Source organism: Podarcis vaucheri (assembly GCF_965113315.1).
Source record: "Podarcis vaucheri genome assembly, chromosome: 3".
Classification (NCBI taxonomy): Eukaryota; Metazoa; Chordata; class Lepidosauria; order Squamata; family Lacertidae; genus Podarcis; species Podarcis vaucheri.
Window position 1 is genome coordinate 19,431,475 of NC_138761.1, and position 70,086 is coordinate 19,501,560.

The 70,086-nt window shown below is 45.0% G+C and overlaps 4 protein-coding genes and 1 long non-coding RNA gene across 8 annotated transcripts in view; 4 read left to right on the forward strand and 1 right to left on the reverse strand.

Annotated features, from left to right (window-relative positions):
• Positions 1 to 4,133: 4,133 nt before the first annotated feature.
• On the forward strand, positions 4,134 to 33,102 carry TTL (tubulin tyrosine ligase). The gene is made up of 7 exons (XM_082217138.1): positions 4,134 to 4,959; positions 18,284 to 18,362; positions 21,602 to 21,834; positions 22,880 to 23,015; positions 23,168 to 23,437; positions 24,585 to 24,728; positions 26,144 to 33,102. The coding sequence occupies exons 1-7, from the start codon at positions 4,803 to 4,805 to the stop codon at positions 26,256 to 26,258; spliced, it is 1,134 nt and encodes a 377-aa protein (XP_082073264.1). The 5' UTR covers positions 4,134 to 4,802; the 3' UTR covers positions 26,259 to 33,102.
• A 3,280-nt stretch (positions 33,103 to 36,382) lies between these two features.
• Positions 36,383 to 56,556, forward strand: POLR1B (RNA polymerase I subunit B). Its single transcript, XM_082217329.1, has 15 exons — positions 36,383 to 36,596; positions 37,618 to 37,785; positions 39,038 to 39,184; positions 40,098 to 40,230; positions 41,644 to 41,780; positions 42,813 to 43,036; positions 44,170 to 44,341; positions 45,864 to 46,035; positions 47,099 to 47,380; positions 49,269 to 49,402; positions 49,720 to 49,890; positions 50,960 to 51,116; positions 52,230 to 52,426; positions 53,029 to 53,282; positions 54,379 to 56,556. The coding sequence occupies exons 1-15, from the start codon at positions 36,417 to 36,419 to the stop codon at positions 55,256 to 55,258; spliced, it is 3,408 nt and encodes a 1,135-aa protein (XP_082073455.1). The 5' UTR covers positions 36,383 to 36,416; the 3' UTR covers positions 55,259 to 56,556.
• Positions 56,557 to 59,426: 2,870 nt separating this feature from the next.
• Positions 59,427 to 61,562, reverse strand: LOC309529682. 2 transcript variants are annotated; one of them, XR_014218300.1, is made up of 2 exons: positions 61,288 to 61,562; positions 59,427 to 59,981 (listed from the first exon to the last, which is right to left on the reverse strand). It is a non-coding gene; the product is annotated as an uncharacterized lncRNA (long non-coding RNA). The 2 variants fall into 2 exon arrangements; XR_014218301.1 differs by having other exon boundaries at positions 61,275 to 61,562.
• Positions 61,563 to 61,719: 157 nt separating this feature from the next.
• PTCRA (pre T cell antigen receptor alpha) lies at positions 61,720 to 68,842 on the forward strand. 3 transcript variants are annotated; one of them, XM_082217962.1, is made up of 6 exons: positions 61,720 to 61,930; positions 63,222 to 63,411; positions 64,357 to 64,680; positions 65,075 to 65,116; positions 66,872 to 67,004; positions 67,457 to 68,842. In XM_082217962.1, the coding sequence occupies exons 2-6, from the start codon at positions 63,345 to 63,347 to the stop codon at positions 67,602 to 67,604; spliced, it is 714 nt and encodes a 237-aa protein (XP_082074088.1). In that variant the 5' UTR covers positions 61,720 to 61,930; positions 63,222 to 63,344; the 3' UTR covers positions 67,605 to 68,842. The 3 variants fall into 3 exon arrangements, with proteins under 3 accessions (XP_082074088.1, XP_082074090.1, XP_082074089.1); XM_082217964.1 differs by lacking the exon at positions 61,720 to 61,930 and having other exon boundaries at positions 63,225 to 63,415; positions 64,364 to 64,680; positions 67,457 to 68,833; XM_082217963.1 differs by lacking the exon at positions 61,720 to 61,930 and having other exon boundaries at positions 63,226 to 63,411; positions 64,360 to 64,680; positions 67,457 to 68,833.
• A 1,175-nt stretch (positions 68,843 to 70,017) lies between these two features.
• The window catches only part of CNPY3 (canopy FGF signaling regulator 3), a 5,570-nt gene continuing 5,501 nt past the window's right edge, over positions 70,018 to 70,086 (forward strand). The window contains exon 1 of the mRNA XM_082217925.1: positions 70,018 to 70,086. This exon is cut by the window's right edge and continues 137 nt beyond it. The gene's annotated coding sequence lies outside the window, so the exon portion shown is untranslated.

Sequence of the window (70,086 nt, forward strand, 5' to 3'; positions counted from 1 at the left end):
GGGGCAAGTAGATAAATAGGGACCGCTTACCAGCGGGAAGGTAAACGGCGTTCCGTGTGCGGCTCTGGCTCGCCAGAGCAGCGTTGTCACGCTGGCCACGTGACCCGGAAGTGTCTGCGGACAGCGCTGGCCCCCGGCCAATAGATGTGAGATGGGCGCACAAACCCCAGAGTCTGTCAAGACTGGCCCGTTCGGGCAGGGGTACCTTTACCTTTAACAATACCTAACTGCCATATTTAGTGAGGATTCATGAATTTAAAAAATATAATTGTAGAGATATTTTCCCCTATTAATTTCTGCCAATCAACACATTAGAAGATTAACAGATTTAGAGTGAATCAGCAATTCTGACTTGTTAACTGCATGTGTTAATTGGCTTACCAATGCGTAATATCTGTGTTGTCAACTCTTTTTGTGAATGGTGACTGTTAATAACCTAACAATCGCCAGCTGTGCTTTTCTACATTTCATTTCCTCCTTACCTGGCTGTATACATTTCCTACCCATCCCTAACTATGTGGGTCTAGCTGTGCATGTGATTTGTGATACACACACACACACACACACCCCACTCAGGGTGACATAGATCTGAAGAAAAGTGTCGTGGTTCACACAAATGCCACAATAAATTTGTTAGTCTTTAAAGTGCCACAATACTATCTGGGAATTTTTGCTGAGACGTACTAACAGAGCTATCCCGCCAGAAGTTGTTAATCTGCCATATGCATGTTTTAAATCGAAATATTAAAAGTTCTGATAGGCTCGGAAATAGCTATGCACATAAAATGAAATCTATTTTCAGAGGGGAAGGTAAAAACATGTGCAGTCCCTCTTTTTTATGAGAATCATTCAAACACACCCCACACACTGCTAGAACGGACACCCACACATGAAGGAAGAGTGATAACTTACGTATGTTGCTGCAAAGGGGGAGTCTATTGGTTTCCAAATGCACACTTCTCATTAATGGACTAGAAATGGCAGCTTTCATAAATAATTTATCTTGGCTTGTTTACAAGTAATCGGAGCCATCGGCAGATGTGATGCCTGTCATGGCAACAGGCAGTCAGCTGATCGGGGACCTGACATCACTGTCAATGGGTCTGGCTGGCAAATCATGGTGAACCTGTTAAGAAGGCAAACCTCCCACAGCTACCAGACCTCACGCCTGATGTCTTAGGAGATCTGAACCATAAGGAGTTGAGGGACAGGAAAAAATTGAATTCTTATATGACAATGGTAGAATGAGAGCATGTCTACACCGATGTACAGAGGTGAGGGAGAATTTTAATTTGGTTCACACTTAAAGGCAAATCTACTTAATTCTCACTTTACCTGAAGCATTGTACAAATTGAATCACAGACAGCTTTCAAAATTTGCACTTCTACAAAAATTTCACTGCAGTTCTGAAGCCAAGGAATGTGCACAAACATTCAAATGCTAGGGTAAAGTGTTTCAGGAAAAGGCATGTTGGTGAAAACTGCATACGAAAATGAAAACCGATTTGCAAAAATGTGTTTACGCCATAAAATTGCATGCAAGAATGTTTCTATTAGGATAAATTCTCACTGAAATGCTGGCAAGTTTTCACTGGGGCTTTTATTTTTTCTTCCCAAAAAAATTGCAAACTGATGTGGAAATGTGGTGAACCTAACTTTAGGCTGGAGAAACAAGAAACTGAGAGAAACTGAAATTGACAGGCTTCCTCATCCCCTCCAACAGGAAACAGGTCCATCAAATTTCACTGGACCTGAAGTTCAAGCTGATACAACAATCATTACTATTTTGTACAAGCAAGACATCTTTGATGCCATTTCATGAGCGGTCTGATAAATGTTGGCGCTGCCACACAGAATATACCTCACTGAGCCACATGCTATGGTCACGGCAAAGGAATTGCCCCATCTATGGGAAGAAGTGTGTTATTGTAGAAAGGTATGAAATCTGTTGGCGTTAAGCTGCTCATAGACTACATGCCTGTATTGTGGAGTCTGACTGATGGGACAGGGTCGTTGAACAGGCCTTATTGTGAAAATTCTGGTGCTTCAGCCTCGGAGACAGCGCCACTTTCCACTGCCCAGTGGACCCAACAACTCTTGGTGACTTCAGACATGCTGCTTATCCTAGACAGCACTTGGGCACCTGCAGGGAAACTCAAAAGAGCTGCTGCCAGTCCGTGTAGACAGCATTGAGCTAGATAGACCAATAGTCTGACTCAGTGTAAGGCCACTTCTTACAACCCTATGGCCTGTATGTAGATCCTATTGGTGGGCGCTGAACACCCCTCAACACAGACTTTATTCCCAGTGCAAACAAGATTCTCCCTGCTTCCACTCCACTTCTTCCTTTCTCTTCCATGCCTGTAGCACAATCACAATGGCAAGTGGCCATTGTCAGCCTTATCCTCCACAAATTCGTCTAATCTTATTTCAGAGCCATCCAAACCAGTCCCCATAGGTACATTAAAGGTAAAGGGACCCCTGACCCTTAGGTCCAGTCATGGCTGACTCTGGGATTGTGGCACTCATCTCGCTTTACTGGCCGAGGGAGCTGGCGTACAGCCTCCGGGTCATGTGGCCAGCAGAACCTGCTGGTGAACCAGAGAAGCGCATAGAAATGTGCAGTACCTATTTATCTACTTGCACTTTGACGGGCTTTTGAACTGCTAGGTTGGCAGGAGCAGGGACCAAGCAACGGGCGCTCTGTTGGATTCTCAGGCCGCAGTCAGAGGTAACTGGCCACACTCCAGGCATTCGGCTTGAGATCCTTGTTGACCTCCCCGTCTGCGTCTCCCGGCAGGATACAGGCAAGGTCACTATCGGCGATCCCACTCAGCGTGAGAGGGACACACCTCTCCTCCCTCCTTCCCTCAGGGAGGGGGAAAGAAACAGACAGAAATCTATTTACATGTCTTTATTTCTGTCATTGCAGCAGTACAGAGAAACACGTCTGCACTCTCCAGACTCCAACAGTAGAGAGAGAAACTCCACCCCTGTACTTCCAGTACAGGTCAGATGACACTCTGAGCTAACATCCGGTGCTCAGTACAGTGAATAGACTGCCCCTTTGTTCCAACAGTACAGTCCCAAACATCAACATCCTGTTTTGCATTCCAGCAACTTGCAGCTCGCTCTTGCATTGCTGCTTTTTCCTGACACGCTCACCCCGTTGCGGGGATTTGAACCGCCGACCTTCCGATTGGCAAGTCCTAGGCTCTGTGGCTTAACCCACAGCAGCACCCACGTCCCTTAGATGGCAATATGAGAACAAGCCTTTTCTGCAGTGGCTCCATTTGTGGAACGCTCTCCCCAGAGAGGCCTGCCTGGCACCTTCATTACATATCTTCAGGCAGAAATGAGTCTCTTCCAACCAGGAATCTGTCTGATTCTATGGCTTTTTAAAAAGTGTTTGTGGGTTTATTTTTGCTATGCATTCTGTATTTTCGTTTTCTATTTTTCTTATATCTTAGAACTGCAGTGTTGTAAGGGGTCCCAAGGATCATCTGGTCCAACCCCCCCTAATTCAGGAGTCTTTTGTCCAATGTGGGGCTCCTACCCACGACCCTGAGATCGAGTCTCCTGCTGTACCGACTGAGGTCTCCCAGGCCACTATCCCAGTCCTGTTGTGAACCGCCCTGCGATCTTTGGATGAAGGGTGATATGCAAATGTAACAATAACAATAACATTTTGTGGGAGTTGGATGAGATTATCCAGCCAGTCACTGATGGTAGCAGCACAATGATGGGTTTGCTCGTTTTTAGGCGTGCGTGTGAGAAAGAGAGAGGATGCGTGTTCAGCGAGGAGGGCCCAGAGCCCCATTGTCTGTACTGTATCCAGCTTGCCGCAGGGCACATACAGTATTTGGAGACGCTGCGCGCCTCTGCTACGGCTCCTCTCGAACCGGCGCAGAGAACCGGTCTCCTTTGCGCTCCTGATCCGGAGCGAAAACACACGCTCGCGCACCCACACACCGAATCAGCTCCGAATCAATCGCACCCAAAGAGCTTGATAAGTGTTCTGGGAACAGAAAGGACAGGCGGGGATCCGCGGCGAGGCGTTTGTTTCCGGAGCCCGGCCCCCTTTTGCTCCCTGACCCCTGCGCTCCGCGGCCCCGGATCACGGCGGGGTGGAGCCAAGATGGAAGAGGAGCCGCTGCCGACGCTGCCGGAGGGGGAGAGGCTGCCTCGGTCTTCCCAGAAGGCGTTTCCTCCTCCTCCAGAGATAGGCGTGCGCCTCTCTGCAAGCGGCAGTGAAAGTTCGGGCTTGTGAGAGCGCCTCCTCCTCAGGGGTGACCATGGCCCTCCGGGGATCGCTGGAGGGACCCGGGGGCCGCTTGGCCGCCGCTTTTTGATCCGGCTCCTGCTGCTGCCTTCGGCGCCTTCCTCGCGAGCATGTAGGAAGGGGTGCTCGGGAGTTCAGCGCTCGAAGGGAAGGTGCCCGGGCTCTGATCCAAGGAAGGCGCGCGCCCGGATCCCACCCCCGGCCACCCTCCCCGGTGCCGCGGAACCGGAGTCAGACCCGGCGGCAAGCCTCCTTCGCTGCGTCCTCTCGGTTTCTTCGCCGCCGCCGCCGCCCCTAACTCGTTTTTGAGCCCGGCAGGGTGGATACGTCTCTTGCAATGCCGGTTTGGATGGTTTTTATTTTGGGGGGGCTAAGAGACGGCGGGGCCCCCACGCCTTTTTAATCCATGGGTCCAGGGCTTGCGCTTTGATCCGGCCAGGTGGGGCGGGGGAGTGGCGGCGCATTTTGCGCCTCTATTTATTTATTTATGGTTCATTTTTAAATATATACATATATAAAGATGTACACGTTTGTGGCACGGGATGAGAACAGCAGCGTCTACGCGGAAGTCTCCAAAATCCTGCTTTCCACCGGACAATGGAAGAGGCTGAAAAGGGACAACCCCAGGTTTAACCTCATGCTGGGGGAAAGGAACAGGCTGCCATTTGGGAGACTGGGTAAGCGAGCGATGGGGCCGACAGTTATCCGGGCAAACGAGCTGGCTGGGGTTTTTTTGCGCTCTCGAGCATCAGGTTTCCGCGCAACACTCCTAAAGCTGCGCTTGGTTGTATGAATGGGCGCGCGGGGGAGGCAGCCGGCTGCGTTCGAAGCAATACGGCGCCGGGTTTCCTCCCCCTAGACCTGCTTCTTATGTATGCAACTGCTTAAGTTTGGGTGCACAAGAGGAGTGGCGTGAGAGAGAGTGAAGGAGAGGGTCTGTCTGGCTCGTGGCGCATATAACTAGATTTGGGTGTTGGCTACTGCAACCAGGGGGTGACTTGACTGTTTGGCAAGTCCGCTTGGGGATTTGCTTTTTCTTGGGGGGGTTGGAGGACAGAAAGTAGCTGGAGTAAACGATATACTGTACTGGCACAACGTCATAAAATTGGCATCCCTTGTACAGTACCTTCACCTCCTGATATATTTGTTATCAGTGTTTTTTAATGAACCAAAGGATTGCGGCAGTTGTGAAACAAATTTGGACTGGGGTGTTCCTCTTGGTAAGGATAATGATGCATTCGGTTGGGTCTCAATCACAACATATTTCTGAAAATCACATTTCTATAGGAATACTTAGATTTCTGCCCCACTTCCAAAGGAACCACTGGAGAGCAAACTTACCGTATATGGCAGCCAGTCCCTTATTAGGTACCGAAATGTCATTTTTGCCTTTTCATATTAGACTGTGGTTAGAAGCAACCACAGATCACCAGCAAACTGCCCTTTGGCAGGCTTTGTTGTACCTTGACCATTTTTTTAAAAAGACGGCTGGATCTCCCAAGTGTTCAGCAAAAGTGTTGTTGTGTGTGTATTGTTGATGATAAAAGTAACAAGAGTGCCCTTTATTGAAGTGACACGGGAAGGACTTTTCCTAAGTTGGAAATAGTAATTAAGCTGTGCGCAAAAGACGGATGAATCTTAAAAAGTTGCCAGTGTGGTGTAGTGGTTAAGAGCGGTAGTCTTGTAATCTGGGGAACCGGGTTCGCGTCTCCGCTCCTCCACATGCAGCTGCTGGGTGACCTTGGGCCAGTCACACTTCTGTGAAGTCTCTCAGCCCCACTCACCTCACAGAGTGTTTGTTGTGGGGGAGGAAGGGAAAGGAGATTGTTAGCCGCTTTGAGACTCCTTAAAGGGAGTGAAAGGCGGGATATCAAATCCAAACTCTTCTTCTTCTTCTTATATCTTTAATACAAAGACCCAAACACTTGGCAAAAAGAGTTTAGTTCATTAACCTCCACTCTTTGAGTTGTTCATAGTTACTGGTTGACTAACTTTAAAGCTGATCCACATTGAAAGCTGATCCACAGACCTCTGGGTATAGGGTGGTATATAAATTCTAATAATAAGAAGAATTTATGTGAACAAAAACGAATGACACTGCAAATTTCTGTGCTGCCTCTTAATTTTGTGTAATAGTCTTTATTTTCTTCAGTGGGGTTATTTTTAAAATGCCATTTGCGGACTCTTGTGAGTCAGGCAGACAAGACATTTGAGCCTGTTCAGCCAAGAGAGAATAATGTGCTTTTGGAACAGGTGGCGTCTTCGAGAGATGGATTCCTGGGAGGAGAGAGAGCAATTAGGGGGATGTAGGAATAGTGGCGACAACCCCAGGGAGAACTGTAGTCCAAAATACCTGGAAGGCCCATGGCGAAGGACAAGCTCCATTGGTTGACTTTGGGACAGGATGAGCTTTGGGAGGATGGAATAAGTCCTGGAATTAAAAACAAAACAAAACCATAGAGTGCATTGTACTTGGGAAGAATTGCAGAAATGGCTTGCTCATAACAGCATTGGAAAGTGCATCAAGGATTCTAGTAGGCCTGAAGCTAAGCATGAGTCAGTAGCTAAAAAGGCTGAGTCAGGAACAAGTTCCATAATTTGACTATTCACTGCACAAAAAGGTACTTCCCTAAATCTTCCAACATTCATTCAGCTTTATTGGATGCCTACAAAGTCCTGGTGTTACGAGAGAGGGAGAAAAAAAAATTCTCTGTCCACTTTCTCCATGCCATGCAGAATTTTATAAGCTTCTATCTTATCACCTCTTTCTTTTCTCCGAACTAAAAAGCCCCAAACGCTGCAACCTTCCCGAACGGAGGAGTCTCTCCATCCCCTTGATCATTTTACTGGCCCTTTCCTGAACCTTTTCCAACTCTGCAATATCCTTGCAAGAAAGGGGATTTCAGCTAAGTATTAGGAAGAACCTCTTGATGCTGCACACTGGAACAAGGTGGATGGCTTTGCTCTCATCAGAAGGTTTTAAGCAGAGGCTGGATGGTTCCCCTTTAGGGACGTTGGGTTGCTGGCACTAGATAGTTGGATTGGTGAACTTGGTGGATTCTTTCGCCTCTTACGATTCTGTTAATCTCAAGTTTTTCAGAAAATCAAACTAGGAAAGAAGAGTCCCAGCCTTCTGCCACCCTACAAGGTAGAAGATCACACACTGAGCCGTGTGCTGCTTTCTGAGATCAATGGGCAGTCATAATAATATACAGTCCTATGTATGTCTAGTCAATGGGATTATTCCCAAGTAAGTGCATATAGGATTGGGTACATTCATGGGTACATGAACAGGATCATTATTTAAGCAAACCAAACAAATCCATTTGTTCCAACTGCAGACTAATCCTACGGAAATGTAAACGTCATGGAAACTAGCCTTGAGGGGAGTGTGACAGTAGGATAGGCTCTGCAGTTGCTCTGCTCCCAACATACAGAATTCCTTCTCCAAGGTTATGAGCTCCCTGCTTTGCCATTTCATCTCCTGTGTGGATCATGAATCTCAGTAATTGTTTTAACTGATGCATGAGTAAGAATAGCCAGGCGCAGCTGCTCTAGATAGGGGACATACCAGCAGCTGCACCAACTCGAGGAGAACCCAAGAACTAGGACCAACTCAAGGAGTTCCCCATCCAAGATAGGTTGTACCTCTCCATCTAGATTGATCACATGTACACAGACATGGTACCTCCATCTTGGTCTGCATTAAGGACAGTTTCAGAGCTCGGGACAGCTAATGGAGGATATTCTCATAACTCACCTCGTGTGGCCTTCTAACTGGAAGGAAAGAAGTGTGTCTTATCCTGTTTGTGGATTGGACACCTCTGCAAAACTGTTGTTGTTTAGTCGTGTCTGACTCTTCGTGACCCCATGGACCAGAGCAAGCCAGGCCCTCCTGTCTTCCACTGCCTCCCACAGTTTGGTCACACTCATGTTTGTAGCTTCGAGAACACTGTCCGACCAAGCTACAACTGCTTTTGTGCTAGTGTTACTGATGGAATGATTGCAAACAAAATGCAAAGTCAGAATAGCTGGCCAGGCAGCAGGACTGGTGAGCAACAATTCAGACAAAGGAAGTTAGGACTGATTGATAATGGAACATGAGTCAGCAATTAAGGATGGTTGCATAAAATGCTAATGGACTGCATTAGCAGAAAGCTTCATGTCCAGATTTCAGGAACCAATGCTGATTTTCTTGGCTCTGATGGGTTCTCAGCTGATGCACTCTGTAAAGTTCTGGATGCCACAACTATAAGCAAATGAAAGATCCGCCTTGTAGCCTTGGGACTTTTCCCAGCCCAAATCCTATTCCAACAGGGCTACATTGTGCCCTTGTGTAAATAAAGGGTGAAGCATGGTCAGGCTATTCTTGCTAGTTGTGTTTTGTTTTTAAAAGAAGCAAGTTGTGTGCTTCAGCAGTATAGAAGGCAAGACTGGGTTAAAAGAATGAAGAAAGTACAATATAGCTATATTTTCAAGTGGGAGTTTGCAGGCAAAGCAATAAACCTGACTCCTGAAAGGCGCTTAACATGGAGCTGCTCTTGAAGACAGCTTGGAAGCTGCTGCTGGAACAGAATGTGGTAGCATAGCTTTTGACTAGAGGAAACGACGGATTGCTTAACATCAGCTTTGTGCCAACCTCATCGTTATTTGTTTGTCTCCAGGCCACATTAATGGAGTGCGCTTTCCCTAAATGCTCTGGGTGTTTTTGTTGGATTTATCTTAATGAGTTGTAGTTGTCCCTGGGCATGTGCCTTTGCCACTGCAGCGTTAAAAGTGTGCTAACAGTACTTGCAATTCAGGTTGTTACGATTCTCAGCTGCTCTGAAGGCCATATGGCAGAAAGCGACCTATGAACTTGAGAGCTATTTATATTTAAGGGGTGGCGCTGTGGTCTAAACCACTGAGCCTCTTGGGCTTGATGATCAGAAGGCTGGCAGTTCGAATCCCCGTGACAGGGTGAGCTCCCGTTGCTCTGTTCTAGCTCCTGCCAGCCTAGCAGTTCGAAAGCATCCCAGTGCAAGTAGATAAATGGGTATCGTTGAGGCGGGAAGGTAAACGGCGTTTCCATGCGCTCTGGCACTTGTCACAGTCCTCCGTGCACCAGAAGCGGTTTAGTCCTGCTGGCCACATGAGCCGGAAATCTTTCTGTGGACAAACGCCGGCTCCCTCGGCCTGAAAGCGAGATGAGCGCTGCAACCCCATAGTCGCATTTGACTGGACTGAACTGTCCAGGAGTCCTTTAGAAGGTAAAGGGACCCCTGACCATTAGGTCCAGTCGTGGCCGACTCGGGGGTTGCAGCGCTCATCTCGCTTTACTGGCCGAGGGAGCCGGCGTACAGCTTCCGGGTCATGTGGCCAGCATGACTAAGCCACTTCTGGTGAAACCAGAGCAGTGCACGGAAATGCCGTTTACCTTCCCGCCGGAGCGGTACCTATTTATCTACTTGCACTTTGATGTGCTTTCGAACTGCTAGGTTGGCAGGAGCTGGGACCGAGCAACAGGAGCTCACCCCGTCGCGGGGATTCGAACCGCCGACCTTTTGATCGGCAAGTCCTAGGCTCTATGGTTTAACCCACAGCGCCACCCCCCATAGGAGTCCTTTACCTTTACCTTGTTACCTTTATATTTAAACAATGCATTAAGTGATTGCATGAATATACCACAATTTAAGAAGGATATTGACAAGCTGGAGTCCGTCCAGAGGAGGTCAAGCAGGATGATCAAGGGTCTTCATTTCATATGTTAGTACATTCCTTTTACTCATATTTTCAGCAGTAAACAATACTATTTTAAAAAATGGTTTAATTACTTTCCTTTCCTTTGCTGAACCCCTTCTGTTTGAAATTTGCACCAGCATGGTCTATAAAGCATCTCCAACAGGGATGTATGATTGATTGACATAATAATATTAAAATTGCTATCCCCCCCTCCCCCCATTTTATATTTTGAACTTAGCTGCATGTAACAGAGTGGTTGTTTTTGTTTTTAGCCATGCTCAGATTCATTTCTTGAGCCTGAGGGTATAGAGTGTTGTCAGACTCCAATTCCCATCAGCCCCAGATTATAACAAGCGTTGCCTTGAAAAATTTGTCTTTAAATTCAGCTCTGTGCAAGGCCAGATGTCAGGATGCGTGATTAAGCCGTACGAATGAAACTAATCTTCAACAAATCGTGTAGGAGGAAGAAAGGCAGGTGACACAGCAAGTGAAGAAAGAGAAATCAAATCCGGATGGAAGTTCTGCATAATTTCAAGGGAATCTTGGGCTTAGATGAGGAGCGGAATCTATAAATCTCTATGGAACACAAAGTTCAACTTGGATGTAATTAGAGAGAGAGATTAGAGAGAGAGAATGAATTATTAATGTGGTTAAGGGATATCCATCCCCACTTAGGACTGCTTTACCCGATATCAGAGGCTGAAACACAACATGCTATCCTGGGATAGGGAAACAACCAGAGATATCCGGACAGTCAGGAAAATAGAGTACCATATGCTTCTCCAACAGATGTGGACAGATGTAGTATTCTTATTATTCTATTATTAAATTTATATACCGCCCTTCATCCAAGCATCACAGGGTGGTTTGGAAAATAAAAACACAAAAATATATACCATAGTAGCAAACAAAAACAATAACCCCTGCACACAGTTTGAAAGGCCGTTGATTGTTTAATTAGCCAAAGCACTTGGGAGACGATGAATGTTATTGCCTGGCACCTAAAGATATATATCAGAAGCGTTCTTGTGTGGTCACCTAGGAGCCTCAAAGGATGATCTCAGGGTCCGGGTCAGTTCCTATGGGGAGAGGTGGTCCTTGAGGTATTGAGGTCCTGAGCCACTTAAGGCTTTATAGGTTAAAAACAGCACTTTGAATTGGGCCCGGAAACTAATCGGCAGCCAGTGCAGTCTGGCCAGAATTGGTCTAATACAGTGGACGCTTGGGTTGTGAACATGATCCGTGTGGGAAGCACGTTCGCAACCCGCAGAGCCGCATCTGCGCACGCGCGGGTTGCGATTCAGTGCTTCTGCACATGTGCAAAGCGCGATTTAGCGCTTCAGTGCATGTGCAAGCGCCGAAACATGGAAGTAACCCGTTCCAGTACTTCCGGGTTTGGCGTGGTGAGCAACCTGAAATCGCACAACCCGAAGTGTCTGTAACCCAAGGTATGACTGTCTGCTCAAACCGTCTTCTCCCGGTGAGCAACTTGGCTGCTGAATTCTGCACCAAGCTGTCTTCAGGGGCAGCCCCACGAATAATGCATTGCAGTAATCTTAACCTAGAGGTTAGCAGAGCATAGGCAACAGGAGTGAGGCTATCCCTGTCTAGATATGGGCACAGCTTAGCCACCAGCCAAAGCTGATGGAAGGCACTCTTATCACTGAGGCCACCTTGAGCTCAAGTGATGGTAATGGATCTATTATTATTATTATTATTATTATTATTATTATTATTATTATTATTATTATTTCTATACTGCTCTTTATCTGAAGATCACAGGGCAATTTACAATAAGTACCCCCACTATTAGTAACTACTTTCCACTAGCAGTGCCTCAATCTTATTTGGATGGAGCTTCAGTTTGTTAAATCATAGAATCATAGATTGTAGAGTTGCAAGGGAACCTGTGTATCAGGGGTCAGCAAACTTTTTCAGCAGGGAGCCGGTCCACTTTCCCTCAGACCTCGTGGGGGGCCGGACTATATTTTTTGGGGGAAATGAACAAATTCCTATGCCCCACAAATAGCTCAGAGATGCATTTTAAATAAAAGCACACATTCTACTCATGTAAAAAAACAGTGATTCCCAGACCATCCACGGGTCGGATTGAAAAGGCGATTGGGCCGCATCTGGCCCCCGGGCCTTAGGTTGCCTGCCCCTGCTATGGATCATCTCATCCAGTCCCCTGCGATGCAGGAACATGCAGCTATCCCATACAGGGATCGAACCTGTGACCTTGGCGTTACCAGCACCATGCTCTACCCAACTGAGCTACCCGTGTCTCACATCTGCAGATGTCAAGGAGAAATAGAGCTGTGTGTCATCAGCCTATTGCTGGCAACGTACTCATGTAGATGTTATATTTTATATTTTTTTATTAGTTTTTTAACATAACATTTTCAACAATTATTAAACATACTTTTATATCTTATATCTTATACACTTTTTAAATATTATAACTAATGTCTCTCTTCTTTCTCTTCTTTGCAATATTTCATATATTTCTCCTTACAAAACTTCTTGTAGTCCTACTAGCGTAATTTGTTGATTACAATTGCTCTTCAAATAGTTCGTATATTTCTTCCAATCTTCTGTAAATCTCTGGTCCCGCAGGTTTCGAATCCTTCCTGTCAATTTAGCCAATTCTGCGTAGTCCATTAATTTTGTCTGCCATTCTTCTTTCATCGGTATTTTTTCTTGCTTCCATTTCTGGGACAACAGGTTTCATGTAGATGTTAAACAGCATCTTAAATTGAACTTCGTGTCCCTTTAGAGATCCAAGATTCTCCTCCTTATCTAGCCTGAGATGATTCCCTTGCAACTCTGCAGATTCGCCTCCGGATTTCGTTACTCTCCTCACTTGCTGCGCCATCTTCCGTTTTTGCTCCTTCGTGATTGTCCAAGTTTAGTTCTACCCTAACAGTTTAATAACCCTTCTTGACATCCGGCCTCGTGCAGAGCTAAACCCAAAGGCAGATTTCACAGAAACCCTTGTTAAGATCCGCCTCTCCTTCGGCAATTAAAAACACTTGGATAACTACTGTGTGGGCTCAGTTGCGTATTTTTTATTTTCTTCCTTGTTTTAAGCACCAGTACTTCAGCTCTGTCAATGCCCCCATTGTTGCCATAAAAAAGAGCTTTTTGATCGCCCTCCACCACCATCTGTGGGGAGGAAAGCCAAGAGCTCTGTTGAATCTCCTTTGTCAATGGTCTTTGATACAATTCTCAACGTGAATCCATTTGATGAGGGAGGCTAGCGTTTTCGGAATATTTTCCTAGGCCTTCCTCACTTTTGCAAGCATTCCCCACTTGGAATTGTTCTTACACAGTGGTACCTTGGGTTAAGTACTTAATTCGTTCCGGAGGTCTGTACTTAACCTGAAACTGTTCTTAACCTGAAGCACCACTTTAGCTAATGGGGCCTCCTGCTGCCGCCGCGCCGCTGGAGCACAATTTCTGTTCACGTCCTGAAGCAAAGTTCTTAACCTGAAGCACTACTTCTGGGTTAGCGGAGTCTGTAACCTGAAGCGTATGTAACCTGAAGCGTATGTAACCTGAGGTACCACTGTAGGTTCTTAAATTTCAGCAAACGTCATCAAACCTTGGCGTGGCTAAGCCCGGTTCTAATGCCCAATGTACTGTGCAGTGGGGGCCTGCAAATATCGCACAAGAGCCTTGACCAATTCATCCATTGAGAAGCTATTATGATACTAGTATCATGCATTATACATGAGAAGCCCAGTGAAAGTTCGCCCGAGGTCAGTTGAAAAGCTACATTCATGCAGTTTTACACTTTGGGACAGTTCACACCAACTCTCACTACTTTCTGTGTTTCCTCCACCTTTAAAAAAACACACCACTTTTTCCTTTTTAAATATGCTCAGATGTGATCCTGTTGCATTGCTAGATGTTTCAAATGTGCATTTGTATAACGTATGCACACAGAATCAGCCTATTTGTCCGTCTAGCTCAGTAATGTTATTCTAGCAGCAGTTCTCCAGGGAGCTGGAGCGAAGAAAGGTCTTCTATGTCACCTGCTACCCGATTCTTCCTTTGTTTGTTTCGAGATGCCTGGGATTAAATTTGGGACTTGTTTCTGCATGCAGAGCATGTACTCTACCACTGCTGAGTTACAGCTCCTCCCATCCTATAAGGCCCCATTTGCACCGTACATTTAAAGCACTACTGTACTACTTGCCCTTGAGGCTGACCCAGAAACTCCAGCGGGTGCAGAATGCCGCGGCGAGGCTCCTTACGGGGTCCTTGCTGCGGGATCACATTCAACGGCCAACTGCACTGGCTCCCGGTGGAGTACAGGATCAGGTTTAAGGTGCTGGTTAGATTGGTCTCAACTAGGGTCAGGGCCTTTTCAGTACTGGCCCCGACTTGGTGGAACGCTCTGTCACAAGAGACTAGGGCCCTGCGGGACTTGACATCTTTCCACAGGGCCTGCAAGACAGAGCTATTCCGCCTGGCCTTTGGTTTGGACTCACTCTGACTCTTATGTTGCCCTCCCCTTATGGTCTTGATCTATCGGCTACTTTTAAAATGAGGCTGCATTTTAAATTGCATTTTAACCTGTATTTTAAATTGTTGGTTCCCCCCCTCTCTTTTTCCTCTATTATGTTTTTACTGTGATTTTCTTGGTGTTAGCCGCCCTGAGCCCGGCTCTGGCCGGGGAGGGCAGGGCATAATTTTTTTAAAAAAATTAAATTATTATTACTTAAAGCAAGCATGAAGTCCTGCAAAGAACCCGGGGAAGCGTGGTTTGCTGAGAGTTGTTGGGGGGTGGCTCATACTCTCCTCAAAGAGCTACAATTCCCAGAGTGATCTAACAATCATTCCCTCTTCCCAGGGAATTCTGAGAATTTTAGCTCTGTGAGGAGACAGTAAGCGTTCCCAGGAATCTTTGGGCGAAGCCATGACTCTTTAAAGTGGAATGGTTCTGCTTTAAATGTCTAGTGCAGATGGAGCCTAAGTCACGGTAGGGAAGACGTCAGGGCTCATTATTCCAGGCTGAAGTTCTGCTCACTGCACACCATACAGAGAATTGTTTAAATTATTAAATTATTCTTACTACATTTCCACATCGCTTTGTGAATCTTCGTTTAACGTTCCCATAAAAATTCATCAGCTTGTGGTTTTGTTTTTTTAATCATCCGCTAATTTCTCTTAATATACACATTTAATGATTCAATTTTGCCCAAGATAGACATTTCTACAAAGCAGTTTTACCTAACAGAATGCATTTTGTATGTTAGTGGAAATAACATATAAAATGCATTATATATGGAGAAAGAATTATTATGCACACTTTGCCATAGTATGTTTGTTTCTGTTGTCATCTTCTTCGGCGGTCACTCATAGCCGAGTAAGATTGTCTTCCATGAATGTGGTCTTAGCAGTGAGTCCATAAGTGACCGTAGAGGCCAATTCTGAATCCACACATCCTTCCACAGTGGGGACATAGGTTTCTAGGTGGGAGTTTATCATGGTGAAGATTAGCCAAATGTGCCTTCCTCTTAGCTCATTTCTCCCTTTCACCCTGAGTTCATGCTTCTTCATAATGCCTTCTGTAATGGCTGTTCTCCAATTGGAGCGCTCGTGTTTGTTTCTGCATTCATTGCTCAGCTGGTGAACTTCATTGCAAAATTCATTGAAGAGTGAATTTCAAGGATTGGCTGTATTTCAGTTCTCAAATTGCTTTGGAAAGTGCAAATTATGTAGGTTTGCCTTCCAGTGTGAACTGAATCTAAGTTCTCTTTCATCTCTAGGCAAAAGGTAGATCACTGGGTGATTTGTAGTAGACGGGGAAATCCTGCCTTCCAAATATTTAACAATACCAGCAGAAACTACTGCCCAGCTACCCTCAGTTGAACTGCTGAACAGAAGAAAGCATGGGAATGGGTTTTTATGTGAAAGGACTGGCCTGCGTTCAGTTCTGAAACTCACAACAGATTCCTGAGCTCTGAATTCTTTAATTCTGAATATCTTTTGCACCAGGGTCTGCTTGGCGAATCTTGGGGCTGTAGTATAAAAGAAAGTAGATCCCGTAAGCCTGATGTCGGCTGACCCTTGCTGTGTAGGTCTGGAAACGACTTAAGCTGCTTACGTCTCACAGAAGGCAATGGGATTTAAGCAGTCTGTCTGGGAAATTGCAGCCTTTGTATTATCAGATGTAAGGGTGCCCAAATCTCTTCTTGCATATGCCCAAATTGGCTTCTTCCTAAATGTGAGCATGGCACACATTAATGCATCTCTTCTTGTCTGTCCGTATCTATGTATTGACCTTCATTATTTCTAGCTCGTACACTGGCTGCACTTTGACCTTATATTGTTATGCGCATGAGCCAGGGTTAAGCCTTGCCCCCATACGCTCCCCGTTTCCTCCTCCAGCTCTGTTTTTAACTAACCACAGTTTAGTATCAAGTCTGAACCCAGAAGCTTTACTCAAATGAGGCAACTTCAAACCTTGGTTTATCAAGCTGGCTTGTTTCAATACACTGTGGCAATATTAACCCAAATTTAGGGCAATTGCCTATGCCTGGCTCACCTGACTTATTGTTTGCCTACCTTCAGATCTGACTGGGTAGATAAGTTCTCCCTGTCCGCTTTATCTACACCATGCCAAATTGTATAGACCTCTATCCCCTCCCTTGCACCTTTTTCAAAACTAAAAAGCTCTAAATGTCATAACCTGTCTTCCAACCCCTTGACCATTTTGTTTCCCCGTTTCTGAACTACTGCTTCACACTGAAAGCGGGATGGGGATGGGGGGGTGAATCACACTTGTGAATGCTCCCTGTGTAAAATATTCCCTGCAAGTATAAATCTAGCACATTGCAGGGAGAGGTTCTAGGCCAGTCTGATCCCTTCTGAGCTACTTTTCTCCTTGCAGGAATTTTGTGGGTTGTTTTTTTACATAGAGAAACATTCAAAATTTTAACTGGAGTGTATTTATTGAGACCCACTTGCAGTTAGAAATAACAACAACAACAACAACAACATTTATTTATTTATTTATTTATTTATTTATTTATTTATTTATAGGCCGTCCATCTGGCTGGGCTTCCCCAGCCACTCTGGGCGGCTTCCAAAAAAATATTAAAATACTGTGATACATCAAACATTAAAAGCTTCCCTAAACAGGGCTGTCTTCAGATGTCTTCTAAAAGTATGGTAGTTGTTGTTCTCTTGGACATCTGGTGGGAGGACGTTCCACAGGGCGGGTGCCACTACCGAGAAGGCCCTCTGCCTTGTTCCCTGTAACTTGGCTTCTCACAGTGAGGGAACTGCCAGAAGGCCTTCAGTGCTGGACCTCAGTGTCCGGGTAGAACGATGGGGGAGGAGATGCTCCTTCAGATATACTGGACCGAGGCCGTTTATATATGTTATATAATCACCTCCTGCATGTGTACCTGAGACTTCAGTCTTTGTGGATTTGTAAAGAGATAGAACCCTATCTTCTAAGCCGCACAATGATGGGGTGAGGGACTTTTCTGTTCTTCCCACAGTGACTGCTTATACCACTTCAGTAAGGTGTCACTTCTGATTTGGTGCTAACTGTGGTTATTAACTCAGGGATGGTCATGCAGCTTGGGTTTAGAATGCCACTTGCTAGCCTAGGAGAAGCCAAAATCCTGCCTTCCAGGTGTCTGTTGGACTACAGCTCCCATCTGGTGCAGCCAGCATGAGCAGTGGTCAGGGATTTGAAGTCCAAAACATCCTGTTCGCAACCCCAAATGAAATCAGGAAGAGTCATCAGCCTGCCTTTCAGCAATGTGTGTTTAAGTACAAAAGAATACATGTTACCGTGCTACCTTGGTTGTCAAACTTAATCCGTTCCAGGAGTCCATTCGACTCCCGGAACCCTTCGAAAACCAAGACGCGGCTTCTGATTGGCTGCAGAAGCTTCCTGCACTCAAGTGGAAGCCACGTCGGATGTTCAGCTTCCGAAAAACGTTCTCAAACCGGAACACTCATTTCCGGGTTTGCGGCGTTCGGGAGCCGATTTGTTTGGGAGCCAAGCCGTTCGAGTACCAAGGTATCACTGTATTTCCTTGAGGCTTGGGCACAAGCAAAATGGCTGGGATTTTAAATTTCACTTTTGCATTCCACCGAGCTGTGTTTCCGCCTAAACAAAATTGGAGATCATTTGCCTGGATAAATGTTGATCTCTTTTTTTAAAAAAACTTTTTCGTGCGCACACGTGTACACTTCCAAATTCATAAAGAAAAGGTTAAGATATAAAAAAACCTCTCTCTGTCTCTTTTGTAGGTCACGAACCTGGACTTGTGCAGCTGGTGAACTATTACAGAGGAGCTGATAAGCTTTGCCGCAAAGCTTCTTTAGTGAAGTAGGTTTGGCTCTTTATTTGCTTTCTTGTAACTATGGGTTATAAGGGACCCTGTGCAGCACGTTTTTGTCATTTTTTCCTGAAGTTACATGGGAGGGGGCAGTTAGATGCAGGATACTTGGGGGGGGGGACGTGAGGGGAGGAGAGGTTGAAGAAACTCCCATTGTGCAAGCAGAAGTCCTTGTACAGGGCTGCTACAGACATGAATTTTGCCCCGAGGATATTTACACCCTTGACATTTGTATTCTAAAAAAGAATGTTTATAATCATTGTTCCTTACTGTATGTTATGAGTCTTCCTTAAAAACCCATACCTTTTCTTGTGAAGGCGAAATAAATTACAGTGGTACCTCGGGTTAAGAACTTAATTTGTTCCAGAGGTCCGTTCTTAACCTGAAACTGTTCTTAACCTAAAGCACCACTTTTAGCTAATGGGGCCTCCTGCTGCTGCCGCTCCGCCAGAGCACGGTTTCTGTTCTTATCCTGAAGCAAAGTTCTTAACCCGAGGTAATATTTCTGGGTTACCGGAGTCTGTAACCTGAAGCGTATGTAACCTGAAGCGTATGTAACCCGAGGTACCACTGTACTGGGCCATTCTGCCATAGTTGTATGTCCTTTTCAAGACACATCTCTTGATAGACATGCAAAATGTAGTATAAGCAACAAAGAGATTTGTGGCACCTTAAAGACTATAGCTTGCACCCCGTAATTGTACAGTCAGTGCAAGGCTTTTCTCTTGTGTAGTGGAACTTCCTCCACCTACGCACGCCCTAAGTCTGTTCTGTTCTGCATTTCCCCCAAATCCCATGGAGCAGATTCGGGGAAGGGAGGAAAGTCCCTTTGTGCAAGAAAATCCTTGTGGTGATAGGACACGAGAGCTGCCCTCAACAAATTTATTACTTCGTAAGCCTCCGTGGACTCAAGCTCACCCCTCTCCCTTTTTGCTGTTTCCTCTTAATAGCAACAAATCGCACCTTTTCCCCTGCAGCAGACCCCGCAATTTGTTCCTTTCAACTTGTAAGAATATGAAACACAAAGCCTTCTTTGAAATAATAAATGGTACTATGACTGGAAGCCTTCCTTTGGCGGTCCGCTTTCAGACCTAGCGTGATTTCCGTGAAGCCGCCTGACACGCCACTCTGATTCTGGGCAAAAGATGCTTGAGGGCTCGTTTTGATGTGGTCTAAACCACTGAGCCTCTTGGGCTTGTCGATCAGAAGGTCGGCAGTTCAAATCTGCGCAACAGGGTGAGCTCCCGTTGCTCTGTCCCAGCTCCTGCCAGCCTAGCAGCTTGAAAGCACGCCAATGCAAGTAGATAAATAAGTACCGCTGTGGCGGGAAGGTGAACGGCGTTTCCATGCACTCTGGTTTCCGTCACGGTGTCCCGTTGTGCCAGAAGCAGTTTAGTCCTGCTGGCCACATGACCCAGAAAGCTGTCTGTGGACAAACGCCGGCTTCCTTGGCCTGAAAAGCGAGATGAGCGCTGCAACCCCATAGTCGCCTTTCACTGGACTTGATTGCCCAAGGGTCCTTTTCCTTTATATAGTGGCATAATGTAGGCCTTTTCATGCTGCCTTTATTTGCATATGGAGATAAGCCTTGAGGCTGTGTGACTCGTTAATTTCAAATGAGCCTTCCTTAAAAACCCTGACCTTTTCTTGTGAAGGCGAAATAAATTACTGGGCGATTCTGCCATAGTTGTGTGTCCTTTTCAAGATACATCTCTTGATTGACCTTTTGCAAAATTATATTCCGCTTGCCCTTTAGTGCTAGAAATCAAGCTGGAATTAACTAGAGTGTCTTCTTCTACAACTGCATCTCAGTTTAACTCTAGGACCAAAACTGATCTTAATCCTCCTAGATTCCGACCCAAACCACCTCAGTAAAGATTCTCAGCGATTACCCTGCCAGAGTTCAGAAAACCATGAAAATTACCCTGCGCTCAGTTCTCACCTTTGGCTCCTACAGGTGAAACTCGAAAAATTAGAATATTGCAGAAAAGTTCATTTATTTCAGTAATTCAACTTAAAAGGTGAAACTAATATATGAGATAGACTCATGACATGCAAAGCGAGATATGTCAAGTCTTTATTTGTTATAATTGTGATGATTATGGCATACAGCTGATGAAAACTCCAAATTAACAATCTCAGAAAATTAGAATATTAAATGAAATCAGAAGCTGTCAGCATGTGACAGTGGCCACATCCTGGGAAACGGCTTCAACAGGCCGGCCAAACCAGGTGAGGGGAGCCGATGGGTCTCAAACCCTCAGTGAGTTAGGGGCTTCCCCTGCATGCGAAGAGCGAACGAGACCAATAGTGAGTCCAAGGATCAAGCAGGCGGTTCTGCATGTGCTGTAGAAGTAAGTGAAAGGCACATGGGACTCTTCAGCCTGGAAAGGTAGCCCATATAGGGATATCTTTAGGAGAAGAAGAGGCTATGGAGTACCTCCAAATTTTACAGCAGAGAGATATTGAAGATAACGACTTGCCCCTTTCAGGAAGCCTTCTAAGTGGAGATCTCTCCCCCGCCCCCATTCAGTATCTGCATTGGATATTGTCAGATGGCTGCTGTGGTTGCTCGAGAGTAACCAGGCCAGACTCCGACCTGTCTTTTACCGGCTTTATTTTGGTGCAAGCTATTTACAGTGAAGAGCATCATAAGTTCATGTCTGGCTCAATCGCTAGCAGAATCCGGGAGTGGTCTGTTTTTGTACCTCCCCCAACGTAAAAGTTTCGTTACCCCCAGCCGTTTCCGCCCCTCCCTGCGGCTCAGACTACTACGCAGGATGGGCGATGGCAAGAGCGTGCTTCCCTCCTCTCCGGCTTGCTCAGGAGTGGTGTTACGGCTTTTACTAGCATCCTCTGGTCCTTGCACCTCTGCTCCACTAGAGGTGGGGCTTTCCTCCTCACCGGAAGAGGAACTGCTTCGCAAGATTTTTGGAGGCTCCCTGTAACGCAACTGCCCTTCTATCTCTCGCCTCTGAGCCAATGGCAGTTCCCTGACAGATATAAATGTTTATGTGTCTATATAAATGGTTTTTTAATATGCCATGCTTTTGAATTGCGTTTATATATGCAGTTGTAGTGTGAAACTGTTTTGAACTGGTTCGTAGGAAAGGGTTCGTAAAGGAACTAAATGGTGGTGGTCGTGATGATTTGAAAGGTCTTTCAACTCCAGCGTGCCCTATGGAGGGGAAAAACCCAACTCAAATTAAATCCTTGTCTCTTTCTTTAGACTAATCAAGACAAGTCCTGAATTAGCAGAATCTTGCACATGGTTCCCGGAGTCGTATGTGATTTACCCAACTAATCTCAAGACTCCAGTGGCTCCAGCACAGAATGGGACCCATCATTTGATAAACAACCCAAGAACGGATGAAAGGGAAGTTTTCCTGGCATCCTATCAGAAGAGGAAAGAAAGCGGAGAGGGAAGTGTGTGGATAGCCAAATCTTCGGCGGGGGCCAAAGGTTAGCAAAGAGAGTCTCAAATTATTGAGATATTTATCCAATAGATGCTAGAGCAGTGTGACAGCTAAGAGACTGAGGCGCAAATCAAAAGAGCCACAGACCCACTCACGGTCTCAGTATCTTACAGCAAAGACGTAATAATATTGTATGCTTTTTTTAAAAAAAAGTATGTCTCTTTTGTGTGTGTGTGTGTGTATAATTTTTATTAAGTTTTCTATTTTACAATTTAAAATATTCATTAAACAACCCTAAAATGTCATTGACTTCCCCTTTTCCATGGTTCAATTTGCATATCATAAATCCCTGCATATTTTACATAAACTAAACCATTCAGTATTCCATTATTACTTCTATCAAAACTTATTTACACTGTTGAATTTATCTTAATGCTGCCAACATTTTCAAGCGTACACAGTCTCCCCCCATATATTCAATAAACATTTTCCAGTCTTCTTGTTCTCTTATTCTATACGTTAGGCCTGCAAACTGCACATATTCCACCACTTTAAGTTGCCATTCTTCTTTGGTTGGGACCTCGCGCTTTTTCCATTTTGGGGCTAATGAAACACGGGCCGCAGTAGTGTCATACATAAATAGACTTTTTTTGACGCCTGGGAATTTCCATCTGAATTATCCCCAACAAAAGGGACACTGGTTTTAAACATTTTCCCCCCAATTCATTATAAATCGTTTCCCAATACTCTTTTACCCTTTTACAGGTCTACCACATATGAAAGAACATACCCTCAATCTCATTGCACCTCCAACACTTATCTGATTCCGTCTTATACATGTATAAGATGTATTAAAAAGTATGTTTCTACCCTGCTTTTTAGCCAAAATGGCTCCCAGAACGGCTTGCAAAGATGAGCAGTAATATTCCTCTTTCCCACAGGCTTACAATCTAAAAGGGATGGCACACAATGGAAAAGGGTTGGAGGGGAAGGAGAAGTCATTGTTCTTTTTATCTTATCACTTCTTTGTTGAGGCGGAGGCTTGTACTTCGTGTCCAACTTCTTCGCTTTCGTCTTTTCCTCCTGGTTAGGTGAAGGAATTCTTATTTCTTCGGAGGCTACGGAACTTCTGGACTTCATAGATAATCAAGGGCAAGTGCATGTGATTCAGAAATACCTTGAGAAGCCTATGCTTTTAGAACCAGGTCATCGCAAATTTGATATTAGGTAAGCTCTTTTCATATTGATATTTCATCTCAATAACCCACTGAAGTGAAGGTTTGGTGTGAAAGGCTGGTAATTAAATCTGATTCTTCTGAACTGAAAATTTTCTTAATGGTTTTAAAAACACCGCCTCTATATTTTTTTCCACCTTCTAGAAGCTGGGTGCTAGTGGATCACCAGTATAATATCTACCTCTACAGAGAAGGCGTTCTACGGACCTCTTCCGAACCTTACAATAGTGCTAATTTCCTGGACAAAACCTGCCATTTGACCAATCACTGCATACAGAAGGAATATTCAAAGAACTATGGGAGATATGAAGAAGGGAATGAGATGTTTTTTGAGGAGTTTAATCAGTATCTGATGAGCGCTTTGAACATTACTCTGGAAAACACAATCTTATTGCAAGTCAAAAATATAATAAGGTAACGTGTTTTACATTTGTTAACAACTGTTCCCTGAGGATTCTTCCAAGACAAAGGTTACCATTATTAATCAATTTATGATTGATGGGGTTTTTTTTCACGGATGCTTTTAGAAGTAGGGTATTGTGTTAATTTGTTGTACACTCATACCTTGGATCCCAAACACCCTGGGACTTGGACGTTTTGGCTCCTGAACTCCACAAACCTGGAAGTGATTGTTCCGGTTTGTGAATGTTCTTTTGGAACTCGAACATCCGATGGGGCTTACGTGGCTTCTGATTGGCTGCAGGCTGCAGCCAACCAGAAGCAGCAATTTGGTTTTTGAACATTCCAGAAGTCGAACGGACTTCTGGAACGGATTCCGTTCAACTTCCAAGGTTGTACTTTAATGTCACTGTTAGTCCCTAGAAGAACACAAGAACTTAAGAAGGGTTTGCTGGATCAGACCAATGGAACAACCTGCCTGCCAATTTTGTGATGGCCCAAGGACATCATCTGATTGAGTCAAACTCAGCCCGTGAGGCTGATCCTGCAAAGGAATCTACCCAAAAACGGTTCTTGGGTGAAGGGCGGTATAGAAATTTAATAACTAATAATGAAATAATAAAAGCGCCTATGGTCTACAGCACAGTTTGGCATTTACAAAGCACATATAAAGCACATATTTTAATTAATATTATTTTCCCCTCCTTTTATATAAACTCCTGTAGACCATAATTACTGCCGGCACAATATATGTCTTTTTTTATAGCTGACAGTCCCAGCAGCGGATGTTACTATGCATTATTTGGTGTTTGTTAAAGTTGGGATGGTTTTAGCATATACAGTTTGACAAAGATTTGTCAGTGTGTTCGGACTGTTATTTTATTTTCGATTTTGCTGTTCTGTAATTGGTGTGTGTTATATGTTTAATAGGGACGCGGGTGGCGCTGTGGGTTAAACTACGTCATGGGGATTCGAACCGCCGACCTTCTGATCGGCAAGTCCTAGGCTTTGTGGTTTAACCCACAGTGCCATCCACGTCCCTTGAATGTTGGATATGTGACTGTAAAAAGTTAATCTGAAAAAGCAAATAAATTAATTTTAATAATAATAATAATATTGCTTTGGGCTGATATCAGGCGTGCTCTGTCCTTTTTCCTTGCAGAAGCTGCCTTATGTGTATAGAACCCGCTATCAGCACCAAACACCTTCATTACCAGAGTTTCCAGCTCTTTGGCTTCGATTTCATGGTGGATGAAGACTTGAAGGTCTGGCTGATCGAAGTGAATGGTGCCCCTGCGTGTGCCCAGTAAGTTCTTGTCGCATGCTGGCATGCTTTTCAAGCATGTGGGTGAGCTGTGTCGCAATATGGAATACTCTGTAAATTCCAGACCCTTACTGTTTTGCATTTTGCATTTGCATGGCGATCGTGGACACACAAACATTTCTCTCTCCCCTTGTAAAGCTGATGTAGGTGCTGGAGAGAGAGGTTTGGAAGAGAGAGTCTTACATTCTCGGGGCAGAGTTGTTGTTATTTTGGGGTTTTTTTACTTACTTTTTTTTTAAACAATTTTTATTTGGTTTTACAAATATAAACTTATAACAGTACAACCACACACATCAGCAGTTAAAAGATTCCTCTGAATCTCTGGACTTCCCACCTTCTCCTCCAAACCTTTCCTGCTGCATATGATCCTTCTGTGCCAAGCTGCTTGTTGCACACATGCGCAAGGGTGCATTGCTGCCCAGGAAAGGCAGGTAAGATAGACAGGATCTGCCGAGAGAGCCACTTCCTAGCCTCTCTCAACAGTGCCATCCACACTGCACATACACGTGTGGATTCCAGGAACCATAAGCGTCTGTACTTCATGTCTGTCCTGCTCTGCTATAATAGGGGAATTGAAGGTGAAGGCCAGAGAGGCAATGAACCCCAGCAGCCCTAAATCTTAATATTTGGAAATTAAATTGCCGAAGATATCAGCTGGTGCATGGAAAGCGTTACGCCACTGTTTCTTTGTACCGCTTGCTAGCAATGCCAGATACTATTTGTGCATCTGTGCAAAACAACACATGAAGGGGAAACTGGGCTAGCAGTTAAAAAAAACAGGTGTCTTCCTGCATTCGTAGACACTTGGCCAGCTGTGTGTTTAATATCCTTATGAGGGTGGCAGCGGCCTGTATTCGTGAGGGATCTTAGCTAGGATTCAGATTCCTGTTTCTCCCAGCTCCATAATATCAAAGGAGAAAGACTGTCTTCCGGCAGTAACGCTGGGGATTTATTTTGAGCCTTGGTTTAGGTTGAGACGAGTTATAAATAAATATTATTAGTCATAACACGACATTTCAACAATACAATGCAAACTGGCCTCTCAAACCCACAATATTCTTTCTAATCCCCGCCCCCCCATGTCTGCTTTTGTTAGCCACACTGGTGATAGAACATTGCGCTATAATAAATCAATTTCAGTTTTAGAGTGGTTTTTTTTAAAGGGATGGGTCTAGATAAAAGGGGTTTCAGTAGTCCTTTGCCGAGAGAGAGAGGAAATGATACGAAATCCGATGTTCTGAAGAATGCCACTGCTTTACGGTGCTATTCTGTCCATGCTTACTCAGGAGTATGTCCCATTTTGTTCAGGCGAGTGTACTCCTAGGTACGTGTACATACACTATGCTCAATCAACTTCTCTAATTCAAACTTGTTTCTTCTCATTTTTTATTTTTTAGGAAACTTTACGCAGAGCTATGCCAAGGTATAGTGGATGTAGCCATCTCTAGTGTCTTTCCTCTTAGTGACACTCCACAGAAGCAGAGCCAGGAACCAATATTTATTAAGTTGTGATGATGATCACATTTTTTATAAAAAAAAAGTCCACCCAAAACACATGGGAGAACTGCGGCCTACGGATTTTGTGGGGGAAAGAGGAAGCTTGGATCGATCATTACACTTGCTCACCAGGCAGAAAGGATACAGAACGACGTCTCGGAAATTTAGGGGGGATGCCAAGTTTCCAAGAAAAGTCCAAAATGAACCAAAGCTGTCTCATCAACGCTGTGTGTGTGTGTGTGTGTATTTTGGAACACCTTTGCTTTTGAAAGGATTCTTGCAATGGAAGGAAATTCTGTAGAACAGTGCAACAGTTCTGCTTTAACGTGAGCAAAAACAGGGACGTTTTGTTTTTCACACCCCTCCAATGTAATAAATTATTTTAGCAAAGCATTCTTCCAGGGATTCCATGGCTTGGAGGTTTTGTCAACTTAACATACTGTCATGTGGGTATTGTTTTGTTCTGTTTTGTTTTGTTTCCTTCACCTGCTGCAGTTCTAGTGCCTTAGCTTTGTTCCCAATAAGTAACTTATTTTATTCTTACTTTGTTCTGTAGCTTTTCTTTTTTTTAAAGCTGTGGGGTATAAACTGTTCCTTTAAAAACTGTTATATATGTGTGTGTGTGTGTGTTGAGTTTTAAAAAAAACCTGTGGTGTTTTTTTATTATTGAACATTACAACGTGCAGAAAACTAACCTGAAGGACTGCTCTCCCCCTTTTGACTCCCACCCCAATAATGCAGGAGGGGGCATTGTTTGACTGTCATGATGGCGCTGGACTACAATTCCTATCATCCTTAGCTGTTGGCCATTCTGATTGGTGCGGATGGGAGTTGGAGTCCAACATCACCTGAAGGTTCCGTCATCCCTGCTCTAATACAGGCCGGCACAACTCGTGACCTAAACAAGTCAAGGCAACCAGCCATGTTCCTGTGGCTTGGCAGGCCCTTGACAATCTCTCTCTGTTTGCAGACCCAGGCAGCTTTGAAATGAAAGGTTTGTTAAGACTGCAGTCTTATGTTCACTTACCTGTAAGGCTCATTGAGACTGATTTCTGCGTGAACATGCAAAGCGTTGGGCTGTATGCCTCTGAGACGTTGCTGTGCATAGTTGATAATGGGCAGCATTTAGCTTGGTTGGCCAGAGGTTTTGCAGGCCATCCTTAATGTAGCTTCCATCCGTTATTCCTCAGGATCTGGTATTGCTTTTTTAAAAATAGCAAAAATGGCACTGAAACCAGAGCACGTGTGTCCTAGCATTAGGACCTTTCCCCCGCAAAATGTTCACATCATTTAGACTCCAAAGCTCTGTGTGTCATTGGCTGCAGAACCCTTTTCACCACCTTTTGTGTTTTAACTATTTTTCCCCTTTGACTTTTACTCTTTTGGTTCGTTTTATTCATATTTCTTAACGAGGGGAGATCACTGGAAAGGAACATTGCCATCTTCTTCTGTTGCATTAAAAAACCCATCCTTTTGCATATCTCTTCATCTTATTCTGATGCTTTTGAGGTTCCAAAACACAGGCCACTGACCGCTTTCCTGTTTGACAGATGTTGTGGCTTGGTTCAGACGTCACAGCCAAACCACGGTTTGGTGGTTGTGAACTGACTTGGAAGTTCTTATGGTTCCTCTTTCCCCCATATTCCATGCCACCATTTTGGTTTGCAGTAGCAATAATTCTCCATGATTGCCCAGTGAGCAAACTGTGGTTGCCACAACCACTGGTTTGAGTCTCAACCAGTATTGAAACAAACCATGGTTAGGAGGCACGCTGTGGTTTGTGATAAAGCAGTTTTTGCCCAATTTGGACCTTACGGCAAATTAAGTCTACTGTGAACTAGGTGGGATGGAGGGAGCAAGCAAGCCTGTTCGCAACCGCGAAATAATTGCTCTCTGCCATTATTTCTCTGAAACAGTTCTGTATAGTTAGAACTAACTAGCAACAACATTGCATCCACAAGACTATCCCATAAAATAAATTATTTTAAGATTCAGTTTATTATATAAAGAAGCTGACATTTGGAAGTTCTGGATTCAACCATAAACATACTTACATGTAAATAAGGCTGAGTGCAATAGGAAAAAAAGATGCTAGAATTTTGTTTTTAAGGTAGTCGCTATGGTCTCTTAGGAACCCAAGAGGTAGGCGAAATTAGATCTCATGTATCATCTGCTGCACTTGTGGTATCCTCAGAATGCATAATATGAGATTAGATGCTGCTTGAATACATACAACCTGGTCCTATACATGTTTACTTAGAAATAAATTCTGCTAGTTTCAATGGAACTTGCTTCACGTTTGAGAGCTTAGGATCAAAGCTTCAGCTTTAATATTCAAGAAAGCTTTGCAAAAATAATTGAGCAAAGCGTGGTAAGCTATAAACTATTAGGTCTTGTACTCAGACTTGTGCTTGAGATTGCTCAGCTTTGGGGTTCGGCAGCGATTGAACACTTAAAGCAAACATTAACTGCTCTGCATCTATGACTCTTGTTGCCCTTGCAGACTTGGCTACAGAAGCATGCCTTCGACATTTTATCAAACCAGATTAACTTGCCTGGCAAGTCATTCAAATGTTTGGGTGACAAATTTGTAAGTTCTTCAGTGGCAAAAAGGTGCTTCCGACATACTTAATGTAGTGAATCCCCTTTGGAACTAAATCCAATTGCTCTGGCTTAGGAGGGGTCAACTTTTAACTACCATAGCCCTTGTTCCTGGGGTTTAACAGCATCTTGATGACGCTTACTTCTGCATTGTAAACATGCTGCCTTTGCAAATCGGCTTACTACAAGAGGCCAGACCGAGACAGTCCCCCGCTGCCTGCTATTCGGTTGGCAACTCTTGCTGGATTTTGGATTGGATTGCATGCCATTTTAGACCATTGCTCCCTATCAGTGTGAGGCCATTGTTCCTATGGTAATATGGCCTCCCCTCTGAATGGAAAATGGCTCCCCAGGCAAAGATGGTGGAAAGTGTCTTCTGCTTCCCTAATATGGAAGAGGCATTTACTGGCAGAACAGGGTCAAAACAGGTTCACATCCACCAAGGCAGAACATGCCATAACCCACTTCAGAAAGTATTGGCTAGAGGAGAGCTGTTGGCTCGGAAAGATGTGAAGGCCTCACAAAGGCTGGGTGGTCTGGTCCTCCGATTGACTGCACATTGCCTCCACTTGAAGGGTTATTTTCTGATTTTGCTTATGGAAGGAGAGGACACTGTGAATTGTGTTGGGCTGTGTCTTCAGAGTCTGATTAGTCTATCAAAGCAAGATCTTCTGGCCTAGAAGGTCTGGAAGTGGGGGGTGATAACTTCCCTAAAGGCGCTTCCTCTTCACCCTTGTCTTCCTCTGAACTCGAGGGCAGACTGAGCCCTGAGAACATTTGTCTCACCTGGTATCGTGTATTCTGGTTGACAGTGCCTTTCCACAGTCTTGGGCATGTATTCTAGCACTGAGCTATGGAGCTTCTCCTTTACAGAAGCTGCTATGGGCTCTCTGTTTGCTGCAGAGGATTCCTTTTGGGTAGCAGAGTCAGTTCATGTAGGATGCTAGGCCCACACATTCTGAGTCTGCAAGAGCAGAGAGCACACCTTGACACTCATCCATTGCTCTCCTTTGTATAGTGAAGCGTGGCATGCAAACTTCTTTTTGCAGAAGCTTGTCCGCCATGAGTGATCATCTCATGGAGGAAGGAGGACCTCAACAAACCTAGTATTGCCCAAAACTTTGCTCAAGGAACCACTGCTGTAAGGCACTGGGAATTTTTCAGATCTCAGATTAGACATTCAGCCACTCAGGTTTTAATAGTGAGGGGTGTATAAATATTGAATGGTTTTAGGATCATGGCATGATAAGCTAAGAAGTACATGGAAGGAAAGTATACACTGTTGTCTCCTCTCTCCTGCAGCCTTCTGAAAGGCCTCGTGGAATTGGGAAAGGGGGCTGATGGGGGACAGGGAATTGCCCAAATTTAGGCTGAGGTCAACCCAAATTCAGACAATTCTCCCTTTCCTCCAGGAGCCCAGGTTGTTTCAGAGAATCTCCTGAACATTTCAAGATAGTTCTAGAGAGGGAAGGAGACAGGAAACTTTCATTTCACAGTCTTCCTTAATTTATCTTAGGCTCTAAGCCCATGACTTCTGCTTTATTTTTCTCTCTATTGAGACTTTATTGTTGATGTCTTCATTTAAACATTCTTTTTGCATTTTTCCTCCATTCATCGTCATTTGTCCCCACCATCAAATTGCTAACACTGCGTTTGTTGTTCCATTAACTAACTGGATCCTCCCCCACAATAAAAAATCATTGCGATACGTAATTTTATAGCTGAGGAGACAAGATGTGAACTGTTGATGGAACAGTTAAAATTTCCTTGGATTATTGCATTTAATCCCTTTTTTGCAAGTAGAATAATGTATAATGCAAATTTGGGTATTCAAACAATTTTTGAACATCCAGTACATAATTCATAATTCATTGCTGATATGACTTGAGTAGGTGACCTATAGTTATAAATGCATTTACATGAAAATGGGATATAGTTCTCTTAATTTTAGGAAGTAAAAATTGGATAAGAGATTTGGATAAGAGATTACCAGCTTTTGGAGAGTTTCCTGAAACTACCTTTGCAGGCAGACTTTGTATGACAAAACGCGGCAAACGAAATGTGATGCACAGCATGACTTTTACGAGTTTAACAAATGCAGAATAACAGGACAGCACTTAAAAGTGTCTACTTGTGGACTTAGAATTTCTGCCCATTGCTATGAAAATTCCTTTTTGGCTTTGTAATGTTCTGTGGGAAAGCCTTGTTTAGGAACACAAATATAGCACATAAGGTTTTTTTGCTTTTTTAAAAAAAAAGATGTCTCTTTAAAAAAAGGGCTGTGTTCCAATGTAAGACAATTATGTGTATGGCCTCTTTTGATATTCGGGGATATCTTTTCTACGCTGTAACTAATTTGTGTGTCCTTTGTATTGTGGTGGAATCATGCATTCTAGAAACCTTGTTGTGTTGTCAAAATCCAATGACTTGCAGATCTTTTTTCCAGTGGGATTTCGGAAACGGTTTTCTGCTCAGCCAAACCTTCGAAGCAATAAGAGAATGGAAATTCAAGTACTAAGGTGTATATACCCACGTTCTTAGTGCAAATATCATGTACATTTGTTCCATAAAATGACTGAAACGTACAGTAGATAGTGACAAGACAGACTTAAATACAGGACGTGATTGTGACTTGAGTGAATGGACGAACGATCTGAAGCATCACTTTCGCAAAAATGAAAAATGGGTACATTGTGCCCCATTTTGAGAGAGACATGTTGTCCAGTTTTAAATACGTAAATAAAAAGCCCAACCGTTTGGTGAAAAAGCCCAATGCAAATAGATTGACATCTTTTCCTTTTAAAGTTAGTCAGTGGCGTAATCTGTCAATTCAATACAGTATTTAGTGTAATTTATCCTGGTGCGATTTGTCTTAATTTTACATTGGATACAGGATTGCAGCTCAGCCTACATAATCCTGTATCCAATTACCTGGGGATAAGCCTTATTCAACTCAGTGGGACTTACTTCTGAGTAGACACATATAGGATTTGCCCTCTTTTGCTTTAATTTCTGGATGAGGCCTAATCTGAAATTGTTGAGTTTTTAAAAGGATTTGCTCATGTGACCCATCCCGCGCAGAATGTGTACTTTACTGTTGAGGAGCTAGAAAACTCAATTTCTGCGACAAACAGTAATTTAAGACTTAGAAGATGGCGGTGTTAAAGTAGAAGCCCTTTTTAAATGTAAGCACTTTTAGAAACCATTGCCAGAAACAATAGGTAAGAAAATAAAAACATTTAGGCTATCCTCCTAAACATGTTTACTTGGGGAGCAAGTCCCATTGAATACAGTGAGACTTGCTACTGATATAAAACTTTCATAGGATCGAACTGTTTCTCAGGGGTTTCCTTCTCAGATGGTTTCTACTGATGACTGACATTTGCCCTCTATCACTCTCCTTACACGGTATTTTAGGCTCTGGCTAAATCTCAAAAGCACTTTTTGGAAAACAAAAAGGGGTAAGATGGCCACAGCATGAAACTGGGAAAGCTGTCTGAGAAAGACGGCTTTTAAACCAGTGGCTTGGCCACTTCTACTCCTGACAGTGACTCTGTGCCTTCAGCAGCTAAGAAGAAATTCAACCGGTGTTGCTTTACCCTACTCTAGGCTGCTCCTATTGAATTTCGGCCTGTTGTGAAACTGTTGAAGGAATGGCAGGGCCTCTTTTACAAAATGGGTGGCAACCCTTTTAGCAAACAGCAGTCCTTTATATACAGGATCTGGTGAGAAACAGGGAAAGGAGACACACACACACCCTTCTTCCCATCAGGATTTTATTTTCCAAGTGGATTCGTGTTTTAGCTCATAGGAAAAATATCCTATATAAAACTACCCCTTCTGTGCTAAAAACTCTAAAATGTGCTCCTACTACAATTTAAGTGGTTGGCATGCGAGTTATTACAAACACATTAATGATGTTCCTGACCCCAAAACCAGTTTCATTCATGTGGGGAGCCTTGCATTTTCCACTGTATTTGAGAGTCCTCAGTACTGAATGTGTATGAATGGTCAATGCATGTCTCATTCTCTGAGCATTGTCTGTTTAAAAATAAAAAAAAGGTTCTGAAACCATGTCATATACACAGTGTCTGAAGTTACATCATACGGATCTTTCATCTTCAGAATATTGTAGCGTGTGGATCTTTGTGTCTGATGAAATATGTGACTGTAAGCAGTGCATGGTTTGCTGACATTCGTATTCAAACCTCTCCCGAGCAATTTAAAAATATAAGCAAATTAAAAATATAAAACCTAATTTTACTTGTGCGTTCGTCTCTTTCTCTTGAAAAAGCAGGATTAAAATGTGTGGGAGCGCAGGGATATACAAACAAGAAGGTAAACAGCTTGTCTTTCAAGAATTTTTTGAAGTCCCTTGGTCAGCAAGGGGCATATTCTTAATGTAACAGAGAGGCTAAGGCAGGATCCTTACCCTCCTCTTCAGTATTTACCCATAAACCCACATCTGCTTTGAAGCATTTCCCTGGTTAAATACGTGAGAGAATCATACATCTGCAGGGAAGTAAAGTAAGCATTTGGGAAAGGGATGAAGGACCTATTTTGTGGGAAGCCGCCCAGAGTGGCTGGGGAAACACAGTGAGATGGGCGGGGTATAAATAAATAATTACGTACTACTACTACTGTGGGACGCGGGTGGCTCTGTGGGTTAAACCACATAGCCTAGGACTTGCCGATCAGAAGGTTGGCAGTTTGAATCCCTGCGACAGGGTGAGCTCCCATTGATTGGTCCCTGCTCCTGCCAACCTAGCAGTTCGAAAGCACATCAAAGTGCAAGTAGATAAATAGGTACCACTTTGGCGAGAAGGTAAATGGCGTTTCCATGCTCTGCTCTGGTTCGCCAGAAGCGGCTTAGTCATGCTGGCCACATGACCCGGAAGCTGTACGCTGGCTCCCTCGGCCAATAAAGCGAGATGAGCACCGCAACCCCAGAGAAGTATCCCCCTAAAACACTCCCTCGAAGGCCGGCCCAGGAGTTTTTGCAGCCTGAGGCAAAACGGAAAGTGCTGCCTTTCGGTGTCAATGGCATTTCCCCTGCAGCCCCCACCCCTGCCATGCACAAGCGCACTGGCCCTATGCACCATCTTGCCACCTCTCCCCATAACCCATCGCATTGGAGCACAGGCGTTCTGAGACTGGTGACACTCCAGGCCAGCCACCATAGTGCTGGTACACCTGCGAGGGGCTGCAGAGAAGGCATATCTGCCTTCCAAGGAGCACGCTGCAGCTACTACCACAAGAGGGGATGCAATCCTTGGAGGCTGGATCTGCTGTCCTTGTGGCTCCTGCCGCCCAAGGCAGCTGTCTCACCTGGCCTCATGGGTGGCCCGGCCCTGTCTCCTGCTCTCTCTCCCCTGCTAGACCTTGGCGGTTACCAGAAGGTACCGGTAACTGTAATTAAATTGTAACCTCGAAATGACACTAACCAGATGCCTATGAGAAGCCAATACATGAATTCCTAGCAGCTGGCATTCAGAGGCATTATGGGTGACATTCCAGCTAACTTTTACGCAGGACAGACCCACTGAAATCAATGGACGCAACTTAGTCAGGTTCATTCATTTCAATGGGTCTGAGTGAAAGTTAGTCAAATACCATCGATTGTCTCCAGCAGCAGAAGTAAAAGGTAAATGTAAAGGTAAAGATAGTGATGTATGGAAGTGAGAGCTGGACCATAAAGAAGGCTCGTTGCCGAAGAATTTATACTTTTGAATTATGGTGCTGGAGGAGACTCTTGAGAGTCCCATGGACTGCAAGAAGATCAAACGCATCCATTCTGAAGGAAATCAGCCCTGAGTGCTCACTGGAAGGACAGATCCTGAAGCTGATGCTCCAATACTTTGGCCACATCATGAGAAGAGAAGACTCCCTGGGAAAGACCCTGATGTTAGGAAAGATGGAAGGCACAAGGAGAAGGGGACGACAGAGGACGAGATGGTTGGACAGTGTTCTCGAAACTACCAGCATGAGTTTGACCAAACTGCGGGAGGCAGTGGAAGACAGGAGTGCCTGGTGTGCTCTGGTCCATGGGGTCACGAAGAGCCGGACACGACTAAACAATAACAAAGTTAAAGACAACATGTGGGACTGACCCAAAACATTCTTTAATGTGTGACATTTTAATGTATTTTTAATCTTTGTTGGAAACTGCCCAGATGGGCAGGGTACAAATAAATTATTATTACTGTATTTTTCGCCCTATAGGACGCACCATCCCATAAGGCGCACCTAGTTTTTTTTGTGGGGGGAAAAAGGGGGGATTATTTTTTTCCCCCAGGCGCTTCCCCTGACCCTAGCCCCCAGAACAGGCAACTCTCCGCAAGCTGTGGGAGCCCAGTGCAGGGTGCGCACCGACCCCTCTCGCTTTCCAGGCTTCAGCGAAAGCCTGCATTCGCCCCATAGGATGCACACACATTTCCCCTTCATTTTTGGAGGGGAAAAAGTGTGTCCTATGGGGCAAAAAATACGGTATTATCATCATCATCATCATCATCATCATTATCATTACAGTGGTACCTCGGGTTAGATACGCTTCAGGTTACATACGCTTCAGGTTACAGACTCCGCTAACCAAGAAATAGTACCTCGGGTTAAGAACTTTGCTTCAGGATGAGAACAGAAATCGGGCTCCAGTGGTGCGGCAGCAGCAGGAGGCCCCATTAGCTAAAGTGGTGCTTCAGAACGGACCTCCGGAACGAATTAAGTACTTAACCCGAGGTACCACTGTATTATCATTATCATTATTATCATTATCATTATTATATTCTGCTGCCTGATACAAAAACAGGAATCCAAGGCGCACAGATTATCCAAAACTGGGCAGGTTATTTTGGCACCCGAGGCAGAAAATCCCACCACCATCTCTCGCTAGGAGTACAAACTGCAGCCGAGATAAATGACAAATCTGACACTGCACCCTTAAAACAGCTGCCTCGCCCTGGCTAACGCTAGCGGCGGCCCGGATGTCCCGCCCTTGGATGGAAAAGGAGAGCCATCAGAGCGGCAAACCCTCTCCTCCAAAGAACTACCCTCTCCCAACCTTTAGGCGGCGCTCACAAGCTGCACGTGCTAGTGCGCAGGCGCTCAGGAGAAAGAGAGACGGAGGGAGGGGGAGCCCGTTGCTGAGATTGGGAATGAATACGGCAGTAGTAAATGTAGAGGTGACACGCTGCGTTGAATCTGTGGTGACAATTTAAATCCGCCGCTGGGCCGTGCTCCTCCCTAGAGCCGCTCTAGAAATTGGCTATGGCAACTGAGACACCTCTAGGCGTGTAAACTCTGGACTAAAACAGATCACGTTGGCCAAAAAAGGGTTCGCGGTGTAGTATAGCTCTACATTATTTCTATCTCTGCGGACTAAAAACTTTCCGAAGGAAAAGTGGGCGCAATGCGGTCTGGGAGCTGTATGCCTTCCCTTTCAGTGCCGCCGTTACCTAGAACGCCGAGGCGAAGGAGGAAGAACTACAAGTCCCAGCGAGCAGCGGGGACGGAAGTGACGGAACATGAGGTGTCTTTCTGGCGGAGGCGGTGTCCTGCGGCTGCCCAGGGAGAAGCATGGGCGACAGCGCGTGCAAGTGGCGGGCTTTGCCCAGCGGACCCAGCCTCAGGAACCTCACGGCGCCGGGCTACGGGCAGCCCAAGGAGCGCCAGACGCCGGCCCTGCAGGACGTGGCGCGGGCGCACACCGAGTCCTTCAACTACGCCGTGGGAGAAGGGCTGCTGCGGGCCGTGCAGGTGGAGCCGGAGGAGGGGAGGGAGCCGGGGGGGGGTCAGGGAAAAGAAGCGGTGTAATATTACTGCTAGTAGTACTATCAGTAGTAAAGTAGTAGTAGACCAGGAAAAGGGGATGTGAGGGAAGTCAGTTGATATTTAATAATAATAATAAAGCTTTATTGGACTTTCTTAAGTAATATTTCTGGATTGTTTTATTTGATTGTTTTAAATATAGGTTGCACACAGCTTAGATTTATTTTATTAAAAATATAAAGCAGTACAGAAATGAAATGAAATTAATAACAAGAACAACAACAAAACAACATTATTATTATTATTATTATTATTTTATTATTAGGACAGGAAATGGGGATGTGAGGGAAGTCAGTTGATATGTTATTATTATTATTATTAATGGGGTTCTGTTAGTATTTGTAATGTAATTTCCTCCGAAATGTCTTATACAAAGAATAAATGGTACTGGGGAAAGGAGGTGGCAATTGGCAGTTGGCATTTGATTGGTTATTTCATGAGATTTTATGTACTGCCTGATTGTAGAGGGGAAAGAACCTTCAGAGCAGTTTGCAAAGAAGGTAAAACCATTGCTTTAAAAAAGTACGGCTGTGTTTTAAAATATACAAAAAGGTTAAAACCAGCATAGTGTAGACTAAAGCAAATCGAAACTCATTCAGGCTTCTAAGGCACGTCTAAGTAAGAATACCTTCAGCAAATACAGGGGGGGAAATACAGTAAAGATGTCTGCAGAGAGCTTCAGTTTGGCATTAGCCGGTATAGAAGTGAGTAATAATATTAATACTTTAAAGGTAGGAGGGATTTGTGGGTTTTAAAAAAAACATGTAGTGCCTTTATTGGGACCAACTAAAAAGTCACAAAGAAGTGAGCAGGTAAGGAAAAGAGCTATTTCTCAGAGGTTCTGATCCTGGAGAAATAGTATACAGTCATTATGACTAGCAGTGGATTTGGTGGTGAGCTGTGATAACCTGTGGGTTTTCTTTTTCTTTCTCTCTCTCACATTTTAAAGGCCATCCCACCTTTGGAATTTCTTTTCAAGAATGATCGGATCACTTTGGCCATTGTGGGGGCCACCATCAACCCTCCTATGGTACCAAAAGGAAGTATATGTAACGAGCTAAAAGTTTACCCAGCAGAATGCAGGGGCCGCAAAAGCACCTACCGCGGAAAAATAACCGTAAGTAACAAATGTAAAGGAATGATGTGTAAAGGAATGTGGCAGAATCATGTGAACTTTAGAATCCAAGGTGTGTAGAAACGTGGCACTACAATATTTTGGAGATTTATACACTCCCAGCTGGCGTATAAGGTGAACTGTTAAGACAGCCTGTGGGTGTTACAACTCCTAATAATTTGTCAGATACCACTTCCATTAAGAACAGTTTGCAAGCATGGTGATAGGTGGGTTTGCTCATGTAAGCCAACCCATGGTTTGTTTCAAGCAGAGAGATGGGAAGAGAGCGTGCAAGGCTACAAGTTAAGCATTAACATAGTTTGATTGTGATTAGAAAAACAGGCAGTGCTTCATTTGTACTGGATCACACTCTGGTCTTTCAAGAAATCTGATGAATTCACACTTGGAATCTAACTAGACACTGTAGGGAGATGCCATATACCATGGCAGGCTATTGATTCATCTACACCAGAGATAGTCAATGTGATGCCCTCCATATGCAATTGGACTGCGGTTTCCATCAGCCCCAGCCAAGATGGCCAGTGGTCAAGGATAGTGGGAAATGTAGTCCAGCAACATCTGGAAGGGACCATGCTGGTCTACACAAGCTGGCAGCTGCTCTCCAGGGTTTCAGAAAGAAAATTGGCTGCCTCCGAGCATCCAGACCCTATTCAAGGGGTTTCTACTAGTGCACAAAGCCCTATGTTACTTGGGACCCAATATCTTGAAGGAACCTTTTTACCAGTAACTTCTGGCCTGAAATTTGCAATCTAGGGGAGAGGCCCTGCTTGAGGTCCTGCCCATCAGTTGGAGCAGTAAGGAGGATGGGAGCCTGAGAAAGGGCATTCTCAGGGGTTGTATCCCAGTTAAGGAATTCACCCCTGCACCAAGGAAAATGGGTCATGCAGGTGGGATGTTGAGAATTTTTTTTGCCCAGGCCTTTGTAACGTAGTTCAGGAACACTTGTCTCCTACTATGGATGCTCTAATCGCTGTGGATGTTCTGATTGCTTTCATGAAGAGGAGTTTTATTGTTCTTAGCTGCCCTGGGTTCCCTTTCGGGAGAAAGGACATGTTATAAATTTGACCTAATAAGTAAGCACACACTGCTGGCAGTTTTTCTCTAGGCACATTGTTTGCCTTTGTAAGATACTTGCAGTGTAGCTCTTTCAAAGAGAGGAGAGCCTTCGACATTTTCAGTGATTTGCATAATATAAATCTATTTTTCTCAAATCGTTATTTCCCCTCCCATATAGGCTGATATCAGCTGGGCAGTGAATGGCATCCCTAAAGGGATTATAAAACAGTCCCTCGGAAATGCTCCGATTATGGTGAAGTCCAAACTTTGCAATCTCCACGGTCTCTCACCCAAAGAGCTCATCAAACACCATGAGGAGGAAGAGGTATTGCTGGATTTTATTGATTTGCCTTTCTACGTAGGAAGCCGCCTTATACAGAGTTATTCCATTGGTCCACCCAGCTCCCTCTTGTCCACCCTGACTATCAACAGCTGTGTGGGGTTTCATAATGGGAGTCTCTCCCAAACCTACGTGGGGATGCCAGGGACTGACCTTCTGCATGTAAATCGGATGCTTTAACCACTGAGCTACAGCCCCTCCTTTTATATATGAAGCAAAAGAAAGTGAATGTGGCATTGCTTGGAGTGAGAATCACCACGCCCATTTCAAAAGTCATTTGTACCAAGGTTGTTTCCTCTTCCTCTGGAGAAAAGGATCCATTGACTTCTGGGAGGACCTAGGACTCCTGTTATTAATATTAAGCTTTGTACGTGGTTGTAATTTGCTTTTAAAAATTCAATCATTTTAAAGGTAAAAGTTGATAACTTCCCTAAATGGAATGGAAAATGCAGGCTACAAATACAGTCATACCTTATGTTACGGGCGCTTCAGGTTACGTGTTTTCAGCTTGCGGACTGCGGGAAACACGGAAGTACCGGAACGGGTTATTTCTGGGTTTTGCTGCATGTGCAGAAGCGCCAAATCGCGCCTGCAGAGACGTGGCGCTTCAGGGTGCGAACGTTGTGGACACGCCTCCGTCACGGATTATGTCCGCAACCCGAGGTTCCACTGTACTTTGATGAATAAAGAAAATAAACTAGATTATGTTGAAATTAAATTTCCTCTTACTAAAATTTTGATCGTTCTTTGCAACGAAAACAATATTAAAAAATGCGTGAGTGTGCCCTCTGCTTCCAGACCTAATAAAATCTGCCTTTGTTGATTAATGCACTGAAGTCTTAATGCACTGAAGTCAATCTTGCAGCTCTGTTAATTGCCTTTTTTCACCTTTTGGCAGGAAATGGGAGGCTATTTCATTGTTAACGGTATAGAAAAGGTGATCAGAATGGTGATTATGCCAAGGCGCAACTTCCCCCTTGCAATGATTAAACCAAAATGGAAATCCAGAGGTCCAGGCTACACACAATATGGTAATGTTGTTCTTCGTAAAATGGCTTTAAAATAACCCTGCATTTAAAAAGTAATAATAAAATCACATGATGAACAGCATGTGCTGTTGCTCTTGCTGTTCTCTGGATTTAGCAATTCGTCTACCTTTGATTCTCCCTCCCCTGATGCCGTTGAGTTGCTCTGCCCACTTCCACAGATGCTGGAGTAAAGTATGTAAGGAGTGCCAGTGGCAGAGCATGTGCTCTGAATGCAGAGTGGGGGCATTTTGGGCAGCCAGACTGGAAAGGAGGTCTGCCTGCAACCTTGGAGCATGGTCTGAACCCTCCTTACCAGGGTCCCCCAGACAGTTTAGAGTGGATCACAGCCACCTTTCCTGCACCTGACTCCATATGCCATCAGGCACAGGGAAGTTCAGGTCGAGAAAGGTAAGAAAAGAATTGACGCCACAGCTGTAAGGGAAGAGTTGGGTGCGCTTCAAGCAGCTGTACCTTGACATTTCATAGCATTGTAGAGTTGGAAGGGACCCTGAGGGCCATCCAGTCCAACCCTCTGCAATTCAAAGCTTGAAGGACCATAGCTGAATAGTAGAGCCTCTTCTTCACATGCATAAGGTCCCAGCTTCAGTCTCTGGCATCTCCTGGTAGGGCTTGCTGTCTGAATCCTGGAAATCCACTGTCAGTCAGCATAGACAATACAGAGCCAGATGGACCAATGGTCTGTCTCATTATAAGGCAGATTGCTATGTCCCATCAATCACCTGCTGTCTCCTGGCCAAATCAGACTCCCTGCTCTTGTCTTAGAGAGCCTTCCAACCAAAATAAGCTATGCTAGATTTCATTTCCATTTATTATATTTATATGCTGCTTTTCACTCAACATGAGTCACAAAGCGGCTTACATAACAATAAATAATAACATAAATTGCAACATAAATCATATAAAATAATTAACAAATCGTAAGGAAAACAATTACAAATCATCAGGAAAACCACCACCTTCTATAAAGCACTATTAACAAAGCAACTTTAAAAAATAGGCCAAACAACACGACCGCAAGAAAAATTGTACGGTATTATAAAATTCACAAAGCATTAACAGCACTCGTAATCCACAAAACAATATTAACAACATTAACAAGCTAACCACCAAAAGCACTAAGCACTGCTAAACTCTACTAGGCTTGATGGAATTAGTAGTTTGACTGTATAATGTTAGTACAGAGGTGCAAATGAATGTCCTGTATTTGGTGATTGCTAGGGTTGAATATTAGGTAAACTGCATTATTTCCTCTTTTGCTTATAACAGTAATCATGCTGGTATTTTTAGATGACAAAATGACACAGTAACTCTTAGAGGTTTATTTGTTTATTAATTGGTATATAAATCTTGCTTAAGTAATTGATGCTACGATTTGCTTCCTTTGGATGGCGCTAGGTGTCTCAATTCACTGCGTTAGAGATGAACACACAGCAGTTAACATGACCCTTCACTACCTTGAAAATGGCACAGTGATGCTGAACTTCATTCATCAAAAAGAGCTGTTCTTTCTTCCACTCGGATTTGTACTGAAGGTACTGCAGCTGTGCTCTGTCCGTAAGATCCCTGTTATACAGTGGTGCCCCGCAAGACGAATGCCTCGCAAGACGGAAAACTCGCTAGACGAAAGAGTTTTCTGTTTTGGAGGTGCTTCACAGAACGAATCTCCTATGGGCTTGCTTCGCAAGACGAAAATGTCTTGCAAGTTCCTGCGGGGGTTTTTTCCTTCCCCCCCTTTTTTCTAAGTCGCTTATCTGCTAAGCCGATAAGCCGCTAATAGCGCTAATCCGCTAATCCGTCAATGGGCTTGCTTCGCAAGACGAAAAAACCGCTAGACGAAGAGACTCACAGAACGGATTCTTTTCGTCTTGCGAGGCACCACTGTATTTTACACACTACTTTTCCAAGAACCATGAGACATACAATTGCAAACAAGTCGTTCAAAGTTAATAGCCCACCTGCTTTCAAACACTAGTGTCAGCCATTTGTGGTATGTCAATAGCCTGAAAGGAGAGTGAAGACACTCTTCCAGTTTACAGAGTCATTCTGTGCTTGCATGCCTAGGGTCCATTTCTACTCAAGGCAGGTTGAGGTAGGCAAGTGGCTGTTTACAAGCCTGTCACTAGCTTAGATTAAATGTAACAGTCGAGCCATGATTTTCATGAACGGGCTTTAAACTTGAAAACTCCTCCCTTCTTTCCTAAATATTTTGCTGTGATGTCCAAATTGAGCAAAATCTGAGCTTCCGATTCCAGCTTGGAGGCAAACCTTTTGCCCTGTATGAACATGGCAAACAATGGATTGTTTAAACCAAATAGAGAATATAGCTGTAGATATATATAGTATGGTTCACCTCATTCCTCCCTGTCCCCACATTCCAGGGACGTGTTGGGAAAATGGGAAAACATAAGTAGAAAAAGGCTGCCTGCCCCAGTATACATGGTAGCAGGCGATATACAGAATTGCAGTCTTTGAAAATCATGATGCTTTTAGTGATACCTGCCTAGTATGTTCTCCCCCCCACCTCCCAAACTAATTTCTTCAAACCTTTTCTTTCTCTGCTGCAGGCATTAGTTAGTTTCTCAGATTTCCAGATTTTTCAGGAGTTGATTAAAGGAAAAGAAGAGGATACTTTCTATAAGAACTGTATGTCTCAGATGCTGCGGCTGGTAGCAGAGGATGGCTGCATGACGCAGAAACAAGTCCTCATCTTCCTGGGGCAGCGCTTCAGAGTGAAATTCAGCCTTCCTGACTGGCACAGCAGTGAACAAGTTGGAGAGTTCCTTCTTAAGTATGTCTTTAGGCAGACGTAACTTAAGACACGGGTGGTGCTGTGGTCTAAACCACAGAGCCTAGGGCTTGCCGATCAGAAGGTCGGCGGTTCGAATCCCCGCAACGGGGTGAGCTCCTTTGCTCAGTCCCGGCTCCTACCAACCTAGCAGTTCAAAAGCACGTCAAAGTGCAAGTAGATAAATAGGAACTGCTCCGGCGGGAAGGTAAATGGCGTTTCCGTGCGCTGCTCTGGTTCGCCAGAAGCGGCTTAGTCATGCTGGCCGCATGACCTGGAAGCTGTACGCCGGCTCCCTCAGCCAGTAATGCAAGATGAGCGCCACAACCCCAGAGTCGTCCCCGACTGGACCTAACGGTCAGGGGTCCCTTTCCCTATAACTTAAGTTTTATCTACATTTTGAAATGCAGAACCAGTCTTTGACTGGTTTCAAATCAGACCCTAGTGCAGGGGTCCCCAACCTGGAGGCCCATTCAGAAATATTAAAGGTTGAATCCAACAAGATACTGCATCAGTGGAATAACTTCCTCAAGGGCAGTGCCTCCAGATCTGTTCCTGAGGGCTGGGAGAAGCCCCAAATTTGGAGGGTGAGAGGGAGGGCAAGTTCTGTTCCCCTTGTGCAATAGGATGCAGCCTTGTGCAGTTATTCGAATCTAATGTTCAGTAGGTGTGCAGTCTGCGTACACAATAGTTGTACAACCCCAGAGTGTACATTCTTTCACACAAACACTTCTATGTGTATAGAAGCAGCTTGTACCTGCGCTCAGTGTAATGTGCGAGCAAGCCCTGAATGTTTCTTGGGGATTGGAAGTCTTAGTTTCACGAAGAAAACCAATGTGAAATTTTATTTTTTGTTACAATTCATTGCATGAATAATAATTACCAAAAAAAAAGCTATTCTCTCCCACCCCAACGGAAGACTAATTTTCTTCCAGTGAAATGGGCCCTTTACCAAACCTGAGGTAAGGTCAACACAACCATGAAATCCTAGGCTGCTATTTATTTGTATGGTTGAAAGTACCAAAGGCAAGTTGCAAAGATAGCATTGGGCTAAAATCACTGCCATGTTTAAGTTTTGGAGTGATGCTCAGCTAAAAAAGAAATGGTTATCACAAAACTTTGTGTTGCTCCCACAGCCAGTGCATCTGCATACACCTGAATAATAAAGCTGAGAAGTTCTACCTGCTTTGCTTCATGACTCGAAAACTGTTTACTTTAGCCAAAGAAGGCTGCATGGAGGAAAATCCTGACAGTTTAATGAATCAAGAGGTGCTCACCTCGGGACAACTTTACCTCATGTTTTTAAAGGTACTACCCTGAGAGTTATTCTCCATTCCCCTATAGATAGCCAGAAACATGCTCTTTAATAGTTGCCAGAAATCTGGGTATTTTTTGGCTGTGTGCCATGAGACACAGGCAACAGCTTTCCAGGTCACATTAACCATCTTGTGGTTCCCACAAACTTCATTTATTTTGTGTGTTTTATGTCATTTATAGGCTGTCCCATCACTGAAGTCCTCTGGGCAGCTTATGGGGTTTAAACCAACAAAATTACAAGCCAGTGTGGTGCCCTCAAGATTATGTGGACTACAACTTCCATCAGCGCCAGCCAGCCTGGCCAATAGCCTGGAATGATGGAAGATGTAGTCTACAACACCGGAAGGGTGCCATGTTGGCAACTCCTGGTATAGCCCATCAAGTAATTTCAAAGGCCTGGGGAAAAATAAAAAGGTTTTTGCATGACATCAGAAAGAGATTAAAGTAAGTGCCAAGCAGGTTTCATTGGGGAGGTCATTCTAATACTAAGGAGCCACTGCTGAAAATAGTAGAATAGGAAATTGCTGTCCCTGGATAAAATAATCCCAAGTAAAAACTGTTCTTATTATATATGGAGTTATTTGTGCCAGGAAGTTTTGTGTTTGGTGGGAGAGCTGAGGTTCTGGTTTTTTGTGACGAAGCTGGAGAAGGAAAATTATTCTCCAGTTGCCCTGTCTCTCACTGATTTCTCACAGCTATGTAGTATCTTACAGGACAGATTTGAGCTCAGATGCAGGAATGCATATTGCATAGCTGAAAGCAGTTCAGTGGAAATGTCAGCAGTATTCCAATGAGCGAGGTTAAGCAGTAACATGGAGCTATGGTTTGGCACCACATGAATAATTTTCTAAGGGCTCTCAAACCTGTGTGCAATACAACTCCAGCTAAACCATAGTTTTCCATTTTTGTAACCCTGGCTTGTTCTTGCCCTGCAAACCGAGATCCCCCCAGTTCTCCATTGCAAGAGCTTCAAGTGACCAGTCATCTTTGCAGGTTCAGTTAAAGTGACAAACTTCTGCCGTGAGCCAAGGAGGGGGTTGCAGAACACAAGGTCATTTGAAAGCGTGTTCACGTCGCAGCAGATTGTGCTTTGGTTGATAACTGCCTCTCAACCTAGTCAGTGGGGCTAAATTGCTGTCGGCTGCAGCTTTGATTGATTTCCCTGCTTATTAAGCTGGGTATCTCTACTCACCTCTGGTGGCTGTATATTTGGCCAGAGCATTGAAATCTGTACTGGTAGTTGATTGTGTGTGACACATTTTGCAATGTTGAAGTTCCAAAGCAGATGTACATAATAGGATGTATTATGTTGTGATGTAATAGGTTGTGATGAATCAGGAGGCAATTTGAGAGAGGCCTAGTTCCAACGGCACCTTTCCCTCTGCTCTTGTGTTGGGACAGGAACATTCCTTGCCACCCATATACTAGTTTGTCACGTGGCCAGTTTGTATAGAAGTGCATTGTGTTAGTTCTTGAAGTTTTTCTTCTTTGTTCCTCTTATTCTATATCGTAGGAGAAGATGGAAACTTGGTTGCAGTCTGTGAAAATAGCCTTGGACAAGAAAGCTCAGAAGTCAGCTATGACAATTAATGCAGAAAACATGATGAAGATTCTTGGCATGGGGACAGATATTACAAGGATGCTTGAGTATCTCCTTGCTACTGGCAACCTGCGCTCTAAGACAGGTAAAAATGTCGAAGACCTGCAGCACAATTTTGCAGCTGTAGTCTGAAGCATGTGGATGGCACCAGCTTGTGAAAGGCTGCTGTAGACATTTTGGGCATATCACAAGCGAGGGGCTTGTTTGCATGTGAGAATTTTCAAACGCACAACAAAGTGGATGCAGTGATTCTAGGATGCAGAGATCAGGTTCCGTGGAGCCTTGCCTTTTCGGGTGGGGGTTTAACCCAACACTTTCCTTTCTTTACGTTTGTAAAACTGCTACAAGGCATGTTGAAAACTCAGCACCCAAGGAACACATTTCCAGAGGTGGGGGTTGTGCAACTTCCATAGCTCTCCCATCCACCCTCCCATTAGCAGCCAAGGCAGAATAGGTTATACAGAGTAAGAGTCATTAATGCTGATCAACGTATGTCATGTAGACAGGGCAGGAAACTGTTTCTTCCTTGTTGCATAACTTGGGATTATTTGGGTGCAGAATTTTAACTTAGTAGAGCATGTACACACTAAATCCTAATTGTAGGATTAGAATGCTCTCTCATTCTAAAGATGTATCATTTGCATCCCAAACTACACTCCCACCACCAATTAACTCCCCTTTAGATTGCAATCCAGCCTGTAGGATGCTGCAACCAAAAATCAGGAAAGGTGATGCACACCATATCGTTCCAGGGAATCACATCATAAGTAAGCAAAGGAAGGCGCAGATTACAAGGGAACGTATTGAGGATGATTGGCCAGTCTGTTGGTAATCATTATGCCTTACATTCCTAGAGTGATTCCTTGCTGCAGGCACAGGAGCTGTTACTTGGCCTACACCCCTCTTGAATCCTGACTGCTTGTGTTTACCTTCCCTATTTTTAAAAAATCAGAAGTCCTAAAGGATGCTTACACTTTTTTCTGCGATGTTCAGATGTTGATGTAGTTGAATATTTGACGTACATCCCACAACTCGGTGCATGTGGTGGTTGTGTTAAAACTGCTACTGCTACCAAGCAACTGTTCTTACAAAATAATTCTTGGATCAAAGCTGATTTTCCCTTCTTCCCATTACTCTCTCTCTTCAAGGTCTGGGCATGCTGCAAAACTCCGGCCTCTGTGTGGTAGCAGACAAGCTGAACTTCATCCGCTACCTCTCCCATTTCCGCTGTGTGCACCGAGGGGCTGATTTTCTCAAGATGAGAACCACCACGGTGCGCAAGCTGCTGCCGGAGTCCTGGGGTTTCCTTTGTCCCGTCCACACGCCCGATGGAGAACCGTGCGGTCTGATGAATCACATGACAGCTCCGTGTGAAATAGTAACGCAGCCATCGTATACATTCTCCCTGCCATCCTTGCTTTGCTCTTTGGGTAAGAATGGATCTATTTGATCTATAAGAAATGCTTTCAGGGGAAAAGCAAGTCTCAGGTCGGTAGGGTTGGCCGTTTACTGAGCTGTAATTAATATGCCCACAGAGATAATTGCAAAGTTGTTGTTTAGTTGAATATTTGACATACATCCCACAACTCGGTGCATGTGGTGGTTGTGTTAAAACTGCTACTGCTACCAAGCAACTGTTCTTGCAAAGTGATTAATATGCCCACAGAGATAATTGCAAAGTTGTTGTTTAGTCGTGTCCAACTCTTCGTGACCCCATGGACCAGAGCACGCCAGGCACTCCTGTCTTCCACTGCCTCCCGCAGTTTGGTCAGACTCATGCTGGTATCTTCGAGTACACTGTCCAACCATGTCGTCCTCTGCCGTCCCCTTCTCCTTGTGCCCTCCATCTTTCCCAACATCAGGGTCTTTTCCAGGGAGTCTTCTATTCTCATGAGATGGCCAAAGTCCTGGAGCCTCAGCTTCACGATCTGTCCTTCCAGTGAGCGCTCAGGGCTGATTTCCTTCAGAATGGAGAGGTTTGATCTTCTTGCAGTCCACGGGACTCTCAAGAGTCTCCTCCAGCACCAGAATTCAAAAGATTGCAAAGTAGTGGGTTTCAAATTGGGTTCTGGGGAATCCTGGGATTCCTTGGGAAACATATCTGGGTTTGTCAGTGAGAAGATCACTTATGGCACACACACACTTCCTTGAGCAGCGCTTTTCTAGATCCTAGACTTCCCTTGCAGGCTGCAGCCACAAGAGTGTCTGGAGTACACCCTCAAGTTGTGCTGGGCAGTGGTGAGGCCCAACAGGCCCAGCCAGTGCCCACTGAGTACTAAGCATGTGCAGTAGCCCCAGAGCCAGCCCCAGAAGCCTCTGTAGTGCATAGGAGGTCTTTTTGGCAGAATGCAGAAGACCCTTAGCAGACAAGCGCATGTGAAGATAGTTGTCAAAAAATTGAAATCATGGAAGCTGAGGGCTGGAGCTCATTGGTAAGCTGCGTGCTTAGCAAGCAGGTGACCCAGTGCTCCATCCCAGGCATTTTCAGTTAAGAGGATCAGACTGCAGGTGCTGGAAAGACTTCTGCATCAGATCTTGAATAGCTGCTGCCAGGGAGACCATACTAAGCTAGATGTACCACAGTGGACTGAGTCAGTACAAGGCAAGATCATAACTTGAACCACTGTGGTGTAGTGGTTAAGAGCGGTGGACTCGTAATCTGGTGAACTGGGTTCGTGTCTTTGCTCCTCCACATGCAGCTGCTTGGGCTAGTCACACTTCTCTGAAGTCTCTCAGCCCCACTCACCTCACAGAGTGTTTGTTGTGGGGGAGGAAGGGAAAGGAGAATGTTAGCTGCTTTGAGACTCCTTAGGGTAGTGATAAAGCGGGATATCAAATCCAAACTCTTCTTCTTGCTGGCCACAGGGTATGTTCAGGCCTGGCCTTTCCCCCCTTGAAATACTATACCTGATTAGTCATTTTCAACAATAAGCTCTTGGGCTGCATTACTGGTATATATTTCTGCAGCATAGTTTTAGAATGCAAATAAAGACACTCTCGCTTCCTGTGTTCTTGGCTGAACCAGGGACCTGAAGCCATCACTTCCCTGCTTCAAATAAAACACTGTTTAGTCAGTGCCCCTCCCTGTTTTCAAAATGAGCCACAAATCCTTCCTAGCATGTCAGTTAACAAAACAAAACCTAACGAAATTACAGGTTTGTACGTTTCAAACCACCTAGAGAGGCTCGTCAGTTGCAACGAAGCTTTGCTGCAATTTTTTTGTAGCCGCTAGTAAAATGTTACACCTGTTCACCTTCTGAAGGCTGCTTGCAGTCGGTGGCGTTGATGCATCACATATTGCTGTGCAACTTTCTGTAGGTGTCACTCCAGTTGATGCTGTGCCAAGCCAGCCCTACTCTGAATGTTACCCAGTTTCACTAGACGGCTCCCCAGTGGGCTGGATAGAGAAGGATCAGGCTCCTGGTCTTGTGGAGACGCTCAGGCACTTCAAGGTTAGTTTTATTTGTTCTGCAATGTGCATCTCTACTGTACTTGAAAGTCTGCAGACACTTGGACATCTTTCAGCATTTTGATGATCCAACTGCCTGTAGCTATGTTTATCCTACAGAATTAAAAGGGTGAAGAGATAAAGATGAATTATCATTGTATAAATACCTGGCCCCACCCTTGCTGACTGTGGGAAGAGTTGCTTCGTTTGAATATTTTGTTCTTCACTTTGCCTCTGTGGATCAGGAGAGACGTTTCTGCATCACTCTCTCGCTTTAGTTGAAGGATGTAAAATGGACACTTCTTTGATTTATGCCACTAGGCAATGCAAGAAAAGAAGATTCCCGTTTGGACAGAGGTGGTCCTTATACCAATGACAGGAAAGCCCAGCCTTTACCCAGGACTCTTCATTTTCACCACCCCTTGTAGGATGATGCGTCCCGTGCAAAATTTGGCCCTGGGAAAAGAAGAGTTAATTGGCACAATGGAGCAGGTACATGTTGATTATGCAGCAGTGATCTTGGGAATCCTTTTAGTGTATTTGAACAATAGTATGCAGGTGGCGCTGTGGGTTAAACCACAGAGCCTAGGGCTTGCCGATCAGAAGGTCGGCGGTTCGAATCCCCGCGACGGGGTGACCTCCCGTTGCTCGATCCCTGCTCCTGCCAACCTAGCAGTTCGAATGCACATCAAAGTGCAAGTGGATAAATAGGTACCGCTCTGGCGGGAAGGTAAACGGCATTTTCATGCGCTGCTCTGGTTTGCCAGAAGTGGCTTAGTCATGCTGGCTACATGACCCGGAAGCGAGATGAGCACCGCAACCCCAGAGTCCGCAACTGGACCTAATGGTAATGGGTCCCTTTACCTTTATCCTAACTGGGTGGTTGAATCCCTTCTGCTGCTGTTACTGTGAGTAGAATTGGAAGGGAAATGGGAGGTCATTGGATTCATATCGGGGAAGGGCTGTAGCTCAGAGGTAAAGCATGTGCTTTGCATGCAGAAGGTCCCAGGTTCAATCGTCCTCCCATGTTTCTATAGTCTCGCACTTTCCTGTGCAATTTGGGATTGTGCAACTACTTAAAAATATTAACAAGTCATCGATACGAAGAGCCATTGCTAACAAGTTAGTCCAGTGGGTATTGCCTGTGCATCTGTGACCATTTACTCTGCATCTTTTTCTTTCTAATTCTGCAACCACAATTGTCGGCATCATTGGTGTTGCTGAGCATGTTTTAATGCCACTGTTGTATGTGACAAGTCACCTTATCTCATGAAATGCTCTTTCCAGCAGGAATAGGTTTTAAGGAAATGAGCTATCATTACGACGACTGTTAAAATCTGGTGCAGATTGTGCCAAAAAGCACTCTTTTGATTGTGTGTGTTGACTTAATAATACGGCATTGAAGAATCGTGGTGTAGAAGTCTTTTCCAAGAGCTTTGCTTGTGTTTAATGTGCTTAGTGACCACTCATAGAAGTTGAAAATAGATCAGCTTGCTTGCTTGCTCTGTTCTCCCAAAGAGAGCTTCTGCAAAGGGTTTAAACTGGCTTTCCCTTACCCCAGGTCTTCATGAACATTGCTGTGTCTGAGGATGAAATTCAACCGGGACTGACCACACACCAGGAGCTCTTTCCCCACAGCATATTAAGCGTGGTGGCAAGTTTCATTCCCTTCTCGGATCACAACCAGAGTCCAAGAAATATGTACCAGTGTCAGATGGGTAAGTAATACTTAGTTGTTGTTTTTTACCCTGGCCTTGGACAGTTCTAGTTGCATTTTTCCGACCCACCCTTTTCTTCTGATGTAAATCATGTTAACTGCTTTTTAATCGTGTACAGTGGTACCTTGGTTTTCGAACGTCTCTGAAGTCAAACGTTTCGGTTTTCAAACGCTTTTCAGAAGCCAGCCGTGCCACACGGCTTCCGTATTGAGTTTTCCGGATGTGAATGCTTCCGGAAATGCATGCTTCGGTTTTCCAGATGTTTTGGAAGTTGAACGGTCATCCAGAACAGATTACGTTTGAAAACTGAAGTACCACTGTTATTATATTTTATGGTGAAGGGCAGATAATAACGCCTATAAAACAAAATAACAAAAATGTTCATAGGAAACTCCTTCTCCAAGTACGGATTCTTATGTAGCCAATTGGCTGCCATCCGCACATCAAACTATCAGTTGAGGGAATGCGAAAGTTTGCAAAAAAACCACCCAAAACCATAGTTTTTTCGGGGGGGGGGGAGTTGGGTGGGATGCCAAAACAGTGCAGGGAGAACAATTTGGTCATGGGGTACACAGCTTTTGATAGCTATTGAGGGGCAGCTAAAGAACCAGGTTGTGGGGAAAATTAAACAGATTATACTGGGGGGGGGGTTCGCTGTGCATATTGGGGCTGATGGGAATTGTTGAACAGAAAAAGGGAGGGGGCTCTCCAGAACTAAAAACTTTTAAGTAGAACAGAAGATGGAGACTTGAGGATGCTGGAAACTTTAGATTGCACATAGAGCAGCCCCACATAAGGATTTGAAAGGGAAACAAATGGAAGTGAATGCCTTAAGTGCTGTATTATTTTTATACTTAGGAAATACAGGGAGACGCCTTACAGGAGGTCAGGCTAGTTCGTCATCTAGCCCAGTATTGTCTGCTCTGACTGGCAGTGGCTCTCCAGGGTCTCGGGCACAAGTAATTCCCATCTCCTGCCAGGGAACCGGCCTGTGACCTGCATGCGAAACCTGCCTTCTTCCTTTGAGCTCTGGTCTTTCCCTATGGAAGACATGAAAGACTTTGAGTTTATTTCATCTGATGTCTACTGTGTCTGTGTATTCTGTCCTTCCAGGCAAACAGACGATGGGTTTCCCGCTTCTGACCTTCCCATACCGCTCAGACGATAAGCTCTACCGACTTCAGACTCCTCAAAGCCCACTGGTGCGGCCGGCTATGTATGACCATTACGACATGGACTCCTACCCGGTCGGTACAAATGCAGTTGTTGCCGTGATCTCCTATACTGGCTACGACATGGAAGATGCAATGGTGAGTCCTCGGTTTTAAAAAAGCAAAAAGGAAATTTACGTTCAAATTAACGCTGTTCTCCCTTCCTAATCCTGTCACCTTAGGGTGAAAATGAAGGGAAATGTGGAGTCTGTAACCTGAAGCATCTGTAACCCGAGGTACCACTGTACCAGGAGTTGACGGAGGGGAGCCCATCCTGACCCATAATTTGGAGGGAAGCTTCTCTGGCTATTTTAACAATTTGAATCCACCTTTAGATTTTAACCTTAGCTGGATCTTAGAATTGAAAGGGACTCAGGTATATGCAGCCTAATCTCCCACCCCAAACTCATAACATCATCATTATTATTACTTAGCTTGAACTGATTTCTAGTTTGCCTTTTAGAGTGTGTACCCCCCCCCCGGGCTAATTACAAACCAATAGGGTGTTAAAATTCAAACATTAAAATGACGGTTAAAAACAAAGAATGACATTGAAATAGCAGTAGTAGATCAAACAGTTCCTAAATAAGATCGCTAAGAGCATCTGAATTTGGGGATAAAAGGATCTTCAAGTTTCCTTAAAGCCCAGGTTTTTGTTTGACATTGATTTGTGTGGGGGCTTTATTTCATGTTATTTTTAGATCTTGAACAAGGCTTCATGGGAGAGAGGCTTTGGACATGGAAGTATCTACAAAACGCAACGTATTGACCTTGCGGAAAAAGTCAAGAAGGGAGAGGATAATCTGGTATTTGGGATTGGTCAGGATAAGCTGGCAACTTTGCAGAATCTGGATCCTGACGGCTTGCCCCACATCGGAGCCAGACTTCAATACGGGGACCCTTTCTATAGCTACGTGAATCTCAACACGGGGGAAAGCTTTGTGACCTACCACAAGTAAGTTCAAAATGCTGCTATTTAGCTAGTTTTCAACAAGACGGTGTAGATTGTGTGTGTGTGTGTGTGTGTGTGTGTGTGTGTGTGTGTGTAAACTGCCTATTGAAACGCTAGTGAACCTGTAACTAGGTGTTGCTGGTCTACAAATCCCATCCCATTGGCCCTGCTGACAAATTCATGGAGGATAAGGCTACTATCCACAATGGCTAGGTTCTCCTTTCACTGTCAGAGACAGCGTGCTTCTGAATACCAGTTCCTGGGGTTCCCAAGTGGGGAGACTCCTGTCATACTTAAGTCCTGCTTCCAGGCTTCCCCTGGGCATCTCGTGGGCCAGTGTAAGAACAGGTTGCTGTACTAGATGGGCCATTGGCCTGATCCAGGAAGGGGGGTTTTTTTTGTGTGTGTGTATATTCTTAGGCTGGTTGGGGTTGATGTAAGTTGGAGCCAAGCAACATCTAGAGGACCATAGGTTCCACACCCTGCTTTATAGGTTCCCTGTTCAACTCCCTGGGAACCTTCCCACTCCGAAATACTGCTCTGGAAAATGCTTTGGAGGGGGGCAGTTCTGTTGCAGTGCATTTGGGCAGCTATGCTCACAGGATAGCCTTGGGTGAGTCACAGAGTCACTCATACCCACAAAATTCGGCCAAACCCATTCGTGGAAATTAATGGATGAAAAAAATGTAATGCTCTTTACAAGATTGTGCAGCCTTTTACAAGCCTTCTCTGGCTTCCCTTTTAAGATTGCAGCAAAAGGGCCACCTACCTGCCAAATTTGGCCCATGAGACGGGTCCTGATAAGGTTCTCCACCCATCCTTCCCCTCTTCTGGTTGCGATGATGGTTATTAATGGTTGCAGTTAGGCAGCAATCCTTGGGACTATTTGCTCTGGGTGTTAAGGTTTGAGTTGAGAGCATTTGCTTCCTTGCTTTCTTTATTTGCAGGAGCTTTCATTTGTTTCCATCTTCATTTAATCTGTATTTGTATTGGGTGAATACTTCACACGTTCCCTTCCGCCATCATCACCAAATAAATTGAAATCAACTTTCCTGCAGAATCTGTTGGCGATTCAAACCTTTCTTTCCTTTTTCTCCAGGAACAAGGAAATCTGTATTGTGGATAACATCAAAGTATGCAGCAACGACACAGGGACTGGGAAGTTCAGGTGTGTGTGCATCACCCTGAGGGTCCCCAGGAACCCAACGATCGGGGACAAATTTGCCAGCCGGCACGGACAGAAAGGCATCTTGAGCAGACTGTGGCCGGCTGAGGACATGCCCTTCACCGAAAGTGGAATGGTGCCGGATATCCTCTTCAACCCTCACGGCTTTCCGTCCCGAATGACCATTGGCATGTTAATTGAGAGCATGGCGGGCAAATCCGCCGCTCTGCACGGGCTCTGTCACAACGCCACGCCCTTCACGTTTTCTGAGGAGAACTCTGCTCTGGAATACTTTGGCAAGATGCTGAAGGCCGCCGGCTACAACTTCTATGGGACGGAGCGAATGTACAGCGGCGTCTCGGGAGTGGAGCTGGAAGCGGACATCTTCATCGGCGTGGTGTACTACCAGCGCCTCAGGCACATGGTCTCCGACAAGTTCCAGGTGAGGACTACCGGGGCCAGAGATAAAGTCACCAACCAGCCCATCGGAGGGCGGAACGTTCAGGGCGGCATCCGTTTTGGAGAGATGGAGCGGGACGCACTGCTGGCTCACGGGGCCTCCTTCTTGCTGCACGACCGCCTCTTCCACTGCTCCGATCGCTCGGTGACCCACGTGTGCATCGAGTGCGGGAGCCTGCTTTCTCCCCTCTTGAAGCCTCCGCCTGACTGGTCCACCACACGCATCAGGCAACACGTCTGCACCACCTGCAGCCGGAGCGACACCATTGAAACGATTGCCGTCCCGTATGTCTTCCGTGTCTTCGTAGCGGAATTGGCTTCCATTAATGTAAAAGTGAAACTCAGTGTGAGTTAGGGCAGTGTGAACTGTCCCGACCTGAACACTGGGAGAGAATTGAAAGTACGTTTCCCCCGTAGAACCATCTTTAAAAGGGCTGCTAAATTATTACAAGCTGTCAGATTAGTCTCCTATATATTTAAAAGTGAGGTGGAACTCTGCTTAATGCTTATTTACAAAGAAATTGGGATTCCCAGGGCAAACAAGATAATTAATAAACTAACTAGAATAATTATTGGGGCTTTCAGTAAATTATTGAAAGCTGGCTGTTTTAAGAAGACGTGTGTGCTCTGCAGTTAGGACAGGTGAGGAACCTATGGGCCCTTCCATGTTGCTGAACTACAACTCCCATCATTCCCTGATCATTGGCCATGCTGGCTGAGACCGATGAGACTTGATAGCCCAACAACATCTGAGGGACCGCGGGCTCACCACCTCTGCAGGTCCCATGAGAGAAACACATTTCCAATTTCCTCCCAGAGCTAGGAGGTCCAGATGACTTATTTTTTCATGCTGTGGATTTTCAACTGTGATGACAAATGCTGCCAACAGAGATACCAAAGAGGCTTAGAAATTTTTAAAGCTGACCAGACAACCGGAAATATTTGCAGTAGAAAAAGAGACATGTGCCTTTACACCTCCATATACTGTCCCAATATTAGAAACTTGCTTACATTACTTGAATGGAAAATGGCTGCAAAAGTCCTTGGACAGCCCTGAAGCGGTCACTAAAATTGCCATAAAAGCAAAAGTTGCAGATTTGAAAAGGAAGGAAAGTTATAGTGGACAGAAATGGACTTCTTGCTGATGTTTTCATCCCATGATGGGTACCAACAAAAAGTTATTAGGATGCTTTCTCCTTGCATTCTGAAGGGCAGTGCCCAAGCTATTTGCTCCATTGTTATTTTACACCCACCATGCCATTTCTGAGTTGCATACTAGTGTCCAGGAGGACAGATCCACATCCCTACCCCCTCAGATCCTGAACACCCTGAAACTTGGACGTTTTGGTTCCTGAATGCCACAAACCTGGAAGTGATTGTTCCGGTTTGCAAAAGTTATTTTGGAACCTGAACGTCCGACGGGGCTTCCGCGGCTTCTGATTGGCTGCAAAAGCTTGCTGCAGCCAATCAGAAGCTGCACTTTGGTTTCCGGACGTTTTGGAAGTCGAATGGACTTACGGAACAGATTCCATTCGACTTCCAAGGTATGACACTATTTATTTCCTCAAAGTAGGTATCGGTTCAAGGATGTTGCCGTTCCATTTTCACCTGCGGTTGCTCACCACATTTCCATTAAAAGATGTTTTACAATTGGTATTGCTTTTGTCTTTTAAACGACCTTTTCAGTTTAATAGGATCCAACTCATATTACTTACTGCTTTTTAAAAAATGGTTTATGAAACATGTTGCCATGTTTTGACCATGGATCCATTGTTTGCATTCTGTGAAAAAACTTTTTTAAAAAATAAAATAAAATCTTATGCAAATACTGCTCCTGAGTTTTCCCCTCTGTTGATATTTTAGTTTTGTTATGATTTATAGGAAAGTAAACCTGATATTGAACCTAAACTATTGACAGTCCTTATTGATATTCATTATATTTAACACACATAGTACAGTGCTCAGAAACACTGTATTTAGATGCAAAAAGCAGAAATCCATTGATGGGTTTCAAATGTTCTGTTGACAGGCTAATACTGGCCAATTCATATTACATATGACAGTTCACAGGGGCTGGGATCAAAACATGGAAGAATCCTTAACAATTTGAATTTTTGATAACGCTCCAAATCTATCTATCTGCTTCGGGCATTTGGAGAAGAATTAAAATTGGGGTAGCCTTGCAAGCAGATTGGGGGGCTTGGGCTAAGTTCCTGGGTTGAAATGAGAGTTTGCAATTTCAGGGCTTCAAAACTTTTACTCCCTGTGTATCTCACTTTCATTTCTGAAATAAAGCAGAGACACTATTCTGCACCCAGGAAGAAGCAAATGCCTCTTCTGTCAGACACCATCCATGCAGCATGGTCCCTTAACTCCTCATCAAACGACAGAGGACAGCCCCAAGGTTCCTTTCGCCTCTGAAGACCAAGCCATGACTGCCTGGTAAAATACTGAAATGGATGCCGCTCTCTCCCTAATAGGAAATCAGGGCGGGGAGTTGCTTGCTTCAGTCTCGTAGACTGGATAAGCACAATCGAGACTCAATCACATTGGGGTTTTTTCTTTCTTTCCTTCCTGTTCCTGAACCTTTGCATATTGCATATTGTCCCTACATACATGCTTCCTTCTTCTAAATTGCTAATATTGCTAATATTCCATCAGTAGCTATCATATCATCATATTGTCTTCAATATGATGATACAGGCACATCTTTCAAGCTTTCTCTTAAGGAATGGATCAGCAAGAACTGACAACTTCAACTGCACTTTAAAAAAAAAAAAGTTTCCCAGCATTCTTTCACAATTATGGCCAAGACAAACAACTCAGGATGGTGCTTTGCAGCTAGGAACAGACAGGAATCTTGGCGCAACCTCTATCACCGAGGTCTTCAGCAGAGTCACCTCATTGCTCAAATCCACCAGCTGCTGTACGCTCAGCATTGTGGGCCCAATCCTCTGGTACTCTCTTTCAGCTGATATTCTACTGTATTGAATTTCCAGCATCCAGTGAAAACCTTTTTCATTGCAGCAAGCATTGTATGTTTTATGATTTAGTTTCTTATTACAGTAGTTTTAACTGATTTTATTGCAACTTTTAAACTCTGCTGCACATCACTTGGAGACGACGGTGTTAAAAGGGCATACAAATTGATGGAAGACAACGATAGGATTTTAAGGTACCCGCCCTAAATCATTCAGTCCAACCTTCTGCAATGCAGGAATCTCAGCTAAATATCACAGCCGTGTCCCGAGTGTATGCCTTCCCCCCACACGGAGGTAATGGTAAAGGGTAAAGGGACCCCTAACCATTAGGTCCAATTGTGACCGACTCTGGGGTTGCGGTGCTTGTCTCGCTTTATTGGCCGAGGGAGCCGGCGTACAGCTTCTGGGTCATGTGGCCAGCATGGCTAAGCCGCTTCTGGCGAACCAGAGCAGCGCACAGAAACACTGTTTACCTTCCCGCCAGAGCAGTACCTATTTATCTACTTGCACTTTGAGGTGCTTTCAAACTGCTAGGTTGGCAGGAGCTGAGACAGAGCAATGGGAGCTCATCCCGTCGCTGGGATTCGAACCGCCGACTTTCTGATCGGCAAGTCCTAGGCTCTCTGGTTTAACCCACAGCGCCACCCGCGTCCCTCCACATGGAGTTACTTTTCCCATAAAGACAAGTCCCACAGTTGGGGAAACACGTGTTTTAAGAGCAAGGACAAAATTTGCCCTCCAACCATGACACTGGGTGGCTGGAGCCATACTGGCAAGGATCCTGCAAAAGAGATGCACAGCTCTGCTTGCATGCCCATGCCTGAGTCTCGTATACACCCCAAAACCGCTGCCTCTTTGCACCCATCCTAATGGTGGGAATTTTACAAGTAGCTATTTCCTAACGCAGCCTCAGCCGCAGGTGCACTTCCATGAATTGCCTTTTGTGCTCTTGGTTAAACTGCAGCGCGTCCGTTACTCAGGTGCATCCTTTGCTCAGCTCACTACCAGCTGGAGGCCAGCTTTGTGGCTTAGAGATGTCAGCCAGCGATTGCCTGGAGCAGAAAGCTGAGGGGCTCTTATCTTTCTGCACTCCCTTTCCATTTGGGGTTTAAGCTGCTTCTGACCTCTCTAAAAACAGGCCCTTGCTATATAGCGCGTGCCAACAAGTGAGACCCAAAGTAGGTATCATTAATTGGATTCTCCTTTTTCTGGCTACAGGAAAATTGCTTTCATTTAAAATAATATGAACTGCACAACTGCAATTGTATTCTTGAAAACGCATGGGTGATTGGTGAAGCTTCAAAGTCAGAAAGGCGGGATGGGTATTTCAGTGTCCCTGCCTCTTCCCAGACTAGCAAAAGGACAATGCATTATACAAAATAAGATAATATACAAATTTACTTAGTTTTCATAATTATGCAAACTGCAGAATTCCACATTTCCGGGTGCAATCTTTGGATTGCTTGCGTGCAGAAGCAATTTTTTGAGTTCTTTCACATTATTGTGACTTTAAATAAAGGACTGGCAGCCTTCAAAGCACACTTTGGTAAAGGACACATTTAATTATAAGTTGCAGAACTAATTCAATGCAATAGCCTCTTGTCCTCAAGATCTATGACCATGCAAACCAGCAGGGTTTAAAACCCCCAAAAGGTGTACACACACAGCTCTTTTAAGTTCGCAAATCCATCAGACTTGGTAAGTATTGCTTCTTTCTGGTGTGGAAGTAAGACAAGAGGTCTTTCTAGTCACAATGGGTTGTTCTCCCAAGGTTTGGGTCTTCGGGCCATTTGAGATGGTGTAGGACTCCCATTTGTTGGGGTGATATTTAGCTTCTGCAGCCCAGGAATGTCTTGCCCAGCCTGGACCAAGCGGAAGATCTCAGAGAAAGACACAGAAGTATCTGGACTCTGAGGCTGGTCAGCTGGGCACTCTTGAAGTTCTTCCTTCCTATCCTCCACAGTACTGGGAAGTGAGATTGCTGTCCCCGCTGCTGTGGATTCCATGGTGTGGTGGGTGGATACCTGATGTCCAGCTGCAAGAACCAGCTGTCTAATGTTCAATGTTCACTTTGGTATCAGAGAAAAGGAAGCACCCCTGAAAAGAGACATTTTTCAAATTAAAGAGAGGGCAACTCAGGCTCCAGGTAAGGTTCCTTTCCAATTCTTATAAGCGACTAAATTAGGCTTCCCTGTGAGTAGCTGTGGTCCACAATGTCTGGACCTTGTCTCAATTCATAATCTTTATTTTAAAATATTAACATCATTTTTGTTTGCTTGCTACCGCTTCGTTAGCAGCCTGAGGTGCATACATAGATGTTAAAAGTGTGGAATATTTTATTTATATATATATATATATATATTTATAAATAAATAAGGAAACTCTTATCTGCTTATTTAAATAAATAAGGGCCTTCTTGGTAGCTGCTCCAAGTCTTTGGAAATCCCTCTCTAGAGAAGTTAGACTGGCTCCTTCCTTCATGTCCTTCCAGGTGGAAGCGACTGCTTTTAATTAAAGTACTGGTGCTGTGCTGATTATATTACATTAATTATATTATATTATTTTATTAATGCACGCATACACACGCGCACACACACGCACACACACACACACACACACACACACACACAAACATATAGTTTTAATTCTATTTATGCTTAATTGGTTTTTAATTGCTCTTTCTATGTTTTTGCCAGGAACAGGCACCTGGTTTGCTGTACCCTCCAAGCGGTCTCCAGCCACAGCCCCCAGTCTGGGTGGCATTCCCCTTTTTCATGCAATTTCATCATACCACAAGCCAAAAAGGGCTTTTCAACCTCTCTGTTCCCCTCAGCTGCAGAAAACCTGGAAGGGGGCTTACCATCGGAAACCGAACAAGGGCAGGAAAGGACGCGCGTGGGCAAGAGGGAGAAGTTACACGTACTTCAAACCTCGGGTATCAAACAGTTGGGCATGAGGATCTGGGGGGAATAAACTAAACGCGCATTGTGCTTTTATGTTGTGGCCAATGCCCCGTGATCTTCGGGTGGAGGGCGGGATACAAATTTAATAAATTACACAGCGATGTACTGTAGTGAAATTTGGGTGAGGAAATGAACCCTTTCACAATTCCTGCTAAATCTATTTAGAAAGAGCAGCTCCCATCAGCTCCCTGTGGCTTGACAGACTACAGCCTCTCTTTTTTGGGTGGGTGGGTTAACCCCCAGAGCCGATACAGGGCTCAGCCCCGACCCTCTCTCCCCGTTTACACGGAGGTAAGCGCCCCACCGGTCCCAGCCGGCCTACTCTGCAGGGAGGCAGCGCCCACGTGCCAGCTCCTTACACAGGCCCGCTGCCTCCCCCCCCCCCAACGCCAAGGGTTGCCGAGAAGCGGAGCCCCCCCTAAGAGACCCCCGCCCCTTACCCCTTGCAAGCCGAATCCCCGCAGCCGGGCTGCTCCACACAGGGCGGACGACGTGGAAAGCACCACCAGGGCAGCGAGGGGGAGGCCGGGCCGTACCAAGAGCGATCTGTCGCCGGGGGAGGAGGCCTAGGAGGAAAACAGGGCTGCTGCGCCTAACTCACTTCATTCCCTCCCCAGTTAATAGTGCATGAATCCCGCACAAGCAAAATTTAAGTCGGCCAGGCGAGCTTTTCAATCGGGGAAGGGGTTGAATCTGCATATGCAGCACCTGCAGACTAGATAAACAAACAAGCAAATACAAAAGGGTGGGTTTTTTTCATGTGCAGAGTAGACCCATTGAAATCAATGTGCCCAACTTAGGCTTGGCTGCTGATTTCAGTGGGTCTATTTGGCTTACGCATAACCCCATCCCTTCCAACATTTCTCGGATGAAAATAGGGACTTCCTATTCCATCATCATAATGGTATTATTCTTTATACCCCACCCATTAAACATTTTAAAAAAAACCTTCCCTATAGAGAGCTGCCTTCAGATGTCTTCTAAAGGTTGTACAGTCACTTATCTCCTTGGCTCAGGGGTCGCCTACCCTCCCCATACCCTCCCACATTTCTCCGATGAAAATAGGGACGTCCTAATGCATGGGTAGGCAAACTAAGGCCTAGGGGCCGGATCTGGCCCAATCAGAATGTGTCCTTTTATTTAAAATACATCTCTGGGTTATTCGTGGGGCATAGGAATTCTTTCCCACACACCCCCAAATATATAGTCTGGCTCCGCACAAGGTCTGGGGGACAGTGGACTGGCCCCCTGCTGAAAAAGTTTGCTGACCCCTGTAACGTTTCAGTATAAAATCAGAAACCGGAGCGGCTTCTTTAAATCCAGGGCTGTCCCTGGAAAATAGGGACACTTGGAGGGTCTGATAGCACTACGATCCAATGGGTTGACCCAAATGGGGGGTGGTGTGGAAGGAAAGCAGCTCACACCAATAAATTTTGCATCCTCTGGTCCCTGGAGCAACTCACTGTGTACAGCTCCTCCCCTGAAAAGTCTCTCCAGAAGGTCTGGTCTGGGGAACCTTCTTTATTTTATTTCATTTATTGCATTTATACCCCCACCTTTTTCTCCAAGGAGCTCAAAGTGGCATACATGGTTCTCTCCTGCCTCATTTAATCTCCACAACCACCCCGTGTGATAGGTTAGGCAGAGATAGACAGTGTCTCGCCCAAGGTCACCCAGTGAGCTTCAAGGCCCAGTGGGGATTTGAACCCAGTATGATACTCCAACCATTGCACCACACAGTCCTATTGCATGCAATGGGGCTACTTCTGAAAAGACATAGTTAGGATGGGCTGTACTGCATACTAAAAATATTAAAATCCTGCAGCACGAAAAGGCTGAATTCTGCAGCTTGCATGACTCATGTAACCTGGACTACTATGTACAAATTTCTCTTATTGCATTTTTTTTTCAATTTCTCCCTATTTCACATAATCATGGATTGTTCTATGGGATGCCAATATGATACATGCATCATGTGCAATGCAGGCAAATAGTAGGATGATTGAATCAGGAAAACAGGTGTAAAATATATTTGAAACCATCCCTCAGCCTTGATCCAAACTCTGTCCCCTACCCCATTAACACTTTAAAAAAATCAAAAATAATAATCTGAGAGACCCTGGCTAGAGACTTCCCATTTTGTGCCTTCCTTGGCTCTGAGATTTTCGGGTGCGTTCTGGACCTGCTGCCCTATTCAGTGCTTTCTCTAGCAGGAGGTATGTCTCTCAAATAAATGTGCAAGCTTTTGGAGTACCACAGGACGCTGCAATTGTTATGTCAAGTTCTGGTGGTACTCACATAAGCCAGTTACAGAGCTAAAATAATCAAAAGGTGTGCTTAAAAAACACACCAAAACACCTCTGTTGTTTACTAGGGAGCAGCTGTGTAACCGTTAGCTGCAGGAAAGGAGTACTGAGGTCAGAGAGGAAGAGAGATGGGTTGAGCACATCGCCTGCTAGTCTAGCGCACTCTCTGTGTAGCTGCTCATCCTCACAAGATGTCTCCAGCTCTCCACCTTACGTTCCAGCACCTCCTGACCAGCGCAGCACTCCAACTTCTGACCTGTGAGTAAAACACCATAGCTTATTTGCTTGCTTGTTGGGGGTCAGTGTGACAAGTATCATTCAGAAGGCAGGGGGAGTCCATCTGCCTGATGTTATACGAGTTTTTTAAAAAACAGAATGAAATAAAAGAACTTGGGATATGGAATTTTAAAATTGTCCCACAGGGGCCTAAAGTCTGCACGAAAGTTTAGAGTCCAAACAGAAACAAAACAAATTATATTTGACCAAAATTGTGCACTCAAAATTAATTATAGGACTGCAGAGTTGGAAGTGATCCCAAGGGTCTGACTCCTTGCAATGCACACCATCCCCCGTCCAATTTGAAACCATACTGGACCCTGCATAGCTTTGCAAATGCAGTAGCAAATGCAGTAGCAAGTTTTATTGCTGCACCACCTTGCTAATCATTACAATAGAATGTGTAGTACCTTAATTTTGCATCCTCTAGCCTGCAAAACCAGACATGGGGGTGGGCAGGAAGCAGAGTTTGTCCCAGCAGGAGGGAATGTTATAAAACCAAACATGCAAATGTTATAAAATGTTATAAAACCAAACATGCAAACCAGAGGCAGAGCTGCCTGGCAGAGCTGTTTGCTTGGAAACTTTTCAGAAGTGTCTTACACAACCTTTGGGCCTTGGCAAGGAAGCAGCAAGATTTTTGGCAGAGTGGGGTGCAAGGGAATCATTGCCACACGTTCACCTGCCGGGATGACCCTTTTTGTCTATGGGAGTTGCTCTGACCCCTTGATCATTCATTGAATTGGACAGAAACAGTGGGAGGGGAAGAATCCCCGTTTTTATGGAAGACAGCTCAGAAGAAGTAAAATCCAAGCAAGGTTCCGTCAAGAAGAAAGATCCCCCAAAAACATTATCTGCATAATTTGTGTACATAAAAACCAATAGTTCAAATAGTTTTGCTCATGCACGTTTATAATAAACTCTCAGCAGGTAGCTTATCTTGGAGCTTAAATGCAACACTGGCACCGCCGATCCATGTGATAGTAAACGGCGAAAGGAAGACCCTGGTAATTTGTCTGGTGAACGATCTCTCTGAGGAAGCACTGGGGGCCGTTCGGTTTTCCAATGAAAATGGGAGCATGCTGGAGTCTTTCACCTATGGGATATCTAGGGAAGATGATGGAACCTTCAGCAGCATCTCTCAACTCTCCATCAGCACCAAAGAATTTGAATCGTGGAGTACAGTCGCTTGCTACGTCGCCCCAAACGAAACTTCAAAGACATGGAGCACCACCTCCCTTCAACTCTCAGGTATTCATGAATGGGGGGATGGGAGTATGGACAGTAGATGTACTTTTAGGACCTCATAAATTAACAGCGCAACCCTATGCATGTCTAATTAGAAGTCCCATTGAGTTCAATGAGACTTACTCCCAGGTAAGCATGCATTGGAACGCAACCTCATTTATCCAAGTTACTGTAATCCTGTTACACTTAAATCCTGCCTTTTTGCCAATGAACTCTCTCCTTCTAACTGATGTGTCCTAATACAATCAATCGATCAATAAGGACATTTATGCACAAATTCCAGGCGCTTCAAATCAGTAAATTAATAACCTGGAAACTTATATAACACAACCAAGGCAGGCATGCTACCAATCTTTCCCTTGCAATGCCTTCTCTAAGTCATAATTTTGTCTTACAGAAGAAAATATGGGAGATCTCTGCCTGAGTGAAAAGCAAGAAGGTAAGAACAACAATGCATTCTCCTTCCAATCTCAGTTATACTAAGAGCTCAGTTCCGAACCTGGTGTTTTGGGGGCAGGAATTCAGACAAAGCTGTTTTAAGTATACAAGGCTAGTGTTTGTACCCTTGTGCCATGACGAACAACTAAATTCCAGATTCATATATCCTTATAGAACACAGTTTGAGCTATTAGGAATGAAGCAGATTAGAGAGGAAGGCCACAGCTGCAATTCTATCCACACCTACAGGGTCGGTGCCAGAGGTCAGAGGGTCTTTGGCACAGTGTTGCCCATGCCCTCCACACACACACACCCAAGCATTGGTTGGCATCCATCTGTCTCGGGGGACAATGGAAGAGTGTGCCTGTTGGAAGGTTACAGCGCCTGCTGTGGCTGTAGAGAAAAGACATGTTTTGTTCCAGCTGGGGCAGATAAAGGCATTCAGTTGTGCAGACGCAGATCCAGTTGTTCTCTTTGCACTCTTCCCAGTGGTCATTTCTTCTATGGTCACTGCTATGGATGCACAACCTGTGTGTCTCCAGGTACTGCAGTTGTCTGCAAGGGAGTGTCACATGGTGGGGTTGGTGTTGCCAGCTTTCATATCACTTCTTTATAGTGCAGAGCTGCTCCGCCAACAGGCCTGGTGCCTGAAGCCAGCTCCCAATAAAGCACATCCATGGGGATCCTGCCACCTTCCATTCTGTGGACACGATGTGCCTGGGAAGCAAGTGCGCCTACAAATCAGTTTTTGCTAAGTGAATGAGAAATTGAGGATAAAAGACTTGGCAGGGCCTTGCACCCAAAGATGAACAACAAAACCAAAGACAGAGCACCCTTTGAGTGCTTGTAGAAGTAGGAAAAAGAGAGAATTAGAATTACAAAATCTGCTATCCTCTTGTTAAAAGTTAATAATGAAAACTGTAAACTCTAAATTGTCTGGAACTACCTTATCAGTTGGGACGCAGGTGGCGCTGTGGGTTACACCAGAGAGCCTAGCACTTGCCAATCAGAAGGTCGGCGGTTTGAATCCCCACGACGGGGTGAGTTCCCGTTGCTCAGTCCCTGTTCATGCCAACCTAGCAGTTCGAAAGCACATCAAAGTGCAAGTAGATAAATAGGTACCGCTCCGGCGGGAAGGTAAACAGCATTTCCGTGTGCTGTTCTGGTTCGCCAGAAGCGGCTTATTCATGCTGGCCACATGACCCGGAAGCTGTACGCCGGCTCCCTTGGCCAATAAAGCGAGATGAGCGCTGCAACCCCAGAGTCAGTCACGACTGGACCTAATGGTCAGGGGTCCCTTTACCTTTACCTTATCAATCAGATTACTGTTGTCTCTCCTGATAGTTTGATCACCCATTGGGCTTGGCAGCAATTAAGAGATAACATAGGTAACACAGGCCTGTATCCAGAGCAGGGGTAGGCAACCTAAGGATGCAGCCCAATTGCCTTCTCATTCCGGCCCACGGACAGTCTGGGAATCAGCGTGTTTTTACATGAGTGGAATGTGTGCTTTTATTTAAAATGCATCTCTGGGTTATTTGTGGGGCATAGGAATTCGTTCATTTTTTCCCTTCAAAATATAGTCTGGCCCACCACATGGTCTGAGGGACAGTGGGCTGGCCCACAGCTGAAAAAGGTTGCTGACCCCTGCTCCAGAGTGTCGAGGGGGCGGGGGGTAGAGCACAAAAGTGGCTGGGGATATAGTTCTTCTGTGGATATTACTCTGCCTTATTCTTTCTTCTTTTTGTGGTGGCAGCCCAAGAAGAGTCATTGTTCATTGAAGATCTGCATAGCCGCTCACAGATCTTACTTCTTCTGGCCATCAGAATTTTGCTGTTCAAGTTGCTCTTGTTTGACGTGTTGATGACCTGCTGCATTGTTTACAAGAGGTAATACTGGCCACAACATCCAACACATAGACCTAGTTCAGATATAAAGCTAAGCCAAACCATGGCCTAGAACGAGCAAGCAAATGTGCAGTTTCCTGGATCACAGATTGTGATAGCAGTGTACCTCTCTCATTCTGCTGCTGCCACGCTACCCAGAGCTATGCCATGGTTTGGTTTAGCATCACATCCAAAGCCAGGCTCATGGTTTGCCTCACTTCAGACGAACCAGTGTTTGTTCTTGGTTTACTGCTCATGGTTTGTCTGGGGGAAACACAAGCATAGATTTGGATGTAATGCTAAGCCAAACCATAGCTCAGCCATGGGTAGAACGGTGGCAGCAGAAACATCACTGAACTCTTTGAAGGAAGGGTGTGGTGTTAAGATGATGGTGGTGGTGATGGTGATAGTAAAGTTCAGCTCCCAACCTGCTGTAATCTTCCCTCTCCTTTCAGGGAATACATCCCGTTGCACCTGAAGGCTTCCAACTTTTCTGCAGTTCATCCACACACAGTCAGAACTGCTTCTGTCACAGAAATTGTTGCTATGAAAAGCACAGAGCAATGGACTAGGGGGAACGGCAACTTTCACATATCTGGCTGAAAAGAAGGAACTCCATATGGAAGCAGAGTATGTGTCCTGAAGATGGAAGCATTCACTTGAACAAAAGAGGGAGAGACTAGCCTGGTTTGAATACAGGCTGAAAAACAGGCTTTTGGCTTCCTTTCATCTGCCTCTGCTGTGACCTTCGATTCGGGTTCTTTGGTGCTGAACACTAATTGGACAACAACTAAGCCAGGCACCCAGGCTGTAGCAGTACACGAATAACAAGACTTGACACCCTTTCTATATTCTTGTGTTGTAAGCGCAGTATGTGATGCCCTGAGAAGAATGCTTCTCTCTTGAATATTGTCGTGGGATATTTCTTTGTTCATAATTGTACATATAGTCTTGCTTGCATTGTCCTCAAATATACAGCTTGTTGTCATCTATATGAGAGAATGCCTAAGGCAGGGGGTCAGAAACCTGTGTCCCCCTCCAGATGTGGTTGGGTTATAACTCCCATCATTCCCGACCATTGGCTGTGGGACCTGGGGCTGATGGGAGTTGGAGTCTAATAACATCTGGAGGAGCATGGCTTCACTTAAGAAGTGGACGGTGTTTTTCATGGCCATGTTCCTTCCAGGCGCCGCATAACAGTTTGTGTGGTCAAGGTGGGTGCAGCCAGTCACTCGCTGCTTTCCAGCCAGACAAGCAAAGAGGTATTTATCCATTTTAAGGGCATTTCCCAGCCAGGTAAAATCAGGGGCAGTGAGGGGTGTGGCCTGGGAGCCCCTGAGAGTTGGGCAACCATATTCAGCCCCCTGAGCCTGAGGTTCTCCACTCCTTTCTCTGTAATAGGGAGTGAGGTTCTGGGTTTTCAGCCCTTCCAAAGTAGCAAAATATTAATTGCATAAGAAGTCATTAGGTGCAGGGTCAGAAGTGCATCATCATTGCTCAGCAACATCATGTCACAGTGGTACCCTGCCTATGTGAAACAACAGCTGTCACAGGATGAATGGCAGACAGACAGACATCACACCATCTTTAGCAAGCAGGGCTCCAGTTCTGAATCCTGGCAGGTGCAAGGAGGAAGGTGCATGCAAGGGAGGCATGGGATAGGGGTTGGTTCTTCCCAACATTCTTGGAACTGTTACTTAACAGACATATGAATACAATTAAATGCTCTGTGTGTGTTTACAGAACAGCCAAAGCATGTCTAGCATTTTTATGAGGATTTATGCAGCAATTGTGGATTGTAACAACAATCACAAAAACCCTCTTCCTGTTTGTATTTTACAGGTGCTATAAATCTGTTTTCAAAAATAAATTACTTGATTTTTTAATAATAATAATTGTAATATTTATACCACACCCAATACAGGGTTGCCTTCAGGTGTCTTCTAAAAGTCAGATAGCTGTTTATTTCCTTGACATCTGATGGGAGGGCATTCCACAGAGCAGGCGCCACTACCGAGAAGGCCCTCTGCCTGGATGCTTGCAACAATAATGTATGGAGCAGGTAGGTAGCTGCAACAGCCAGTGGAGTGTTGGCGATTACGCATGCTGACAAAATACGAACTCACTATGTAGCAATAGGCAAGCCCCTCTCCACCTCAGTCCTCCCATCTGCAGCTGAAAGCCAAAGCTCTTAAGCCTCTTAAGCAACAGCTGCAGGTTTTGGGACGGGAGAGAGTAAAAAACAGCGAGTAGCTGCGTATATCCTAACCATCTCAGTAAGTTTGGGTTGTTGTTTTTAGTTAAGTTCGCAAACCGTTTAGAACACTTAAGTTGATGGGCAGCATAGAATGTCATTAAGTAAAAAGTAACAGCACGGACCCTATATATGTCACGCCAGAAGCGGTTTAGTCAGAGATGAGCACCGCAACCCCATAGTCGCCTTTGACTGGGTCCTTTGTTGTTGTTTAGTCGTGTCCGACTCTTCGTGACCCATGGACCAGAGCACGCCAGGCACTCTGTCTTCCAGGGGTCCTTTACCTTTTACCTTATCCCACTGAGTTGGAGCCAACTTATCCCCATGTAAACACAGGATCGCAGCCTGAGAACGCAAAGAACCGCCGCTCTGGAACTGGATAAATGGAAAATCTGAATAAGGACGGGAGGAGGATTCTCTCTACTCCCCACCCCCACCCCCGCGCGTTACCTGCGCCAAATATTTGTGAATGCCGTTTTTTACAAAAATGAATGGAGTGAGCATTCCAGAGCTGAGAGGAACGGAGGCGAGCACCAATCACAGGACAGCGCTGGCGGCACTCCCATTGGCTGACCTGAGGGGAAAGCGAAGCTGCTCCATTGGAGAGGCGAGAGGGCGCACCCACCTCCTCCGCTCCTGATTGGCTGACATCTCAAAAGACCGGGCGCCTCGCGCAGGCCCGTTGGCCTCGGCGTGACACGTTCCCGGCCGCCATTGGCCAAGGGCTCCGGTTGTTATAGCTACGCTGCGGGAAAAGGGAAAGGGGGGAGGTTCCCGGAAGCGCGGTGCGCGCTCTGGAGGGCTGTAGCGGCGTGGCGGCCTCTCGCGGGG

Excerpts from the sequence above, each read along its gene's own strand:
- POLR1B (XM_082217329.1), top strand. The coding sequence starts at position 36,417 with ATGGGCGACAGCGCGTGCAAGTGGCGGGCTTTGCCCAGCGGACCCAGC. Across the intron at positions 46,036-47,098 it reads CAACCTGCGCTCTAAGACAG|GTCTGGGCATGCTGCAAAAC; the intron begins GTAAAAATGTCG and ends TCTCTCTTCAAG. Across the intron at positions 49,891-50,959 it reads TAATTGGCACAATGGAGCAG|GTCTTCATGAACATTGCTGT; the intron begins GTACATGTTGAT and ends CCCTTACCCCAG.
- PTCRA (XM_082217962.1), top strand. The coding sequence starts at position 63,345 with ATGTCTCCAGCTCTCCACCTTACGTTCCAGCACCTCCTGACCAGCGCA. Across the intron at positions 64,681-65,074 it reads CACCTCCCTTCAACTCTCAG|AAGAAAATATGGGAGATCTC; the intron begins GTATTCATGAAT and ends TTTGTCTTACAG. Across the intron at positions 67,005-67,456 it reads TGCTGCATTGTTTACAAGAG|GGAATACATCCCGTTGCACC; the intron begins GTAATACTGGCC and ends CTCTCCTTTCAG.
- TTL (XM_082217138.1), top strand. The coding sequence starts at position 4,803 with ATGTACACGTTTGTGGCACGGGATGAGAACAGCAGCGTCTACGCGGAA. Across the intron at positions 18,363-21,601 it reads CGCAAAGCTTCTTTAGTGAA|ACTAATCAAGACAAGTCCTG; the intron begins GTAGGTTTGGCT and ends CTCTTTCTTTAG. Across the intron at positions 24,729-26,143 it reads GGTGCCCCTGCGTGTGCCCA|GAAACTTTACGCAGAGCTAT; the intron begins GTAAGTTCTTGT and ends TTTATTTTTTAG.